The sequence below is a fragment of the Pinus tabuliformis genome, chromosome 2_1 (genome assembly GCF_031772625.1).
Source record: "Pinus tabuliformis cultivar Carrire ecotype Pingquan chromosome 2_1, CPIR1, whole genome shotgun sequence".
NCBI classification, from domain to species: Eukaryota; Viridiplantae; Streptophyta; class Pinopsida; order Pinales; family Pinaceae; genus Pinus; species Pinus tabuliformis.
The window spans coordinates 677,008,691-677,080,779 of NC_142299.1; the positions used below are offsets into that span (position 1 = coordinate 677,008,691).

Below are 72,089 nucleotides of genomic sequence, written 5' to 3' on the forward strand. Positions count from 1 at the left end.
GTGACCATTTTTGTTATTTCTCTTTTGTGAGAATTATAGTCCCCTTAGTCCCTCATAGATGTGTCCCAAATCACATAGCATGCTTTGAGCTCATTGACTGATAAATTTTGGAGGTGGTATCAAAGGGCTTCAATAATGGTTTGGATGTTATTTCTTTGGCTCTTGTTTATAAATACTACAACACCTAATGGTGCACAATGAGGCAGTACATAGGAAGTAATTTAATATATCAAAAAAATGTTGTGTAGTTGAGCAAAGATATTTGTAGGTACAGTAGGAACCACAACAATTGAGGGATGGTCAAGTTGAACATCCTTGTAGTACCTATCATGCTATATCTTGTAAAGAAGAGCATCCATGACATGATATTTGGTGACATAATAATGATAATATTTTCCCTCTGTTCCATGCCTTGTAAGAACCAAAATGCCTGAATCTTGAAGTTTGCATGAGAGGTCATTAGTGATTGTGTCAATGCTTTGTGGGAAATTAATAATGTTGCCACTATATTTGTATTAGGAACTTCGAGCATGCTAACTTATAATAGTGGGCTCAATCACGTGATGAGAAACTCTTCTACTTGGGCAAGGAATGAAAAGAAAATGGGTTGGTCTCTGAGATCCATATTATTATTTAGAGAAGACATGGTTGTTTATTTTCATGCAACAACGAAACCGTCATGAGATATGGTTGTATGAATTCCAGTGTAGGACTCCATACAAGTATTATAAGTATGCATTTTGGACAAGACATCGATTCATGTGGAATGAAGTTGGCTTCAATTAACCTTCTTGAACCCAAACATGCAAAGATAATAGATATGTGGAATGAAGTTGGCTACAATTCACCTTCTTGAACCCAAGCCATAAAATGATGGTTTTCTTGATTCTTCAAAGAAAGCCGCAATGATCAATCAAGCACCTATATGTAAAAGGGAGTCAAGATGATTTGATTGTTCAAAATAGAAACTATCAATCAAGCATAGAACCAAACATTATAAATGGACTCGAAAGAGTGGAGGGAATGCATGATAGTTGGATTTGAAGTGATATTTAAGTTAATACTTTCAAACCTGACTATTGTTACATGTGCTTGACTTAGAAAATAGAATTTATAAAATGGCATGTCGGTGGTTGTTTGTTTTCCATCACTTGACTTAATGATGTTTACACTCTTGTTTTCTTATTAGATTTGAAATTGAACCTTTGTGTTAATAATATGATCTATTATAAGTATAAGAGTTTTCAATATTCTCTACAAATTGTCATTATGACTTTAAATTTAACACACTCATTAAAAATTTAAATTAAACTTCAAATTAAATCCAACATATTTCAATCAACACAAATAAAATAACAAAAAATGATATATAAATTTAACTTATCCTTAAAAAAAAATATATTTATTAAACATTTCTGATATCAAAAAGTTCGAAATCTTCGAAGTTCCTTTAAAAATTTCAACTTCAACATGCTATCAAATATCTAATCCAAAATTCATTTAAGTTGCATTCATGTTATACGCCACGCATTTTCAAAAGGACAAGCCGCCAATCGGCAAACGGGCAAATTTCGTTACGCGATGAAGCTTAGCCCCGGCAACGTGCGGATATGGATATAGATATAGATTCCTTGTAATAGATACATCCTCAAGGTGAAAGGTCAATGTCGTAAAAAATTGGTATTTACAGTGTTGATTAATGAATTATACCTAGAATCATACTCTACCAAATTGAGCTACACATTTTCTATGCTTTTAAAATTTTAAATTTAAAGTAAAAATCTGAATTGTCTAAATGAGTATCTTAATTTTTTTATTAAATAAAATATATGATTTTATACTAAGAATCACCCCCATTGTAAAGCTTGACACTAGTTAAGTGAAAGATTAAATGAAAATCTTTCACGCTCCATAGAAAATCTTTGAGAGGTGCTCTCTAGTTAATGCTATTTTGTTAAATCTCTGACCGTGGTCTCTGGTTAAGGCTATTTTGTTTGTAATATTTAGTACGTTTTAGGGTTAAATATGTAAAATCATCTGGATATTGGTGAAAAGGTTGTAGTTGTGGGTATGTTGAGAATGTGATTGAAGGATTGATGTCATTCAGTTAGATGTAGGTGTTGTGTTTTTCGTTAATGGCGGTGTTGATCCAACCCTCCCATGTGTTTTGTGGCATGTGCTTAACACTAGCGATGTGTCTGTTTACTAACATCTGTGGGGTCTGTTTACTAACACTTGTGGGTTTTAGTGTAATGGCTATAGTGACTCCAACATGTGGTATTAGAGCCAAAGGTCTCTAGTTCGAAACACACCTTGGAGGGGGAGATTGTTGTGCTCCATGTTAATGGCGATGTTGATCCAATGCTCCCGTGTTTACTAACTGCTGCTTTTGGTGTAACGCTAATCTCCACTCCAGCCAGTGAGAAGATTGGAGTAATGTTAGATTGGAAATAAACAAATCCATCTCCACTCCAGCCAGTGAGAATCTAGTGTAATGGCAATAGTGACTCCAACATGTGGTATTAGAGCCAAAGGTCTCGAGTTCGAAACACACCTTGGAGAGGGAGATTGTTGTGCTCCATGTTAATGGCGATGTTGATCCAATGCTCCCGCCTAACCCCTGCTAACGCTAATCGTGACTCCAACAGTCCCAGCGAGTGAGAATCTAACGCTTTTGGTGTAACACTAATAGTGACTCCAACACTGAATAATGTTAAATTGGAAATAAACAAATCCATCTCCACTCCAGTAAGAATAGTTAGATTCCATAAAGATAAAATTCGATCTTATAAAATTTAATATAAATATTTTTTTACATTATACTTCTTAAGAATATTATAATTTTTTCCATACTTATCTATATATATATATATGAACAATCATGATATTCCAAACTTTAAAACTTTAAAGAAAATTTATTAAATTTTTTCCAAATAAAGATACGGATTTGCTACTATTCTTTTGTACACTAGATATGGATTTGTAATTAAGGTTTGTCATTTTATAATTTTATAATTTTTCTAATATTAGATTGAAAATTGCTATTTTATAATTTTTTTTAAAATAGGAATTATTTGTTTTAGTAATTTGTCATTTTATAATTTTTTCTAATATAAAAATTACTGTTTTTAATTTTTCCCTTATAAAGATTACAATTTTTTTTTTGTTTTTTCATACAAGAACTACTAATTTGCTAATTAATCCTCCTATTAAAAAAAATTACCATATTTTTTCTAAGAAAAATTATAAAAGCTAACTAATCCTGACATTAACTTTATCTTTTGCTGCATTATTTTAATTTTCCATGAAGGCTACACAGTTCCAAAAGTAAGAGTTATCTTTTTTATTTAGCAATTTACCATTTTATAAATTTTTCTAATATAGAAAATTTTACCTTTCTAAATTTTGTTTGTTTTTCATACCAGAATTACGGATTTGCTAATTAATCCTCCTATAAAAAAATTACCATCTTCTTTTGTAAAAAAAAATTATAAAAACTTATTATTTTTTTTGTTTTTTCATATATTACTGATTTGCTAATTAATCCTCTTATAAAAAAAAAAAATTATAAAAGAAATTATAAAAGCTCACTCATCCTCAATTAACTATATAACTTTATATTACCAATTTGCAAAGTAACTATATAACTTTATATTTTGCTGCATTATTTTAATTTTATATTTTGCTGCATTATTTTCCAAGAAGCCTCAACAGTTCCAAACTGGTTTTGCCTTTCCGTGCATTATTTTCACAGAAGCGCGTTTGCATGGAAGTACTTGGTGTTTTCATTACTCCAACCAAGACACTCACTCTCCCTCGACTGATGTCCTAGAGCTTATTTCATTGCGGTTTTATATAATATATATATATATATATATGACGCTGCGCTTTACTCTCCTTCAATTCTATCGCACTTATCTTTTCTTTTATTCTTTCTGTAGTGGCTTTGCGTTTCCCTGCATTTTATTTTTTTGTCTTCTGCAAGTACTCCTTCTTGGTGCTTCCAACTCACGGCTTCAGAAGAGTATACACACAACTAAGAACTTGCAATCCATACAGGCATCAGGGCGTGTGCAATCTTGACGCCCTGGAAGTGGTCGGATGGGCTGCCTTCTCCATTTTCCGAACATAGGAGTATAATCTTACAATCCTGGTTAAAGCAATAGTATTATTATTCAATTGTTTTCCAATGTATTTAGTCTATCTGTAAGCGTTTGTTAAACAATATGTGATCATCTAAATTCAAAACTAGATTATAAGTTCAAAACTGAAGCATATATGTGAATGATTAAGTCGACTTAACCCTGGATTTATTAAAGACAAATGCCATGTTTTACCAACTCTTTTAGTTTAAAAATCACGATAGATTTATATTAAGTAAGAATTTAGCATGAGCGAAAGGGATTAAATTTCTTCACGTGCAAATTTATTTAGAACGCAAAATACAATGTGTTATTTTTTATTGTAATTTGCAACCCAAAATACAATGTGTTATTTTTTATTGTTTATCTTATATTTTTGAATGATAAATATAATATATATAGAAACAAATAAAAAATTTAAACATAAGAACTTATTATTTTTCCTATATATAGATATATATATATGAAGTTGATATCGACATAAATTAGTTAACATAGATCCTCAAATAATTTATTTAAATATTCTTGAAAAATATGACATTTAAACATATTATTCACATATGATTTTTCTATTTAAAACATAATTTTTGTTTTTTATTTTTAGTTTTAAGGACAGGGATGGAAAGAACAAACTTACACATCTTCTCTAGACTGTAAATGAGCGTCTGTATTTAAAAAACTTAACTAAAATCTTGAAATAATAATAAAATATTAAAATAATATCCTTAATTGCACAAGCAATTTTCTATTTTTTGTTAATATAATATAACAATTATTTTATAAAATAACGCCGGGTTGGAAAAATGTAAATTTATTTACTTTTAATTAATTTAAAACATATGATATTTACTCTCTCATATAAAATAGTAGTCTAAAATAATAAAAAACTTCACCGATTATGCGAAAGGAATTCATTAAGTCATGAGTTCATATTATATCCCTAGTGCATATATCATAGTAGTCTAAAATAAGAAAAAACCTCACACATTGTGTGAAAGGTATTCATTAAGTCAATAAGTTCATATTATTTTTCAGTGTAGATGCAGTTTCAATATCATATAAGAATAACTAATAAATACACGGAAATGTGTAAAGGAACATTGATAAGAGGAGTGGGTAAATGTGGAAAGAAATTGTCATCTTCCTTCACATGTTAGGCTGTAATATTTATGTCACCTTATGGGGCATGCAATGCCATGCTGAAGGGAAGAAATTTTATGACCTTGGCACCTTAAAAACCACTCGATTCCTTGCAATCAAAGTGGGTGGTGTTGTTGTGTTGTAGGAACAAAAGCTATGAGGATGCACTTTGATTGCAAGGACCGAAGTGGTTCTATAGGTACATGGGTCAGAAAGTTTGTTCACTTTAGCATGCCTCATAAAGTGACATCAATGTTGCAACTTGACATGTCGCACATGACAACAATTCCTTTCCACATTTCCTCCACTCTTCTTACAATTCCTTTCCACATTTCCTCCACTCTTCTTATCAGTGTTCCCTTCCACCTCTTGGTGCAATTCCTAGTATATAATACACCATTAAGAAAGCAGAAACAAACCATACACCATGAAACGACCCAAATAGATTTCTTAACTTTTTTTATTTAGATAAATATATGTTCATCAATTAGTTTTAATATACTTATAATTTAATAAGTTGGGATAGTTTTTCTTCCATATTTTATTTTAGAAAGTTTTTTTATAAATATATTTCAAATTTTGAAAGTTAAATTTAGAATGGATTAATATTTTAAAGATAAAGTTTATTAATTTTTATTTTAGTCATTTATTTTAATTTATAAATTAATTACAAATTGTTATTTTTATTTTAATTTATAAATTAATTACACATTGTTATTTTTTAAAAATTTGTAAAAATTGTAAAATTTAAATATTTTTATAAAATATAATCCAACATTTTAAGCTTTACATGTTTCCATAAAATTAACTAAAATTTCAAGATTTTACGTTGTAGCCAGTGAATTATGTTTAAGATAAATAAGTGAGTTAGAAACCATCCATGAAAATGAAAATAATGATATCATTATATGGGAAATCATATTAAACAGGCCTATAATAATTTTAGTACAATGAGATTTTGCTTCTCAACTTGAACGTAATCATTAAATATCTCAATGTGCTTGGAAAGACATATGATTAAAGCTTATTCAAAACCTTAATATTTTATTATTTTATTAAAAATTAAATTCATTTATATATATTTATAAGATAAATTATATTGCTTTTAAAATTAGAAATTATAAGATAAGTTGAAAAGTTAAGTTTTTAAGGAGATCGGACCAAATCCAAAAATTATTTTTGCTTCATAATATGAGATAAATAAATATTAGGAGATACAACATTTAGCATATAAAAATTGAGAGACTCACACTAATGTAGAAAAGTGTCATTAAGAAAAGAATTGTAAATCATAGATATATTAGAAACTAGGTAGAAGGGCTCAAGTGCGAAACAACGACTTAAATGGGTTCTTTAGTATCTCGAGAGGTTCCTCCTACTAAGGGGAGGATGTTGAGATGTTTTTCAATCTTTTTTATTCTTTGATTTAAGTCCCTTAGATGTTGATGTAGATGCTCAAGGGATTGGAGAATATCCACGTGATGCTCGTGTCGGTCCAAGGGAGTGCACTCCAATAGAAATTCCTTATGCCAGTAGAGATCAATTGATTTCAGGTATTAATTGAAACAACCTCTCATATTCCCTATATTGAGAATCCAATCTACCCATTTAGTAAGAAACTTCGTGTCTAAGAGTGGTAGTCTGTGAGAAGAAGCTCCCCCCTTAGCATGAATGAGCTCTTCATGAATGGGTCCTGACATGACGTCACAAAGTGGGAGGCAACATCCTCTAGATAGTGATGCATTCTTGTACTCCTATTATGGACCCACTCTCGAGAGTAAGTGGCCCCCCTCCTAACTCCTGCCTATTAATGAGGCATGGAAGAAAAGTTTGGGTATTAATAAAGCTCAAACAGAGACCAGGACAGGCTCAAGGATTCAGGGGATGGAGTGCAATGCCATGTAAGTCGAGTACTACAACTAGAAGGACCTCCATGAAGATACACAGGTTTCGTCAACACAACGGAAGGGGAAGATAAAAAGTAAACTAGACTAGAAGCAGACCAAAATTAATCAGAATGAGCAGTAGTTGAAACCAACCACCCTATAGTAGCCTGGTAAGTTGAGATTAAGGTGGTGGGAGTGGTTGTCGAGATTGGACCTTCAATTTCCCTCCTAAAGTGGTATTGTTTCTCTGTATTGCCCGTGTGATTGCCTTACCCCATAAAATATCTATATTATGTGAGTAGGTCCTATAGGTTGGCTTATTAGAAGCATAACCTACTAGAAGTATCCATGTTGTAGTAAACCTTATATAGATATCACTAGTGAGTGTTAGACAAGTTATCTTGGTAATAGACTATCCACTAATGCAGATAATGTTTATCCATAAATTGTTTCATGAACCTTTTAAATACTTTTTTTTCCAAATATTTTGAAAATATTTAATTACTTGGACCATATTCACAATCTGTCTGCATACTAAAATTAATAAGGATTGGCAGGGTGAAGAACCAATAATTGTGGATTTTTTTAGGATTTTGTATAGTTTGGATCCATTATTTTGGGGTCAATATATTAGGAACAGGGTTACACAGCCATCGTGCTAACATGTAAGGTGGAACATGTAATGAAAGGAATTAGGCTGAAGGTATATAGAGAGGCCACACTGCAGATGACTAGCGGAGCCTAAGTACGAGAGAAGGGGAGAGGGTCAAGAAGGGAAGCGAAGGAAAACAAGAAACTAGAGGTGGTTGTCTATAGGAAGCTTCCAAGAATGAGGGAGGAAGAAATAAAAAGCAGCAAGTGAAAAAGCAATGTACTATACTAGGTGCATTCATATTGGGGCATAAAAAATGCGAAAAAAATTAAATAATATATTGAGCATATAATAGGGGTAAAGGTTTTCTATATGTTGTATAGAAATATGTGTATTAAACTTAATTAAGTAGATTTGTGTAGTCCTCAAATGGGATTGAAGAAAGGGTTTTGTTGTACTTAAACCAGGGGCATCCTCAATGGAGAATTGATGTCTCAAGGATGCTAAGATATTTCATTTTTATCAAAGAATGCCTTAACATAACTTACTTCCACAACATATTCCCAATCCAAATTTTTAATGTCTAAAGCACCTTGTATCCATAAGAAGTCATGAAGATGTACTAAGTTCATGTGTTTTCATTCATATCTACTTGAAAGTCATTAATAGAATGTGAGAGAAGTGTTTCAATTTAATGGTTTTCATAAAATGCCCGAGAATAAAAATATATTATGGCATACCTATCCAAAAGTCTTATGTGTGCAAGCATTATAGTACAATCTCTTCGTGAAAGATTTCAAATCTAAATTTATGCTTACAAGTATAGAGAAATAATGTGGGGCCATTGAATGAGATTAAGTGTCCACCATAGTTGTCTCATCTATGGGTTAGAAGGTAGTGCATTTCCTAATAGAGTGTGTTATTCATGTCATATTTTATCCATTGCACTAAGTGTGAAGAACAATGTGGGACACCCTAATTATGTGTTCATTTTTGTTATTTCTCTTTTGTGAGAATTTTAGTCCCCTTAAGCCCCTCATAAATGTGTCCCAAATCACATAGCATGCTTTGAGCTTCTTGACGGATAAATTTTGGAGGTGGTATCAAAAGGCTTCAATAATGGATTGTATGTTCTTTCCTTGGCTCTTGTTTATAAATACTACAACACCTAATGGTGCACAATGAGGTAGTACATATGAAGTAATTTAATATATCATAAAAAATGTTGGGTATTTGTGCAGAGATATTTGTAAGTATAGTAGGAACCACAATAATTGAGGCATGATGAAGTTGGACATCCTGTAGTACCTATCATGCTATATCTTGAAAAGAAGAGCATCCATGACAAGAGATTTGGTGACATAATAATGATAATATTTTCCCTCTATTCCATGCCTTCTAAAAACCAAAATGTCTGAATCTTGAAGTTTGCATGAGAAGTTATTAGTGATTGTGTCAATGCTTTGTGGGAAACTAATAGTGGTGCCACTATATTTGTATTAGGCACTTCGAGCATGCTAACTTACAATAGTGGGTGCAATCACGTGATGAGAATTTCTTCTACATGTGTAAGAAATGACAAGAAAATGGGTTGGTCTCTGAGATCCATAATATTATATTTAGAGAAGAGGTGGTTATTTGGTTTCATGCAACAGTGAAACCATCACGAGATATGGTTGTATGAATTCCAATGTAGGACTCTATACAAGTATTATAAGTATGTATTTTGGAGAAAGAATCCATTCCTGTGGAATGAAGTTGGATACAATTAACCTTCTTGAACCAAAACATGCAAAGATAATAGATATTGGGAATTAAGTTGGCTACAATTCACCTTCTTGAACCCAAGCCATAAAATGATGGTTTTCTTCATTCTTCAAAGTAAGTTGTATATTAAATGAAATGAAACCCACTGGTCAGCTCTACGAAAGAGAGTTTGAACCAGGAGAGTCTGGCTCTGTAGAACGCTCTACATTGCTCATGTACATTACACAATATATAGTAATCACAGATTTAGGGAAGTTAGAACCATAACCTAAAAAATAGAAACTAATTCCTATCCTGAGGTCTTGTGAACCAACTCACTATTCTAAGATATTCTCCATTATCTCTAACACTCCCCCTTAATGGAGAAGGGGTTCACAAATATGCCTAACATCTCCCTAAACATTTCAAACTTGATTTTTCCAAGAGGCTTAGTGAAAATGTCTGCAACATTATCACATGTATTACAATATACCAAATGGATTTCTTTTGATTTCACTTTCTCCCTGACAAAGTGGAATTGTGTATCAATGTGTTTAATGTTTTTATGAAACACCAGATTATTGGCAAGTTTGATTGAACTCTGATTGTCGCACTTGATCGTTGTTGCCTCTTTCTGTTCTTCCCCAACATCTTGGAGAAGTCTCTGCAACCAAACTGCCTCACATGTTGCTGCACACATAGCTTGATACTCTACTTCCGCTGAGGACAAGGAAACTGTGTTTTGTTTCTTGCTGCTCCATGTAATCACCCTGGATCTAATGTTGAATGCATATCCTTTTATGGATTTGCAATCGTCTACTTTTATATCCCAGTCTGAATCTATAAATCCTGTCAATCTCACATCAGAGGAATCAGTATAAATAATACCATAATTTACAGTACCTTGTAGATACCTCAAAACACTTTTCGTTGCATTCCAATGGCTTTCAAGTGGCTTGGACATATATTGACTTAGCATACTGAGTACATAAGCCAAATCTGGTTTAGTAGTGGTCAGGTAGACTAGGCTCCCAACTAGTTGTCTGTAAAGTATCGCATCTACCTCTTTAGAGCCATCCTCACTCTGCAGTTTGATGTTCTGTTGTAATGGTATTGTTGCAGGCTTACACTGATCCATCCTAAATCTTTCTAATAGTCCTTTGACATATTTTCCCTGGGACAAAAATGTTTTTCCTGAATCTCTCCAGATTTCAAGACCCAAACAGTATCTTAATTCACCAAGGTGTTTCACTTCGAATACCTATGACATTTGTTGCTTGATTTCTTTGATCAGATATGTAGCATCACTTGTAATGATAAAATCGTCTACATACGAAGAAATCATCACTATGTGCCCTAGTTCATCTTGTATGGTGTAAAGATTCAGGTCATTTTTGCTTCTGTTGTAGCCAAATTGTAGAAAAAAGAATCAATATTTTCATACCAAGACCTGGGTGCTTGCTTTAGTCCATAAAGTGCTTTCATTAAGCTACAAACTAAATGTTCTTTCCCTTTCTGGACAAACCCTTCAGGTTGCTCTAAATAAACCTCTTCTTTCAATTCTTCATTTAAAAATGTGGATTTTACATCTAGTTGGTGAATCATCCAATGTTTCTTAGTGGCTAAAGAAATCAACATTCTGATGGTATTAAATTTAGCTACAAGAGCAAAGGTTTATTCATAGTCAATGCCTTTTTTTTGTGAATACCCCTTTGCTATCAATCTAGCTTTTAATTTATCTATAGTTCCATCTCCATTAATCTTTGGTTTATACAGCCATTTACAACCTATGGTTTGTTTCCCTCTAGGAAGTTCAACCAGTTCCCAAGTTTTGTTTCTGATTATAGATTCATATTCTTGTTCAATAGTTGTTTGCCATTCGCTACATTCATTTGATTCCTTATAACTAGAAGGTTCAACAATATTCATCGTACTAGTTATAAAAGTATATTCCCTATATCTTGCAGGAAATTGAGCTTTACTACCTGATCTCCTAAGTGGTGGGGTAGCCTCAAACCTTGTTTAATCATCATTCTCTTTTTCTTCCCGCTATTGCTCCTGCTCCTATTGTTGTTGCTGCTATTGTTCATCTTTTGCCTTTGTCTACTATCGATCCTGATTGTTTCTTGTTTCTTCACTTTCTTCTTCCACCAAGTACGGAATATCCCATTCCTCATTGTGCTTATCAGATTCTTCACGATCCTGTTCATGGAATATGACATCTCTACTAACAAAAATTTTGTGAGTAGAGGAATTAAATCATCTATTAGCTTTATATTGTGAACAATACCCTATAAAGGTACATCTGATGGCTTTTGAATCTAGTTTCTTCTGTCTTCCTTTGGAATATGGGCAAATGCTTTAGACCCAAATACTCTTAAATGTTGTACTACAGGCTTAAATCCATATAGTGCTTGATAAGGAGTTTTAAACTCAAGACTCTTTGTAGGACTCCTACTTTTTAAGTAAACTGCAGTATTCAATGCTTCAGCCCAAAAACCATTCGACCAATTCTTACCTTTTAACATGCTTCTAGCACATTCCACCAATCTTCTATTCTTTCTTTCTGTTACTCCATTCCGTTGAGGAGTATGGAGTACTATAAATTGTTGTGATATTCCATTATCTTTACAATACTTGATAAGCTCATCCTTCCTGTATTCTCCCCCTTGATCGGAGTGGAGACTTTTTATCTACTTCCCTATTTTCTTTTCAATCATATTCCTGAACTGATTAAAGTATTCAAATGTGTGACTTTTCTTACTCAAGAAATATACCCACGAAAACTTTGTGTAATCATCAATAAACAGTAAAAAATATAGTGCACCTCCTAATGACTTTGTTTGCATGGGTCCACAAAGATCTGTGTGCACTAATTCAAGTATATCTCTCTGTTTCTTCTCTATTCGAACAAGGAATTCTTCTCTATGAATCTTTCCTAATGTACAGGCATCACAATCATTATGCACTTGTTTTAACATAGGAAGATCTCTTACCATTTCTTTTTTCTGAAGTAACAACAAATCATTGAAGTTGATATGACCAAATTTTTTATGCCACAGCTCTTCTGTAGTCAAACCCACTATTGTTAAAGCACGAATTGGTGTTGGTCTTACATCCAACTTGTACAGTCCTCCTATTCGAATTCCTGTAGCAATTGTCTTCATGCCATCTAGCAAATCTTTAATATAACAGTTAGATTTTAAAAATTTAACTTTAAGATCTTGATCTGTAATCATGGATATAGAAATCAGGTTCTTTGTTATACTGAGAACATGCATAATATTATAATTTGTCTTATATTACTATTAGGTAAAAATGACAGAAATTTTCCCACATCCTTTGATCTCACCTAGGTAGATTTGCGCTCCGTCGTTGATTTCTTTAAAAGCTTTAAACCATTTCTTGATCCCTCTCATATGTGTTGATGCTCCTGAATCTACATACCAGATGTCTGCATCAACATTCTAATCACGATCTGCCATGAACAATCTAAAATTTCGCTCATGATTATCATTCGCAAGATGACCTGCATGTCTTTTCTGCTTCTGTTGTTCTTCATGATATTTCTTCTTCCTGCACTCTCTAGCCAGATGATCCAGTTTTACGCAATAAAAACACTTGATTACAGAGTTGTTGTTGTTCGGATTCATACCTTGGGTTAGATTTGGTCTTTTCTATGAGCTTCCTCCGTTTTGCTATTTCGGATTTCCTTTTCCTTTGTAGAAGTTCTTTTTTGCCATCAATGCAAGATCAACACTTTGGGGCTTCAGAGTCGATCTTTTTTCTTCTTCTTGCATTGATATTCTTGTCAGTTCTTCAAACTTCGAGATTTTATCTCTCGCATTTATCTCAATGATGAACATTTGGTAGTCATCGGTCACACCATTCATGGTAATTGTTACAAGATCTATATCATCAACTATATGACCAATGTCTGCCAATTTGTTCTTCAAATCTTTGATCCTTGCTATGAAGGCAAAAACTGTTTCATTCTCCTCCATCTTTAGGGATAAGATCTTGCTCTTCAGAAACAGAAGACAATTTGTATTCCTGATCTCATACAGATCCTTCAAAATTACCCAAATTTTGCTTGCTGATTTACATTCTATGATATGTGGTATGATGCAGTCTTTCACTAACATCTTCAACAACATCTTTGCTTTACCCTCACACTTCTCCCAATCTAGGACTGTTGCGGATCCAGTTGCTGGCTTCTGTTCATCCCCATTTGTAATCGTCCAAGCACTCTGCACTTCTAGCAGAGTCTGCATCTTGAATTTCCAATTTGCATAATTGGAGCCATCGAGCTTGTTATGCTCATTCAAGCATGCTTCAAACATATGATTATTCATCTTAGTGATTAAAACAAATTTGACAGGTAAAAAAAATGTTGGATTTATCCCAAATCTATGTCAAAGACAGAGATCGTTGATCTCCAATGTTCTTTTCGACAGCCTCCCTTTGGTCTTCTTCTCGGCAGACCTTGGCCTCCATGCAGGCTTCTCTTGGCAGCCACCGGCACAACACAGCCCCTCTTTTTGTTGTGATGTTGTTTGTTGTTTCCCAACCTCGCAGCCTTCTCTCGGCTTCTCTCACCATGGCCGTCATGCTTATCCACCATGGAGTTGAGACGATCGTCGCAGATGTACACGTGATATCTGCGACGATCCACAAAATGAAAATGTGTAGAAGTGTCACAGTGTGATCGTCGCAATTTTTCCTCAAAGACTTGTGACGATTTCGTGTTAGGCACGACTGGAAAGTTCCTCACTCAGTGAACGAGTTTTCTCAGCCTTGTCTCTCTGGTACCATGATAAAAATGCAATGTTGTATATTAAATAAAATGAAACCCATTGGTCATCTCTACGAAAGAGAGTCTGAACCAGGAGAGTCTGGCTCTGCAGAACGCTTTACATTGCTCATGTACATTACACAATATATAGTAATCACAGATTTAGGGAAGTTAGAGCCATTACCTAAAAAATAGAAACTAATTCCTATCCTGAGGTCTTGTAAACCAACTCACTATTCTAAGATATTCTCTATTATCTCTAACAGTATCAAAGGGCTTCAATAGTGGTTTGTATGTTCTTTCCTTGGCTCTTGTTTATAAATACTACAACACCTAATGGTGCACAATGAGGTAGTACATATGAAGTAATTTAATATATCATAAAAAATGTTGTGTATTTGTGTAGAGATATTTGTAAGTATAGTAGGAACCACAATAATTGAGGCATGGTGAAGTTGGACATCCTTGTAGTACCTATCATGCTATATCTTGAAAAGAAGAGCATCCATGACAAGAGATTTGGTGACATAATAATGATAATATTTTCCCTCTATTCCATGCCTTCTAAAAACCAAAATGTCTAAATCTTGAAGTTTGCATGAGAAGTCATTAGTGATTGTGTCAATGATTTGTGGAAACTAATAGTGGTGCCACTATATTTGTATTAGGCACTTCGAGCATGCTAATTTACAATAGTGGGCACAATCACGTGATGAGAAATTCTTCTACACGGGTAAGAAATGACAAGAAAATGGGTTGGTGTTTGAGATCCATATTATTATATTTAGAGAAGAGGTGGTTATTTGGTTTCATGCAATAGCGAAACCATCACGAGATATGCTTGTATGAATTCCAATGTAGGACTATATACAAGTATTATAAGTGTGTATTTTGGAGAGAATCCTTTCATGTGGAATGAATTTGGATACAATTAACCTTCTTGAACCAAAACATGCAAAGATAATAGATATGTGGAATTAAGTTAGCTACAATTCACCTTCTTGAACCTAAACCATAAAATGATGATTTTCTTCATTCTTCAAAGCAAGTTGCAATCAATAAAACACCTATATGTAAAAGGGAGTGAAGATGCCTTGATTGTTCAAAACAGAAACTATCAATCAAGCATAGAACGATACATAATTAATGGACCGAAAAAGTGAAGGGAATGCATGATAGTTGGATTTGAAGAGATATTGGAGTTAATACTTTCCAACCTGGGATTTGAAGAGAGATTGGAGTTAATAATTTCCAAGCTGACAATGGTCACATGTGCCTAACTTAGAAAATAGAATTTATAAAATGGTATACCGGTGTTGTTTGTTTTCCATCACTTGACTTAATGGCGTCTACACTGGTGTTTTCTTATTAGTCCTTGCCTGGGACTCTTAGTGATCGATAGAGCATTGACGAGGCATTAATCTTTTGTTTGACCAAAAATATTTATGTGCATCACAACTTTAACCAAAGTTTTAATATTAGATAATAATATAAGAATTAATTATGTAATTTCTGATTAGGAAACAAAGTTGAGGGCCTTATTGCAAGCTTCGCAGCTTTCGAGACATTCATGTTCAGGTAAAATTAAGATATCCAAAGTTTTCAGATATGGAAAGTTAACTAGTTAGCTTGATATCCAAAGTCTTGATTGAGTTTTAAAAATATTCAAAATTCATTTAGAGACTTTCATATTCGGGTAAAAGTAAGATATCCAAAGTTTTTAAAAATGGAAATTTAACTAGTTAGCTTGATATCCAAAGTCTTGATTGAGTTTTAAAGATATTATCCAGGCACTTGAGTTTTAAAGATATCCAAAATCCGCTTGCTTGATATCCAAAGTCTTGTTTGAGTTTTAAAATATATCTAACTTCGTTGGACTTTCGTGTATCAATACATATTAATATCTTACAAGTTATAATTTCCATAAGTTTGCATGCCCTTTCATTTTGCAGATGCACTGCTTTGGGGGCACCGCTTTTTTAATGAGTACACATGTCTCACGATTGATGCCACTTGTGACATTTATATGACATCACATGTCCTTATTTGTCTAATTCATCGACACATATGCTTCTAGCCAAAATAAGGGCATACAATTCAATAATAACCCTATCTCCTTCATCAACACATATACTTACTTCAATAATCAAGATAGCATTGAAAGTATGAAACCCCAAAACCTGAGCCATAGAGGTGCGACAGAGATTGTGATATTCATTTGGCAGCTTCCCAGTTCATAATGATATATCCCACGACTTGGAACAATAACGCATGAAATATACACTTATCGCAGATAGATCGCACATAGAGGAGCTTGCAGCAGGTTGAAGAAAAATTGTTCTATCGTCTTCAGGATTGTGAATGAAGTATTCAGTGAGAAACTTGGTTATTTTTAGGTAATAGGTCAAATGAAAAGCTCATTCTTTTTGGATGGCATATCTAACCATTGCTCATATGCAGAAGTCAGCCTGCAATGAGACGTCTCAATCACTTTAAGGAACTCGGTTCTTTGCAAGGCTAAACATTCTATGACGACATGAAATCCCCCAAGCAGTAGTAAGAGTGCGTCAGTTGATTCATATGGATCTAGTTTCTTCAATTTCCGTTTCCACTTCTTCAGAACTAGTTTTAGCAGATATTTTCGATTTAGATATAGATGGTACGACTGCAGTCTTTCAGAGACCTTTGCTACTTTGGAGGCGCTATGCATGGATTAGGTTAATCAAGGCACGCTATGCAAATCCATATTTATTGGATTCAAGGACCACATTCTAAATATGATGGAAGGTGTAAAATGAAGAAATACTTGAGTTAAATCCCATACACATTTCTTTTTAGTTTTTTTATCTGTACCTTATTTGTTGTTGTTGGCTATGATGGAAGGTCCTGAGCCTTCTTGATATGACTGATAGTGGTTCCAGGTATGATAAGTAGAACCTAGGAGGTCTCGAGCCTTCTTGATATGATAAATTATAATAGATGCCATTTTGGAATTTTTTTCTATATATAGGACATATGATAAACTCACTTGCACCTTTCAAGAAACTATTTTGTACAATCTATAACATTTGCTTCCTCTGTCAAGCCCTATAACTCTTTTTTTTAATGGTAGGACCTAAATCGAACGGAATAATGGAAGAAGCTGCAACCCAAGGTAATATATTCAGTCATTTTATTAACAGGTAGTGCAATGTTCTTATGGGTGTGCTTTGTTTTTAATTCTACTATAACATGTGAGTGATGTCGAGCTATAAGGTCTGGGTCTTTGGTATTTGTTTCGCTGGCAGTTCAAGTGATGCCCTCCAAAGTTCGCCTTGCCAAAAGCGGGTTGTCAGATAGTTTATGCCCCTTTTGTCATCATTTAGAATCCTTGAAGCATATTTTATAGGACTGTAGATTTATAGATCATGTTGGAGGTTGGTGCAGGACTGACATTTTGTTCTGCTTCATGCACATCTTCATTGGTGTGCAGGCCTTCTTGGGGTTTGTGGTGCTTGGTTTCATCTTTCAGGGATTTGGGACTATATTCATCTTTCAGGGATTTGGGACTGTATTTAGATTTCAACTTTGATCCACAGTCTAGAAGCTTCAATGCTCAACTTTGATCCACAATCTAGAAGCTTCAATGCAACTATGGTATTGCGGGGATTTGGGACTATATTCATTTTTTAGGGATTTGGGACTTTGTTCAGATTTCAACTTTGATCCACAATCTAGAAGCTTTAATGTAACTATGGTATTGCAGTAGCAGTGCTATTAACTGTTATTGCAGTTGTGCTTGCTATTGTGTTCTTTGTATACTATAGCTACTAAACCTAAGTAGTTTTTTTTTTATATTTGAATTTTATATAAATTCAAGATTCTTGTGGTTGTTTCCAAGATTCGTTTTCCATTTCCACGTAGCCATATATCATGCATTTCTTGACTTTGCAAGACACTTTCTTTTGCTTGGAAGCCTAGCCATAGAATCTGCACTAACTGTAGCTGACTTCATTCTTCTCAAAATTCAAGTAACCGGCTTCGAATGACGGTCAGTCAGCTCTGAAAGAAGGTTAAAGTTACATGCATATGCCTCTCACCGATAGAGCTTAAGTTTAAGCTATTTCATAACTAAGCTTGGGTTTGGCAAGTGTCAATTTATCTTTGGGTATTTAAATAGCTGATTTAGTCAAATATGTAGTTAGAGATATTGAAAATGCACCAATTTTATTGTAACATATAGTCTGTCCCGTTTATCCTACTGGATCGGGTGTTACGTATAGGCATTTAGAATTTACTTTAATCCACGTTATTTCAACAACACTCGTGTTATTCGCCAAATAAATATACAACTATTTCATTTTGGAAGTAGTCTTGATATGCCAATTATGCGCTATTTATAAATTGCTTGTGTATATGATAGCAATGAAATATTGGTGTTGATTTCATCTCGAATGTACATATAATATATTATAGTACAAAGATTCAGCAGTATCTTTGCAGTTGATGGTAACATATTTTGAAATTTAAATATTATGTGGAAAGAGTGCCAATTGTAGTAATTTGATTCTGGTTGCATTCAAGGTTGTTTAATTTTATATGAAATGAACCAATGTCTCTTGGTTGGTTATTTTTATATGCAATGACAAGGCGAAAATGTTCTTAAATCAATACAAATCAACACTATGCAATACAAATCAACATTGCGCAGTATCGTCAACACTGCTCAGTATTTTATCTTCTTGTAATGGATTTTAAGTTTGTTTTGTTTTGAGAAGTGCATTCTTCCTTTCACAAGGAATGGTGTGACAGTCAAGGAACCCCTAAAAATGTTCATGCAAAATTGCAAATGAGACAACAAGAACCCTTGAAGAAGTTCATGCAAAATTGCAAATAAGACAACAAGGTTCAATCAAATGTGAGAGATCCATTGCCACGAGGAATGATGTGATAGTCAAGGAACTCTTGAAAAAGTTCATGCAAAACTGCAAATGAGACAACAGGGTTCAATCAAATGTGAGAGAACCATTTCTTATGATTTCTCCCATCACGTACCCCCCTATGCTTTCTCCCATCACATTCAATGTAAAAAAGTTGCTTGAAATTCATTTTTCCAAGTCCTTGATTGGATGCTCTATCGGATTATCGGATGTCTTTATTTCTGACAAATTTTAATGTTGTGATCAAACCCTCTACACAAGACCTTAGATGTAGTTTCATTACATCTATTATGGAGATAGTTACCTGCAAAACATATAAAACGGTTAGAATTTTATTCTCAATCAACACTGTAATTGCTAACCAAACTATTATAAGTTTGCAAATTGGTTCATGTTGCAAAATTACACGTGGGCAGGTACTATAGTTGAACTTGTTATATTTGAAGTTTGAACTTGTTATATTTGAAATGGAACCTCTGCCTTGATAGTATGATATATTATGAGTGTGAGAGTTTTCAATATTTTCTAGAAACCCTCTGCAAATTGTCATTGTGACTTTAATTAAGCACATTGACTAAGAGGTTGTTTAAAATTTAAGTCAAACTTTTATGCATAAACTGTGATTTCCACGTCAAATACAACCCAAAAAAATTCCCATGTCAACATTATGTGTTAAAATGATCAAACCAACATGAGGGTTGCAGAAACCGTTGGTTGAAATTCCTACCCTGCACGTATGTTCCTTTGAATTTCTATTATTTTATATCAATTAAATTAATAATAAAATCATAAGTTACTTCCGTTAATGTTTCAATTCTTTTATATAAAATAAATAAATAGCAAAACCATAAGTTGACTCTTCGAATTCCCAGTCTGAATTCTGAGTGATCTCGTCGCCCGCGGTACACCAAACCCATCTGCACTGGTGTTGTACACCACGCACGCATTTTCAAAATGACAAGCCGTCAATCAGCAAAGGGGCAAATTTCGTTACGCAATGAAGCTTTGGGCGGGCAACGTGGGAAAATAATTGAATTTACGATATTATAATAGGAACACCCAAGTTTAAAGATCGGTTAGAGTTCGGAATCAGTAAGGAAAATACGACACGTAGTTTCATGTCAATTTTCTGTGCCATGCAGAAAACCATATAAAACTATATGACTATTTGGCAGGGTTGGTAAGCAACCAATAAATAAGAAATTAGGTATGTGCTGCCCATCTGCTCTCATATTTATTTTACATGGACGGTTGAACGACCAATGCAAATGCGGAGTCCAATATGCCACTATATATACAACGCGATCCTTCTGCAGAAACAACATAGCTAAACACATATTGAGTATCTTCAACTATCATGGCGTCCGTTGAAATTCCTGCAACATCAATTACTGTTCCATATTTCCTCTTGAGCTACTTGGCTTTGGCTGGTGCGACTACTTTTGCAAGCCAAGGGAAGGCCTCATCGATCTTGGTTGTGGGCAAAGTGTTCTGTGATACATGCCTGGAGGACAGGCTTTCTGAAAATGGCTACGTTATATCCGGTACCATATTATGTCATTTTAATATTCATTTTCTTTCTTATAATAAATACATGACCCTAAATGTACTCATCATGCATTGTTCCTTTCACCTTTTGATAAACGAACAGGTGCTCCGATAGCAGTGGAATGTGAACTCAACAGGAAGATGATGAGCATATCCTTTCTCGGAGAGACGGACGAAAACGGAGAATTCAGGATGGAGCTTCCCTCCAACATTTTTCAGTCTGCTGATCAATTGAATAAATGTTGGGTGAAGCGTCGCAACAGCCCTTACGATTCGTGCAACATTCCCAGAATGTCTGCACCATCAAAGCTTAGTCTACAGTCGGCTTCCCATGGAGTTGTCACGTACAGTGCAGGCTCGTTTAGCTACCGCCATGAAACTGTGCCTCCATCCTGTTATTCGAAAGATTTGTTGGCAATAATCCGTGGTCGAGCAATGGCTGAGGATGTTGACCAGTATTCGAAAGCAGGACAACAGACGCCCACAATCCCTTCGTCGCCTCAGTTTCCACCTGCTAACCTTCCTAGTATTCCCCCTCTTCCCAAGTTCACTATTCCCCCACTGCCCAGTGTTCCACCTCTCCCCAAAACTCCTCCGCTGCCAAGTATCCCTCCTCTCCCCAAAATGTCTTCATTGCCAAGTGCTCCTCCTCTCCCCAAAATCTCTCCGCTGCCTCAGTTCAGCGTGCCTCCTCTTCCCAAAATGTCTCCATTGCCAGGTGCTCCACCTCTCACCAAAATCTCTCCGCTCCCGCAGTTCAGTGTACCTCCTCTCCCCAAAATGTCTCCATTGCCAGGTGCTCCTCCTCTCCCCAAAATGTCTCCATTGCCAGGCGCTCCTTCTCTACCCAAAATCTCTCCGCTCCCACAGTTGAGCGTACCTCCTCTACCCAAAACGTCTCCATTGTCAAGTGCACCCCCTCTCCCAAAAATCGCTCCGCTGCCTCAGTTGAGTGCACCTCCTCTACCTCAGTTGAGTTTCCCTCCATTTCCAAAACCGACCATTCCAGGCTCTCCTCCTTTCCCACAGGTTCCACAGATCCCACAAATTCCAAACTTCCAATCCCCGCCAATCCCGTTTCTCACGCCGCCACCTCCTGGTCACTAGAATAGTGCTTGAATTTTCAGGTTTCCGCAGTATTCTTTGACATTACTTGTATTGTTGGATGGTGCTTATACAATCGTCGTTATTTGTTGATGGCATATCGCTGATAAAGGTCTGGTTTCAACCGACCGTTCGCCTCTAAGCCTTTGACACATAGTAGTTTAACGTGCATTTGTAGGAGGGATCATTTTTGTGTTTGGTAATAAAATCATGGTTTATACTATACCTATGATTTCCGTATAATGGATGCGCATTTGTTACTATGATTTCATCCTCGAGGTAAATGTTAGAATAAATTCGTATTTATTTTGCTGACTAATTAATTATACTGGGAATCCTATGCAGATGCGCATTTGTTACTATGATTTCATCCTCGAGGTAAATGTTAGAATAAATTCGTATTTATTTTGCTGACTAATTAATTATACTGGGAATCCTATGCAGAACTATTAAAGACCATTAAAAAGCAATTGAGCTACAGATTTTCTATGGCTTAAATTTTTTAAATTATGGAAAAAAATTGAATATATTTAATGCTACATTAGTGATCAAATTCGGCGGAATTAGCTTTATCAAATATGCAACTTTTGGTGATTCGGTTCGCTTCGCTTGGCGGATTGATACGCCTGTTGCAATTCGATACGAAAATATTGTGTTTTAAAAGATGGGGAAAAAAATTCTTAGAGGATAGAGATTACCATGTGTCTGTTTACGGCGAAACAGTAAGTATTGGCGCGGTATTTGATTACTGTTGGGTTGTTTAGTTGGCTTCATTTTCAAAGGAAAAGAAAATTGCGTTTCATTCTAATTAATCTTAAAAAAAAAGACAGCCACCGGCCACGTTTCTTTTATATCCTCCAGAAAATCTTGAATTTGACAGCTGGAAAACTACGTATAGTCAGAACAATAAAAATGAAATGCCAACTATCGAACTTAGCGATAGAAAATGTAAGAAGCAAGGCGCAGCGTATTGGCCATTCAAAACTGGAGAGTTCGCTAACGGGCAGTGTGTAGGAAGATCACTTATGGTTGAATTCAATTTGACGTTTGAGTTGAAGTAATTGATAATTTTTTCTTAATAATAATAATAATATTTATTTTTAAGGTAATGGTGAAGCTAAATACTAAATTGGTGTATGCTACTTTTTTGTTTGTGGGACAAGGGAGTTCGCTAAGGGATAGTGTGTAGGAAGATTACTTATTGTTGAATTCAATTTGACATTTGAGTTGAATTAATTGATCAATTTCTTCTTCTTAATAATAATAATAATATCTATTTTTAAGGTAACAGCTAAGCTAAACACTAAATTGGTGTATGCGACCCTCTTGTTTGTGGGACAAGGGAGTTCACTAATGGGTAGTGTGTAGGAAGATCACTTATTGTTGAATTCAATTTGACGTTTGAGTTGAAGTAATTGATCAATTTCTTCTTCTTCATAATAATAATATCTATTTTTAAGGTAACAGCCAAGCTAAACACTAAATTGATGTATGCAACCCTCTTATTTGTGGGACAAGGGACCGACCTCCGCCCAGTAATTTCACTGCTAAGTTTACGAAGGCATACATACTCTACTCCCTCTAGTTTTGAGCCTGTGACTTCTTGAGAGGAAAACACATGCTCTTAACCATTAGGCCCACTATATTTCATTGCCATATAACAATTGTCTAACATTCAACATATAGCTTCCACTTTGGAAATATCCATGTACTTTTTAAATAATTTTTATAATAAATAAATTGACAAATATAATTGAGTACTATAGCTACTTACTTAATAAAACTTTATTTAAATAAACAAAATTTTCCCTCCAAAATTTATTCATTTATATTAAAATTAGGCATATAATTTAATATGTTACACTAAGTCTTTTAAGTTTTCACATATATATTATTTTTCAATGGATGGTGATAGATTTTATCATCTCTCACAATAATCAAAAGAGTTTTAATGGTTTTTAAAACCCCAAAAAAAAAGTTATTATGGGATTTACTTGAGTATGGTTATTTCAATGTTTAGGTTATGTAATTAAATTTAAAAAGATTATAGGTAAAGAATATCATTTTTATATAAATATTTTACAATTGAAAATTTAATATTAGGGAAAAAAATAAAAGACATAAAAGTTAATATAGATTTAATAATAATATTTTTTACTATAAGATATTTGACACTCTTATCATTTTTATTATCTTATTTAGTTATAGCATTTATGAGAATATAACAATTAATTAAATTTAAATTATTCTTTCTAACTCTTAAATTACTCTAATATTTAAATATTTATATTTAGTTAGTAACTTTTATTACCAACTAGTAATTTGAAATTAATTTATTTTAATATATATAGAGAGGGAGGAAAGAACAAACACATAGAGAGATAGAGGTGGAGAAAGAGGGGGAGTGACAAGGGATAGATGGGGATAGAGAGATAGAGGTGGAGAAAGAGGGGGATAAAGAGATAGAGTGACAAGTCATCGATGGCATCCTCCGACACTTCGAAATCATGTGCATGAGAAAAACATGTCGGAGTTGAGATTGTGATGTAATTCATGAATGATCTGCAAAGATTCAAAACAGCCTTTGACGACTCAACTTGTCATCCAGCCCTCCTTTTAGTGTCAAAAATGTTGACGATGTTGGACCCACCAACATGTCAAGGGGGTCTCCCCGGTAAGAAGTCGCAACTAGACCTCAGACTGTTTGGAGTAGGAGTCCCAGTAGTGGGTGGTAATGTGGTGCCTTGACCACGATAGCACACAATGGTAAGTATTATAGCTTTGTTCGGAAGAAAGTGTGTGACCTTGCAGTGAGTCAAGGGAGATACATGGGGGTTCTAACACATAGAGGGGAAAAGAAAGTATGACCCTTAGAAGCATGTAATAGTATGTAACCTGAAAGGAACACACAAGCGAAATGACATCACAAGCTGGAAACGAAATAGTCCACAAACCAAGGTGATTGGTTAATCCAACAACACGCCTTCAACAAGATTCATACAATTGCATACAAAATAGTTCATACACAAATGCGTAAGTTAAACAACATATATTGCTAAAGCAACCAAAATAGTCCAACTACAATAGCAACATATGCATGACAATGTGTTGGCTCAATTATATTATTAAGTGAAAGTTCCCTCCATGCATACACCATTAACAACCACTAGCACCAATAGTGGAACATTATAGTCAACACCATCTGCTCCTCCAAAGAAGTGTACTCACTCTACATTGTGGAGAAACCAAGGCTCATCACAATACTCTCAAGCCTTGTTTAAGTTTAAGCCTAGCCAAAATCTTGGCTCCCAAAAGCCTCTACTATGAGTTATGAGGTCCTATATATAAGAAAGGGTGGGGTGAACCTTGACATTCCCCTTTGACTCTTTAACTACCCTCATGAATCTTCAACTCCTTTACAAATAAATCTTTACAATACATAGTGACTATTCACATTCCACTAATGACACTTGGAATTTCACTTTCAATATATTTACAAATAATAATACAATTTCCACATATGCCCATATGGGAAAAAATAGGCTTGAGTCAACCTAACAAGACAAACACCATCACTCAAAAGCTTGGGGAAAGGCCAACTTTGCAACATCCTCTTGATGGCCTTTGGTGACGAACTGATACCAAGATTGGTACTGCATTGTTGTGTCCCCATACTGTTTGGTGATGTCTTTTTAGAAACAGACTCTTGCCTCCATGGCTTCCGGGTATATGGTTATGGAACCTTTTTCCAACTCATCTTGAAGCACGCACAATGTTGTTCTGAGTGTGGCTGGACCAGCAATGTAACTTGCATGATTTTTGCGCTCATCTGTAAGTCATCGCTGGTGGCCTCCCGCATCAACTGCTCCATGTACCTGTCGACCTCCAACTGGACTTTGTTCTTCTTAATGGCTTGGGTGAGGGAACTGATTGAAGGGATCTTGTTTGTCCTCACCATGACATCTAGACTCTTGAAGAACCCTGCATAGGAAGCCTTAATTCTAGTGATGAGTGGAGGGAGCTTCTCATAGTGGATCAACATATAGATCTGTGCTTTATCTAACTCTACCTGCGGCTTCATTATCTTCTGCAGGTAAAGAGGGGCTCCCTTGTACCTCATTGTCAATTCTTGTACATGCACAATAACAACAAGTATGTCTTTGAGAGTTTGGGCAATCATCATGCACCGCTGCTGAAAATTATACAGATGTACAACTCCCTTATGCATGGTGATAAATCCATCATAAATTTTTCGCATGGTGGTCTCTAGAGTCGATACTTCAGCAAGTATATCTTTTCTCATCTTTGTCATTGTTGATCCTATGAATTGTTTTGTTCTCTGCCTGGCCTCTTGTAAGTCCTTTTCCATCCGATCATTCTCTGCTAACAAGAACTTGACAGTTGAGCTTGTGGCCTCCTACAAGCCTTAGAGGCATTGACTATGATAGCTAGATGTTTCCTAACATCTAATACAATCACCCTTTCCTCCATATGTGCAGGTGACACGTGATCGTTTTGGAGCTGCTTTCTTCCTGCATGTACAATATTTTCTCGCGACTCATTAAATGACAAATTATACACATCCATCATCGAATCATCATCAAGGAGAACAACCTCTCCTTGCTCGCTTGGGACTGGTTTTGATTTTGGAGGTGGTGGATACTAAGGGGAGACCTCAGATTTTCTCAGCATGAGGTCGATTTCTTGGTCTTGTGACTCTTGTTCCAACCTGCACCTGCTCCCCCTCTTCTTCATTTGCTAGATGTTCTAAAGTCTCCTCATCATGTATAGGTGTATTTTTCTCTGTCATTGCACCTTTCATTTCTTCTTGTTTTTTTCTGTTTCTCTCCCCTCTCTCTCCTTCTTAGCTCTTGTTCTTCTTTCAGCTTCTTCTATGTTTCCTGCAACTTCCTTTCTGTATCCTCCAACCTTTTATTCTCTCTCTTCCTCCATTCTACACTCTTTATTTGTTTTTGCATCTTTGCCTCTATTTCCAAAGCTACTCCCTCAACGAGAGGATCTTCTTTGAACTTGTAGATTTTCTCAACGTTTGGGTTCTCAGTAATATTCCTCTTTCCTTTGTCTTGTGCTAGTTTCCTGCTCACTGTTGTTATTTTTGTTGCTTCTTGTGGTGCTGCTACCTGCAAAGAAACTTTCCATTCTATATCCATGCTGACCAGTTCATTGAGCCTAGAGGAGTTGTAACAATACCTCTAAGGATATGCCCAATGAAATGTCTTGTGGATATGTGGATAATACACCTTAGAATAGTGGTTCTTTCATATGCAGTTGGGATCATATGGATTGTAGTCCTTGGCCTGGGAATCCACATACTTCAAGCTCTGGATCTCATATAATCCAATCCGAAAAGGAAGACCAAGTTGTGGTGCTTATTCCTCCTGTGTAGTCCTATGGATAAACCTATGGAGATGTGATATGTAACATCTTGCATGACCAACTTATCCATTGAAAACCTCGGTAGCACATGTGGAGGCTTCTCTTTGCCAAACATATTGATGAATGTGTCATCGGGTGAGGCATACAAATATGTTAGGTTTAGTAATGCCTACATCACTTCATTGGACATGCAAGTTGGATCTTGCTCAAAGATCAACTTGTAAAACTGGATTATGAAATTGTTAGATAGCCTCTCCATGACTCCTCAGTAGCTGCACTCAGAAAGAAACTTGCAATAAATGTTCACAACATTCTCTAATGGTGTCCATGTCCAACCCATGCTAGGAAACTGATGTTGGGCACATATTGCATCAAGTAGGTATGTGGACATATATAATCTCACTTGCTCATCCTTGGGTAGATTCCGAGCATTAGTCACATGCACTTTCAGCTAAAGAGCCAACATATCCTACCAGTTGAATGTCCTTACTTCATTTACCAGTTGGTCCAACACGACCAACCAATTATGTGGAAATGTCTTTGTGCTCTCTTAACTGTACAAGCAGCATGCAAAGATGGTCAAGAGTTGGTAGGCCTTTCTGAGTGACTTAGTCTTGCAAACCTGATTAGGTGTCAACCTAAACTTGGACGACTCTTTATCCCAATGCTTCATGATGTCTCTAATGTTCACATTGTTGTTGGGGGTATAGAAAAGTGCATCCACGTGGTTCACCGATTGTGGTAAGTGATACATCTGATGATAGTTTTATGTCCTCAAAGTAGCAATCTCAGTTTTACTGAAACTGCTTAGTGTCATTATCTCGGGATTGGTATGTGAGACAATCCAGTGAATGATGTCTACACATGGGAAGGTAGGCTACTTGCATGCAACCTTGTATAAGCCTAACTTATGGATGTTGACATACACTTGCCGATCTTCTAGATCTTCCTTGAAGCTTCTTATGAAGATATCCTTCATTTCCTACCATGCTATATTCATGTCCTTCTCTATGAATAGTTGTGTTTCTGTATAGACTAGAAAGTTCATTGACACCTGTTCAACTACATCCTCATTGCTACTCTCGATAATATCCTTTTATCCAACTCTCTTGGAAGCCATTTTACCTATACTGTTGAAAAGATGCTCAATGTTGTATCTAGAGACGCAGAGGACACTCATGGCATAAAAATGTTAGCTTGAAATAGAAAGCACTTCAAGGCAAAACAAGCAACAAACTAGGCAACTTCTTGGAAAGATTATGTAATTATGGATTTCATAGGTGAGGGACTATCAGCTAGATCTGCACATTATGCAACCCCAACTATTAGTGAGGAGGTCATGCTTACTGGAACTGCACAATGTGCAGTTTAGTATGGCTTATGCTAGTTGGGATTGCATAATCCCAGTGGACAAGGCTCTGGGACTAGCTCCTGGAATTGTGCAGTGCGCAGTTGGAGCAATTCATTAATAGCCTCTATGCAATTTCTAGAGCCAAGGCAAAGCCTTGAGATCCAGAAATGTTCAATGCATATCAAGAAGAGCCAGATCCAGGCCAAGGAAGCCCAAATCTACTTAAGGGCAACATGAAAACGAGAATATCTATCAGTGTGAGCAATGTTTGGTGCGTATGTGAGTGAATGGTGATTCATGCAATAAAAACAAATGTAGGAATCGATCATATTGAAGAAAAATGAAGCTCATGGAGAGAGTCGCTGCAATGACGCACGTTAGTGCAAAAACTGGGTTATGCATGCGACACTTAGGAAAGGCAATGAAAAAATTAAAACAATACTCATACAAGCTAAAAAAATAAAAACGCCAGCGATCATTCAATAAAATGAGTAAAACAACACTCTCCTAAGCCAAGGAAACAAAAGCGACAAAAAAAGCAGCAAAAGACTAGAAAAGCAAGACTTACCCATAAAAGCTACAACGATTGTACCAAAGGTTCCTAGATCTCCTCAGGAATGTCAGAGATCCAAGATCAAATATGAAAATGAGCTCTGGTGGCGCCCATTAAATAGATTTGATCGATTTAGGGTTTATGACACGAAGGCCAAAAATCTAGGAAAAAGCAACACATTGCGGCAATTTCCAAAAATAACTCAAGTGTAACTCCAACTGCTAAAAATATTTCCCTATTTTTTAAGGTTGCTTTTTTTTATTTTTGTTTCCTTCTTATTTTTCGGGAAAGGATTCCATCCATGCATGAAGAAATTGCGTAGTTCTGGGGAGAACTGAGCAACTCACTAACACATGCATCAAGTAGCTATTGAGGGAATGCTTCTACGCAATTCCTGGGTTGAGTGGCTTTGGATGCCTCTCATGCCCTACACACTTTCTAAGCTGAAGATAAGTTGTCAACTGGGTCTACACAATTCTGGGGCCGAAGATCACTATGGGCTTGAATTGCACATTTCCTAAGAGCAAGGCTGGTTGCCCTTTAGGATTGCATAGATCACCAAGCTAGTGCAAGAACCAGATTGCAACCAAGTGAAGAGGTTAGTTTGCGGTTAGATAGAAAATAAAGTAAGCAAACACAACCAATGAAGCAAAATATAAACTCAATGAAAGCACAAGTACCTGGTCAGTGTAAGATAAGCTACCGGGATTTTGGTAGGGAGTCTGTAAAACGAAGAGTAGGCAAACTTTTGGAGGGTTTTTGTAGCCGCTACAAGAGACAGTAAACCAAATAAGAAAACACAGGCCAAAATACAAAAGATAAAGCTTCATCAGAGCACAAGTACCTAGGGCATTGCGAGATAAGTTGTTGTGATTTTAGAAGGGAGGCTCCAAAATGAAGCATGGGAAAAAAATTGGAGGTTGGTTGTAGCCGCTACAACACCATATTAGAGGGATATTTGTAAATCTATTTCAAAAAAACATGGTGGGAGAAGATAAGTTGAAAACCCATATTTTCTTACAATATCATAAGTACAAATATGGATGTTCAAATAATCACCATTGTTTGTAGGTTCATATTTTTTATGGTCAATATCATCAACGAAGAGAAATGAATTAGTGTGAAACTTCCATGGGAGCTTATAACTAAATTTAATCTTGGAGCCTTTCTTATGGAGACATATAGCCTCAACACATTTTGTATGGAATTAAAATTAATTAAGTAGATTTGTGTAGTCCTCAAATGGGTTTGAAGAAAGGGGGTTTGTTGTACTTAAACAAGGTCATCCTCAATGGAGAATGGATGTTTCAAAGATGCTAAGATATTTCATTTTTATCAAAGAATGTCTTAACATAACTTATTTCCACAATGTATTCCCAATCCAATTTTTTCATGTCTAAAGCGCCTTGTATCCATAAGAAGTCTTGAAGATGTACTAAGTTCATGTGTTTCCATTCATATCTACTTGAAAGTCATTAATAGAATGTTAAAGAAGTGTTTCAACTTTATGTAGAATTTCCTGCAAATTCTCTACAAATCTACCTCTAAGATCTATGTAGAAAATCTGACTGTAGATTAACTCGATAATGCAATATACCAAAGCAAAATACTATAATCTACTTCTACTATTCAACTTGCGGAAGCTTGAAGATCTAGCTGAATCAGAGCTGAACACATATAACCATAAGAAGAAGAATAAATACACATGAAGCACAGAAAATACTCCGGGGAAAGCCTCTGCTAAAAACCCCACTATCTGTATTATCATACAAGGTGGAAATACATCAAGATTACACAAAGATTTAGCTCCCACAGCTAACCAGCTCTCAATACAATCCTCTTGAATGCTCACAGGCAAACAAAGCTTCTTGCAAGCCTTCTCCTCTACCCTCCAAGCTCTTATTTCCTTGCATTGTTTCTCCTGGGTGATCCTAGTGTTACCAAGTGTAACACTGATCACTCACACTGATCTCACACCCTGTAAAACTATGCAATCCTCAAGGAACCTTGTTCCTTCTACATGGATGAGTTTCCTTTATAGGAAAATTCCTCTAACTGATAGTACAATGTCCCTGTCTTTAATCTCAACTGGGTCTTTGTTTGAACTGACATGCATGAGTTATTTATGAGAGAATCCTTAGTTATATGGAGTAAACTAGTTTCATGCATGCATGCATTAATTGATTGAACTCACAATTAGTTCCTCAAAGTGTTTGGAACTAATTTAACTGGACTTAACTCAGTTAACTGAGCTAAATAATTACAACTCAAATACAACTCATCCTTATCTTCTTAATTAAGGGATAACTTCCTTAATTTAAGGGATAAATGTTGCATGACTTCACAAAGACTTCTAGCTTGAATTTCTCCAACTAATTAACTCAAGATGGATTAATTAATTATTTTTCAAGTAGCTGATGAGACTAAATTCTAATTTTAATTCAGAATTCTAATTCAAGGACAAAACAAAAATTGAATATTCTGAATGTATTCTTTAGCATTTCTTTTTTAACATTTCTTGTTGCTATTTTCAACACTCCCTCTCAACAAGAAAGGAATTCAACTCGATCCCGATCCTAAACCTTTGAAATGTTCTACATACAACACTTCTCCCTAGTGTTGTTGCTCTAGCAACTCCAGAAACAAAAAAACGTCCAACTTGAATCAGTATGATGCATTTGTCATCAAAGTCTCTGACTGCTATTGCCTCTATCAACTAAAAACTCTGCACTTCTGCTAACTCAGCCTTTCTGCACTGTTGTCAATCCTTCTCTGTGCTCTTTAGTGTCTGACTACTCTAGCCTTTGTCACTTTGATCTCTAACTGCATCAATCCCACTGATTCCTCCCGCTACTATGTACTTTGGGCTCCTTTAGCAAGGTATGATCCATGAGATGAAACCTCTTAATGAACCCTGCCCAATTTCAGCCTTCTTAGGACTATCACTTCACATTGCCCGACCTCGCACCTGGAGGTATGGTTGCATGTGATTCCTCTGCCCACTTGGCTTGAAATTTCCCCCTACTCGAGGTCTCTGCATGAGTGGATGCCTCCACTCGGTCTCCTCTCAGCATCTCTAATTGTGGCTCCTCCACAATTGTCTGAGACTTCTTTTGGGATTGCATGTTGAGAGGTAATTTACTCTCCCTCTCAACCACCAAGCCTCTAACATTTGCCTTGCTCCTCAAGGCTTTGCATGCATCTTGAACCTCAAGAGCATACAGGTTCTTGACTCGTGAACTGATCTGTTTCACATGTCTTGTGGTGATGTGTCTAAGGAAAACCTTTCCCTTACTGAAGACAACATCGTAGCCTTTGTCCTCCAACATCACGATCGATACCAAATTCTTCTTCAGTCCAGGCACATACTTCACATCTGTCAAGGTGATAAGAGCTCCATGCTCCCTTTGAAAAGCAACCGTGCCCACTCCTGAAACACTATACCTTTCATCGTCACCCATCTCTATGCACATCTTGAGGTCTTTCTCCTCCAAGGTACTGAATAAACTTTTATCACCGGTCATGTGGAATGAGGCTCCACTGTCAAGAAACCAACCACAACCCATCATCGATGACACCATGCATGCGATGAGGGTGAAGTCCATTTTGAACTGAGAGGCTAATGCCTCACCTTCCGATCCTTCCAAGGATCCCTTCTTGGACTTCTTCGATGGGAAATTAGTCACATAATGACCCATCTTGTGACAATTAAAGCATCTCACTTTAGACTTGTCAACCTTCTTCCCTCCATGAGAAGAATTCGATTCAGAATGGGATGCCTTCCCCTTCCCTTTCCTTGCCTTACTTGCTAAGGCCATATTTTCTTCATCATCATCCTTGGATGAAGAACCATCTTGTGTGCTCCTCCTGATCTCCTCCTGCATGAGATCTGACCACAGTCGTTCCCAATCCGGCAGTTTCTCCCTTCCATTCACAGAGTCCTGGTAGCTATTCCAGCTCTTTGGAAGGCCAAGGAGAGCGAGGCTCACCATATCATCATCGACAGTGGTTATTCCCACAATACTAAGCTCATCTCTACAAGTGGTGAGCTTGTTCAAATGTGTGGAAATAGTATCGATGTTCTCCATCTTGATTCTTTGAAGCTTATCCTTGAGCGCCAATTTCCTTTGGTCGTTATTGTTTTTGTAGAGGTCCTTCAATGTCTTCCATGTTGAATATGGAGTATCCTTCCCATGGAGACTCGAGACAATATGGTCTCGAACTCCCTCAAGGATGATCCATATCACCCTCGCCACACACTTCTTCCATTCAGCCAACTCTTGTGCATTAGTTGCACCTAGCTTTTGGATTTCTTGATCAATGAAATCCTTCAAGTCGTTGTCTTCTAATACAAACTCCATGCAATCTTTCCATGCTATGTAATTCGAGCTACCTTCCAAGGCATACTTGAGTCTCAAGCCATAGAATGCCATAACCAACCTTATAGTATGAGATGAATTCGATTTGCACCTGCAACCCCGAACTTCAAACTTCAAATTCTCTTCTCTGTATAATGTTCATTGCTCCAATAACCTTTGCTTTGATACCATGTAAAATTTCCTGGAAATTCTCTACAAATCTACCTCTGAGATCTATGTAGAAAATCTGACTATAGATTAACTCGATAATGCAATATACCAAAGCAAAATACTATAATCTACTTCTACTATCAAATTTGTGGAAGCTTAAAGATCTAGCTGAATCAGAGCTGAACACATATAACCATAAGAAGAAGAATCAATACACATGAAACACATAAAATACTCTGGGGAAAGCTTCAGCTAAAAACCCCACTATCTGTATTATCATACAAGGTGGAAATACATCAAGATTACACAAAGCTTTAGCTCCCACATCTAACCAGCTCTCAGTACAATCCTCCTAGACCTTCACAAGCAAACAAAGCTTCTCACAAGCCTTCTCCTCTGCCCTCCAAGCTCCTATTTCCTTGCGCTATTTCTCCTTGGTGATCCTACTGTTACCAAGTGTAACATTGATCACTAACACTGACCTCACACCCTGTAAAACTGTGCAATCCTCAAGGAACCTTGTTCCTTTTGCATGGATGAGTTTCTTTTATAAGAAAATTCCTCCAACTGATAGTACAATGTCCCTGTCTTTAATCTCAATTGATTCTTTGTCTGAACTGACATGCATGAGTTATTTATGAGAGAATCCTCAGTTATCTGGAGTACACTAATTTCATGCATGCATGCATTAACTGACTAAACTCACAATTAGTTCCTCAAACTATTTGGAACTAATTTAACTGGACTTAACTTAGTTAACTAAGCTAACTAATTACAACTCAAATACAACTCATCCTTATCTCCTTAATTAAGGGATAACTTCCTTAATTTAAGAGATAAATGTTGCATGACTTCACAAAGACTTCTAGCTTGAATTTCTCCAACTAATTAACTCAAGATGAAGTAACTAATTATTTTTCAAGTAGATGATGAGACTAAATTCGAATTTTAATTCACAATTCTAATTCAAAGAAAAATCAAAATTGGAATATTCTGAATGCTATTTTTAGCATTTTTATTTTTAACATTTCTTGTTGCTATTTTCAACACTTTATGGTTTTTATAAAAATGCATGGGAACAAAAATATATTATGGCATACACCAAAAGTCCTATGTGTGCGAGTATTATCATAGAATCTCTTCGTGGAAGATTGCGAATCTAAATTTATGCTTACAAGTACAGAGAAATAATATGGTGCTAGTGAATGATATTAGGTGTCCACCATAGTTGTCTCATTTGTGGGTTAGAAGGTGGGGCATTTCCAAATAGAGCATGTTATTCCTTCCATATATTATCCATTGCACTAAGTGTGAATAACAATGCGGGATGCCCTAATTATGTGATCATTTTTGTTATTTATCTTTTGTGAGAATTGTAGTCCCCTTAGGTCCCTCATTGATGTGTCTTAAATCACATAACATGCTATGAGCTTGTTGATGGATAAACATCGGAGGTGGTACCAAAGGGCTTCAATAGTGGTTTGCATGCTATTTCCTTGGCTCTTGTTTATAAATACTACAACACCTAATGGTGCATAATGAGGTAGTACATAGGAAGTAATATAATATCTCATGAAAAATGTTGTATATTTGAGCAGAGATATTTGTAGGTATAGTAGAACCACAACAACTGAGGTATCGTCAAGTTGGACATCCTTGTAATACCTACCATGCTATATCATGTAAAGAAGAGCATCCATGACATGATATTTGGTGACATAATAATGGTAATATTTTCCCTATGTTCCATGCCTTCTAACAACCAAAATGTCTGAATCTTGAAGTTTTCATGAGAAGTCATTAGTGATTATGAGAATTCTTTGTGGGAAACTAATAGTGTTGCCACTATATTTGTATTAGGCACTTCAAGCATGCTAACTTAAAATAGTGGGCTCAATCACGTGATGAGAAATTCTTCTACTTGGGTAAGGAATGACAAGAAAATGGGTTGGTCTCTGAGATCCATATTATTATATTTAGAGAAGAGGTGCCTATTTGTTTTCATGTAGCAGTGAAACCATCACAAGATATGGTTGTATGAATTCCAATGTAGGACTCTATACAAGTATTATAAGTATGTGTTTGGACAAGGCATCAATTCATGTGAAATGAAGTTGGCTACAATTAACCTTCTTGAACCCAAACATGCAAAGGTAATAGATATGTGGAATGAAGTTGGCTACAATTCACCTTCTTGAACCCATGCCATAAATTGCCAGTTTTCTTCGTTCTTTAAACAAGTTGCAATGATCAATCAAGCACATGTATGCAAAAGGGAGTCAAGATGACTTGATTGTTCAAAATATAAAATATCAATCAAACATAAAACAAGACATAATTAATGCCCTCCAAAGAGTGAAGGGAATGCATGATAGCTGGATTTGAAGTGATATTGGAGTGAATACTTTCCATGTCACATGTGCCTAAATTAGAAAATAGAATTTATAAAATGGTATGCCGGTGGTTGTTTGTTTTCCATCACTTTAATTAATGGTGTCTACACTCTCCTTTTCTTATTATATTCTAAATTGAACCTCTCTATTGATAGTATGATCTATTATAAGTGTGAAAGTTTACAATATTTTCTGCAAGTTATTATTGTAAATTTAAATTAAACACATTGACTAAGAGGTTGTAAAAAATTTAAATCAAAATTCAAATTGGATGCAACACAGTTCAATTAAAAATATATATATATATATAATAACAAGAAATAATATATGAATCTAACTTATTCTTAAAAACTTATTTATTAAACATTTTGGATATCAAAAATTCCAAATCTGAGAAGTTGCTTTAAAAAGTTCATCTTCGACCTGCTCTCAAGTATCTAATCCAAAATTCATTTAAGTTACATTTTGACAAAAATGAATCCGGGCAACATCTCAACCTATATGGATATTGATAAAGTTCCAATCTACTAGACTAGGTCTTTAAACTTTGAAAAAACATCTAGATTTTTATTTATTAGAATATGTAAATATAAAAGTTTCATCATCAAGATGAGTTATAAGTTAATAGAGTCCTCTAACGAGGCGGAGGAATTGCTCGGATGGTCAAAAGTGGCTGGTATCTGGCCAAAAAAATTTCAAAATTTTTAATAGAGGCAGTTTTTGAATAGTGTTCTTGATAGTGCAAATGGATTCAGCACCATCAAAAACATCTAGGACAACTAAAATTTTGAAGTTTAACAACTATAACTTAAATTTATAAAAATCCTTGTCAGATTTTCTCTAAATATGACCAAAATTTCCATAACTTTCCAGACAACTCCTCTACCTAATTAAACTATGCTTAAATTAATATCGATACTTATATAGACTTTTACTCAATGAGATGGAGTCTTTTCACAGATTATCGGGATTCCCACCTTAGAGTTCCATTCAGACTTTTGTGTCCAAGGATAGCTTAAATAAGTAAATAAATACAACTTGAATAAATAAACAAACTAAAGTGAAAAAACAAATCAACCTGAAGTGAAAACTCAAATGGTAAGAATTTCAAGATTTAAGGTGGTAAGAATTTCTATGTTTAAAGTGTCACTTTATGATTCCATCCACAGTTAAAAGGCCTGAATCGTGGTCCCCACATTGCATCAGCTATCTAGTTATAATGAGTAGTTACATGTGCGGAGATAAAGTGATATCTCGGCCCATCAAACATTTAACTTTCGAATCCGCTGTTCATCAATGGTTTCGGATACAAGAGTTTCGAATATATAAATTGCGAGTAGTTGAGGAATTGACTGGATTGTTAAAAGTGGCTGGAATTAAAGTAAAAAGATTTCAAAAATATTTTGTAGAAGAAGTGTTTGAATTTTTGATGGTGGAAATAGATTCAACATCATCAAAAACATTTAAAACACTTAAAATTTTAAAATTTAACAACTATAACTTAGATTTACAAAAAAACTTATTTTTTTCTAAATATAACTGAAATTTCCATAACTCTACTGACAATTCCTCCTGCTAGTCACACAACGACTATAAATTCAAGTATACATTTGTTTTCTACATAATATTTCAATCGAGTTTGGTGCCGAGTTTGGAGGCGGCATTATGTGGACAAGAGAATGAATAGGCAGACGACGCTAGTATAAAGTAGCGAAGCAACATGGGCATTTAAATACGAAAAAGTTAGGGTTGGAGTGGTATTGATGGACCAATATGTCAGGTGGACAATTATTGGAAAAAAAAACTAATTAAAAAGAAGCGTTCAATATAAATAAAAAAAAGAGCCATGTACACATAGAATTTGAGTTACAGGGCGATTTCCACGTACCATTATGTGTTAAAATGATCAAACCGACCCGAGAGTTGCAGAGGCCGCTGGTTGCTTTAGATTTGAAAATCCTAACCTGTACCTATGTTCCTTTGAATTTCTATTATTTTATGTAAATTAAATTAATAAATAAATCATAAGTTACTTCGGTTAATGCTCCACTTTTTTTATAACATAAATAAATAGCAACACCATAAGTTGACTCTTCGAATTCCCAGCCCGAATTCTGAGTGATCTCGTCGTCCGCGGTACACCAAACCCATCTGCAATGGTGTGGTAAAAGCCGTCAATCAGCAAAGGGACAAATTTCGTTACGCAATGAAGCGGGGCAACGTGGGAATAGAATTGAATTTACGATATTATAATAGGAACACCCAAGTTTAAGATCAGTTATAGTTTGGAATCAGTGCAGGAATATACGACGCGTAGTTTCAAACTTTCATGTTATTTTTCTGTGCTATGCACAAAACCATATAAAACTGTATGACTTTTGGCTGGGTTGACAAATAAATATGAAATTAGGTGTGTGCTGCCTAACTGTTCTCGTCTTTATTTTACATGGAGAGTTGAACGACCAATGCGAATGCGGAGTCCAATATGCCACTATATATATAAGCCAATCCTTCTGCTGAAACAACATAGCTAAACACATATTGAGTATCTTCAAGTATCATGGCGTCCATTGGAATTCCTGCAACATCAACTACTGTTCTAGCTTTCCTCTTGAGCTACTTGGCTTTGGCTGGTGCCACTACTTATGCAAGCCAAGAGAAGGCCTCATCGATCTTGGTTGTGGGCAAAGTGTTCCGTGATACATGCCTCGACGACAGGCTTTCCGAAAATGGCTACGTTATATCCGGTACCATTTTATGTCATTTTAATATTCATTTTCTTTCTTATAATAAATACATGATCCTAAATGTACTGATCTTGCATTGTTCCTTTCACCTTTCGATGAACGAACAGGTGCATCGATAGCTGTGGAATGTGAACTCAACAGGAAGACTATGAACATATATTTTCTCGGAGAGACAGACGAAAATGGAGAATTCAGGGTGGAGCTTCCCTCCAACATTTTTCAGTCTGCTGATCAATTGAATAAATGTTGGGTGCAGCGTCGCAACAGCCCTTACGACTCGTGCGACATTCCTAGAATGTCTGCACCATCAAAGCTTAGTCTACAGTCGGCTTCCAATGGAGTTGTCACGTACAGTGCAGGCTCGTTTAGCTACCGGCATGAAACTGTGCCTCCATCCTGTTATTCCGAAGATTTGTTGTCAATGATCCATGGTCGGGCACTGGCTGAGGATGTTGATCAGTCTTCGAAAGCAGGGCAACAGACGCCCACAATCCCTTCGTTGCCTCAGTTTCCACCTGCTACCCTTCCCGGTGTTGCCCCTCTTCCGAAGTTCACTATTCGTCCACTGCCCAGTGTTCCTTCTCTCCCCAAAACTCCTCCGCTGCCAAGTATCCCTCCTCTCCCCAAAATGTCTCCATTGCCAAGTGCTCCTCCTCTCCCCAAAATCTCTCCGCTGCCTCAGTTCAGCGTGCCTCCTCTCCCCAAAATGTCTCCATTGCCAGGTGCTCCTCCTCTGCCCAAAACTCTTACGCTGCCAAGTATCCCTTCTCTCCCCAAAATGCCTCCATTGCCAAGTGCTCCTTCTCTACCGAAAATCTCTCCGCTCCCACAGTTGAGCGTACCTCCATTATCCAAAACGTCTCCGTTGACAAGTGCACCCCCTCTCCCAAAAATCGCTCCGCTGCCTCAGTTGAGTGTACCTCCTCTCCCCAAAATTCCTACGCTGCCTCCGTTTCCAAAACCGACCATTCCAGGCTCTCCTCCTTTCCCACAGGTTCCTCAAATCCCACAAATCCCAAGCTTCCAATTCCCGCCGATCCCATTTCTCACGCCGCCACCTCCTAGTCACTAAAATAGCGCTTGATTTTCAGGTTTCCGCAGTATTCTTTGATCTATAGCTATTATTTGTATTGTTGGATGGTGCGTATACATTCGTCGTCATTTGTTTATGTCATACCGCTGATAAAGGTTTGGTTTTAGGCGACTGTTGGTCTCTGAGCTTTTCCAGATAGTAGTTTAATGTGCTTTTGTGGGAGCGATCATTTTTGTGTTTGGCAATAAAAAGGACGGTATAGCTTTGTTTTCTCGTAATGTACATTGTAGGCTCATTTGTGGCGATGAATTTATGTTCGACGTGAATGTTATCAGAAATTGGTATTTATAGTGCTGACTAATTATACCGAGAATGGTATCCAGAAGGATTAAAGACGTGTAAGAGCAATTGAGCCACCAAAAATTTTAAATTAAAATGAAAAATCTAAATCGTGTCATGAAAAAAAGAAGGAGAAGACATCTTCAATATTCTTTCAATAATATGATTTAATATTTATAAGACAATTCTACATTCATTTTTCATAATTATATTTTCATAATGAATAAATGCAATACAGTCAGAAAAATTTAAAATAGCCAACCAAAATAAAAGCAAAAAAAGCAAGCTAAGTGAGTCGGAGTACTTGGCATCAATTTGAATAAGGAACGAGTATATATAAGCCACGTACCTGTTAGTAGCATGGCGGTGTACAGCATGGATCCCCAAAGTCATAATATTTTAAGATAAATAATAACTTATTATTAAGAATGAATCTTCATAAAAACCATGCAGAAATTAAATATCTGTTTTTAGAATATTGAAAACAACAGATAGTTGTACCTTTTTGGTTTAAATAAAAAACAATAAAAATTACATTTTGATCAAATTAAAGGCTCACAGAATTATTAACCATGATAAAATCATTGAACTTGAACCATCAATTTCATATGATGGGTGGTATCATATAAACAAATAAAGGTTAGTTTATAACCGTTAGTTTTTAATTAAAAAATAATAAATATTATTTTATTTTATTAATTGAATAATTAATTCTAATTGCTAGTTTTTAATGGTTAATTCAAGATTGTGAGGCATTTTTGTTATTTATTTTTAGGATTAATAGATTTTTTTCACTTTTATCTTGAAGATAAACCATATTAGTTTTTTTTACCTTTATCTTGACCATAAACCACATTAGTTTTTTTCATTTTTACCCTGAAAATAAACCACATTGTATAATTAATCCTAAAATATTCTTATTTACAATGTAAATCCCAAAAGCCTAAAATCTAACATTTTAAAATTTAAATATTAAATTAAATATTTGAAAATTATTTTTATATTTTTAAATTAATTAATATATAAATTTTTTATTAAAAATATAAATTATTTAAAAAAAAAATAGTTAAAAACCAATTAAATTCTAAAAATTAATAACATTAATGATAATAAGAACTATAAACACTAGTAGAACTTAATACTCAACCTGTTTAAAAAACCTCTTGCGGGACTGTGTTTAAGGTTGCTTATCTCCCAACTTTTTATAACGCCTTAATTTAATTAGATTGTTTTATCCCTGAAAATTATAAAAATTTAGTGAATATTTTGATAAATTTTGGTAGAGATTCTTGTAAATTCAAGTTAAAAATATTAAATTTTAATATTTTAAGTGTTTCCGAAATTTTTGATAGTGCTAAATCCATTATCATTTTCAAAAACATAATTTAAACACTACTGCTTAAATTATTTTTATTCATATTCTAACCAATAAAATAAAAATCTAGACAATTCCTGGGCCTCGCTAGGACCTCACATATTTAAAAATCACATCACATACATCGATACACATATTTAAAAATCACGTACCAATGAAAAACAAAGACAAAGACTTCTCACTAATTTCTTTATATATTTTAAATTTGGATAATTGCGAACTTTTTACATTTGTAAAAGCCAGAACTGAGTTAGTGGAAAATCTCACTTAAATTTGTTGGGTAAATGCGCTGACACTCTCACTCATTGTTTTAAAATGGACTCTCATATTTAAATTTTATTATTTAGAAATTTTTAAATAAAATTGGAAATTTAAGTAATTTAGTAATATTCATATTTTATTATAAGGTCTTAAATATTGTATAAGTTTTATACATCTTATTACTTATGTTTATAGGCCAGTTATATTGCAATTGATTTCATTAAAATAAATTTATCTTAGTAAATTTATATAATTTAAAAATAAAAATAAAAAATTAAATTTTATGAAATTTAAATATTAAATTAATTTAAATAAATTAATAAAAATTATTTACATTTTTAAAATATATATTTCTTATATTTTATTAATGAATATTTAAAATTTAATTATTTTTATTTAATTTTAAAATAAATTAATAAAACAAAACTTTTCTTTAAGGTGTAAATAATAGATTATTATTAATTACATTGACAGCAGTACAGTGGTAAGATTTTTTATTTTTTTTCTATATAATATTATTTAGGTATCTATAAAAGATTTGAACCGATAACCTGTAGCAAAGAATACCTTAACAATGCATCCATTCACCGGTAATCCAAAATCCGATAAGCTAACCCCTCATATTTATTAATCATTCGTTTGCATGACTTTTTAAAAGATACCATCGATATGACTCCACGCTTATGCAAGCCTGGTATTTGACGTCCATTCCTTAAGTATTTGACATGTCGAGTAAAACCCTGCACATTAGCATTTAGCAATATTAAAATTTGAAACCCGGAATTGGACGTCCCCTCCTCACGTATTTGACATGTGCATTAAAAAATTGCACATTAGCATTTACTAGAATTAAAAATTTGAAATCCTCAGATCAACATTCAACTGCATAGCACGTCTATTTATTTATTTTAACGATTATTTGCGTAGGATTTTTTATGGAATATTTTACATTATTATCATATATTATCAATTGAGAGGGAGAGTAATTATTAATTTGAGAGTAATTATTAATTTGATAGTAATATAACCACACTTATGAAATATAAAAATAAATAAAACTAAATTATTTAAAAATATAAATTAACATATTTTTCTAATACAATCTGTTGAGTGGAGTTAACAACGCTGTTTGGGAAAACACATAGCAGCTTGGCAGCCAATGCATTTCCAGATCGACGTCTCCGGATTTGCAGGGGCAGGCAAATGCTTTTCAGTAACTTTACGTTCCACTAGACGGTTTTTACCCGGCACTAAATGACTTTCACCTGCACCTTAAGGTATCATTATCAATTATTAAGAAATTCATTAAAAACATTTTAAGATTAACTAATTTATTAGATAAAATAACGTAGATTTTCCTGATGAAACTTTCTTGAAAATGAAACTCTGGACAAAATTTTAATTTTGTCGTTTAATATTGTACTAATTTGTTTTAAATTATTTAATAATATTTATATTTTTAAAATATTATTTTTTAATTATAATTAATTTATTATAAATTTAAATATTATATTTTATATAGAAGTAGTAAATTTCATTTTTATTGTCAAAATGTCACACAATTCAAAACTAATGTTTTTATGATAAAGAAACTCTTTTAAAATTTTTGCAAATATGAATATATTTAAAATTGATTTTTTTTTATTAAAATTTCTAATATAATATTTATTAATTATTGAAGTTTCCATCTTATTAATTATTGGAGTAAATTTCTATCTAATGAAAGAAAAAATTACCAAATAAAAAATCAAACTAAAAAGTCCACTTTGTTCTGTTTAAATGATTACAATTAGTTTTATCTATTTTCTCTTATTTGTTTTTTTACTATATAATACTTAAATTATTATTATCTCTTGAAATATTGCATTTGGTTTTTGGTCAAACTCATATTATTTGGGTTTGACAAATTTGTTTTTGTAAAATTTGTATAGTTGGACATTATATATTATCATTTATTATATTTTAAAAATAACTGAATTCATTTGACCATGGATGAAATCATATTTCAACAATTGAAATTAGCAACAAAGTTGTTCACACTTGCAAACAAAATATAATTACAATTCACAAAATACCTCAAATTATTAATCAATAAAACTTAAATTGATTAGATTTTAAACTTTAACACTAATTTGAATTCAATATTTTTACTTTAATTTAGCTATATTTAACCTAAGTGGAGAAGGATAGAAAATTAAGCATTTAAAAAATAACTTAAAAATTGGTTTTATTTTTATATAAACATATTAATTGCGGACTTAGCAAATAATTTTGGAAAGACATCGGGATTTAGGACTTTGTCTTTTGTGTAGGACAGTGAGCACTAAATTCATAGGATAAAAATTTGAATCACAAAATGTTTAAAAACAATTATAAAATTTTATTTACCTTGTATTATAAAAAATTAAATTTTTAAATAATATCTATTAACTTAAATTTACCAAATTTTAATTTAAATTAAATTAAATAACCAATATTTCTTTGGTTTTAAATTTTAATAACACAATTCTTATTTTTAAACTTTAATAACTCTCTTAATACATACATACTTAGCAATAAATATCATTAATTAAATCAATTCATATATATATATATATATATCATTTTTAATGTTGTTTTATTTAGGTCCACCTTTATTTTATTAATATGATTAACGATAGTGTTTAAAAAAATATGAGGATATGTCATTCCAATTTGCCCCAAATCTATATTTTCAATGATCAACTAATATATTTCAAATGTAAATGTAAATATAATTATAATCAATGCGACATAAAGTGCATATTTGACTTCAAAAATACAATTTTTATATAATACAATTGCTTTTGACTTAATATTTTTATTTAAATTTAACTATATTTAAACTAAACGGTAAGATTCACTACTATATAGCACTAATTTAATTTATAAAACTCCATAAATTTTATTTTATAAAAATCCATAAATTTTATTTTATTAAAATTTGAATTTAGATTTTAACTCGAAATATATATAAATATAAATAAATATAAAAATATATATATATATATATATATATATATATATATATATATATATATACTCATTTATTATTATTTCAACTGATATTCAATAATTTTTTTTAATATAATTATTATTTTATAAAAATACATATATTTTAATATAATTAAAAATACATATATTTTATTATAATTATTAGTTTATAAAAAATATTGAAATGACAAAAATGAATACATTGTATTAATAAAAAGTAATAATTATAAAACCACAATTTACTCTGTATTATGTAATGTAATGATAAAATGTTCAAATTCTACAATGATAATAAAAATAAATAAAAAATAATATTTTTTATAAAAAATAAATAAATAAATTATATAGTTAAATTTTATTAAATAAAAACAAATGGCATATATTTAACTTATTTAACTTAACTAATTGCAAATCAACGCAATATCAACACTACCTGATAATAAGTTAAATTAGTGTCATATTTTAGTATGTTTTCTTTAAAGTATTTTGGAATTTTTTTATAAGTTATATTTTAAAAATTTATTATTTATAATTATTTATTTCAATTTTAAAATATAAAATTATTTTATCTGAAAAAATTAATAATTTTTTTTTAGAATTTAATTTTTATATATTTCTATAAAATTAGAGAAAATTTCAACATTTTAGATGTATCTCTACTCAAGTAAATTCAAAAGCTTCTTTAAAAGGGGAAGAAATCATCTATGAAAATGAAAACTTCCTAAATTAATCATTAAATATATGCATATATTAGGAAGGAGATATGGATAAAGCTTATAATAATATTGCAATGTTATTTTTTCTTTTTAATAATTTTGATTGATTTGTTGAAATTACAAATTTGAAATGTTAAATTTATATACTTTTAATGTTTTAAATTTTTGTGGGAAGTTGTGACAAGGAAGGAGGGGAGCTTGCTACTCTGTTGTTTTTCATCACATTTAAAAAGGAGATGTTGTGGCTACATCTCATACAATCGCACATGTTAACCACCATACATTCTCTTCACATTAAGATGACAACATGTATTTCATTGCAGGTTTTTGGCCTAGTAGTTGTGGCTTTGTGTCCTTCTGCAACCCGTGCAACATTCCCCTATCGTAGGTGGGACATTTCCCCCACAAAAATGGCTTTGTAGAAACCATATTTGTCCGTCTCGACTCGTGTTCCTTTGCAATCCCTATGGCTTGTCTTCACTATAGGGGAAAGATATCTCCCATGGCACTGGTTTTGTGAGAATTTTATTGCATGATGGCCTTTACTCCTCGGAAGTTGGCCTTAAGTATATGCACCTAGTGCTAACCCTTCGCATAAGGGAAAGGGCGATAACAGTTAAGGATGCGACCTCTAGGACATCAGTGGTGTCGATAACAAAGCATAGAACCAGGGTGGGAGGTGACTAGCAAGGATTTGACCTTTTTTTGAATCATTTCCATGCCTAATGACCAATAACTCTGGGGTAATTTATTCTATTTCCAACGTTTATAGTTCTTTTAGTTTGTTATTCTATGCATGTTGGACTCTGGTTCATGGTGTATAAAGTGTCTAAGTGGTGTGTATTATTTTTTGTGTCCCTAGACTTCTATGGTTGTCAAACCTTGCCCGAAGATTTTATTTTTTATCTTCTGTCACGACTTGTTAGACTACGATCTAGACCTTCCTGGCAGCTGAGTGTTAATTTTGTTAGGGAACCTATGAACCTGTTTCATTAGTTTTTATGTCTACTCGATGTCGTCCTTTATCTAGCCTTTGGTGTCTCTAAATACCATGCCCCTCTAGAGGATGTGTTTTCAATAGGGGTATGGATGCAGAGGACCTCAACGTTGACCATGAGCTCAATCTCATGCTTAGAACACTGCAACCATATTCCATGCTTCCACCACTATGGAAATTTAAGAGGAAATTCACCAATTCGAAGACTTGACTACAAATGATCGTCATACATACCTTGATTCTAAAATTGAAGCCCAAGTAGCCAATTGGGTTCCTACCCCTGGGTATACAATGGGACATGGAGTGAATATCTCAGTTTCATTTCCCTTCCTTGCCAAATGAAGACACTCCCGAGCATGGTCATGATCGAAAAGCAAGATTGATCCAAATTGGATCCATGAAAATTATCAAAATGCTATGACTGTATCAAATCAGGACAGACTTCAAAAAACATGTGAATAAAGAGCTATCAGGAAGGACCTCTGAACAGTGGCAGTTTGTAGCCAATAAGGAATGACAAGGACCTCAATCAAAGCGCGCTAATCGAGGCCCATGGAGACCGCGCAAGACACAAACTAGTAGTTATGGAGTCCGAATCGGAAAACGAAGGCCGTTTCTAATGTGCAACCCCTCGATAAGGAAAGGCCCCGAGCGCTCAATCGCATGGGAAGCCAGGAAACTGTAGGGAAAGCGCTAAAGCGAAAGGCGGGTCCCGCGCTCCGAATTCGATGGAATATCGGAGGCACTTTCGGGCGGTAAGCGGATTTGGCAGAGAATGAGTGATTCCACACATTGCATGACACATGTCCAACAGATGAGAGAGAAAACCGCCTCTCATCGCGGGCTAACGGTCGAGAAAGTCAATCGCGCGATAAGAGTGAACACCGTAGGATCTAGGGGCTCCAAATCTAACGGCAGAGATTGCACCCAATGAGAAACTGGATCTGGAGGGAGAATTAAGTTGCGGCATATAAAAGTCTGAAGTCCGATTTGACTGCTAAGTTGGTGGATGAATCATTTCACAACATAACCGAAATACCAAACCATTTGAGGAAGAGATGGCACAGTTCGTGAGAGGACAAGTGGCTACTTCCATGTGAGACGTTACACAGTGGCGATGATGCAGATCCAGGGAACTCCAAGCGAATGGCAATAGGCAATCTGAAGAGGTGGAAGAGGAAACGAACAATCAAGGACGTCTTGGCTTTAAGCCATGAACAGACATAGAAAAAAGACAGAGGAGTGAGCGAAGAGCAGGCACTGTAAGAAAGAAAGATATAGTGAGACCGAGAGAGAGAAGAGACAGAAGCAAGAAGCAGAGAACAGAGAGCCGAGTTGACTTAAGGCAGCATCGATCAGACAGAGCCAGGCTTGAGAGGTTCAAGCAATCCTTGAGAGGATATTTGTCGGGAACTGAGTACCAAATTGGACTCTTCCCATTAAGACCAGTCAGGTCGAGACTTGGAAAGGAAGAGTCTGCACACTCTAGTGGCTTGGGGAATCCAAGAACCACCCTACTAAGCATCATCTGTTTTGAGAGACTCAAATTGAGCTCCTCATTGTAAAAACTATGTTTTTAATACATAATAAAAGAAGGCCACCACTGAAAGCTGGACCGGAGATGTAGCCCTGGAGGATAGGGTGAACTCCTTATTAATTTTTTGTGTTCTTGCATTTGCTTACTATGTTTCTCTTACTGTTTTCCATTTTCCAGTGTCTGTGTATTTCGCAATCTGATCTATCCGTTGCCTAAGATAACATAGACACACACCAACACATGAGTATGTAGTACCTTCATTCATTAATTAATTAACTGAGATTACTCACGAGTGATTTTCAGATCAAGTGGTATCAGAGCTTTAGGCTATTAAATTTAGACAAGCTTGCGTTGGATTTAGCTGTTGAATGCTAACTAGATCAAAGCTCAAATTAGGAGGAGGAGAGTTGGTCGAAACTAATCCTGGAGTTGGGAGAGTCTATCCTCAGAAGAAGGTTCTGTAGGGCCAGACCCTTAATTCATAGATAGTTTCCTAGCCATAAGGTCCATGGTAGAAGAAATGTATAAGGACTTTAGAAAACACAAGGATGAAGATGCATCAGGCTCCAAACAAGACAAAGGAGAAGATGAGTCTTTCCTCCATGACCACTCAAAAGGCAAAGGGAAAGAAGAATGCTTTCTCACACCTCTTAATAGCCATGAACATAAAAAGAAGGCATCTTTGATTAAACTATATGTTAAATTTGATTTACCTATATATGATGGAGTGTTGAATGTAGAAAAGATGGACAATTGGATTAGACAAATTGATGTTTATTGCAGAGTGCAGAGTATTGATTCAGACAAGAGCAAGATTCAGCTGGAAAGCCTACGCCTTGGAGGCACTGCCTTACTTTGGTGGGAAGGTAGGACCCAAGCTGACATGAAGAGACATGGAAAGACTATTTCTGTCTGGAATGAATTTGTTTCTGCAATCAAAAAACAGTTCTATCCATTGGCCTATATGCAGCAAGCCATGATGAGTTGGCAAACTCTTCGACAGTTGAAAGGGAACAGTGTACAAGGATACACTCAAGAATTTAGAAAGAGAGAATTGATTCTAGGGATCTCATTAGACTCACCTGAGACTCTGTTGAAGTACATTGGTGGTCTACACAGCTACATGAGGCACACTATCCTCATGTTTAATCCCACTAGTATAGATGAGGTATCTATTCAAGCTACTCATCTAGAGGCTAGAGGAAAGAATGGAAGTCTAGAAGTTGGGGTATCATCCCAACCCACTGCAAGCAAGAATAAGGAGAAAATAAAATAGAAATGGAAAGCAGGGAAGGCTAACACTGCACAGAAAAGAAAGGCTTCATGCACTCACTGTAAGAAGGATGGGCATGATGATGAGCACTGTTGGATTCTACATCCAGAGCTGAGACCTAAGAAGTTCGAGGGCAAGAAGAACAAGACTATTGTAGCTATTCAGAAAGATTTTGCGTCAGACTCAGGAGATGAAATAACTATTGCAGCCACAGGTATAGAAGGTAAGAATTCTAAAGCATCTACTAGTAATTCTGCACAAACTACTATTGATGAAGAAAATGAGAGAAAAAGACATGAGCTTTTCCATATTCGAGTTATTTCCAAACATCAAAAGATTGATACTTTGTTTGATAGTGGCTCACAAGTAAATTTAATTTGTGAAGCAATTGTAAAGAAATTGGGATTAGTGACTACACCTCACAAGAAACCATACCCATTAGGATGGTTAAATGATAAAGCACAACTACAAGTGACTAGACAATGCAAACTCAAGTTTCCATTTGGGTCAACATTTGTAGATGAGGTTGAGTTAGACATAATTCCTTTGGATATATGTGGAATTGTTTTAGGAAGTCCTTACTTGTATGACAGAAAAGCTATCTTCTATAGAGCTGAGAACAAGTATCTACTTATTAAAGATGGAATCGAATAATTTGTAAGAGCTCATAAGCTCAAGAATAATTATACTCTCATAAACTCAGGGAAGATGAAACGAATGATAAATTCATGCAAATAATTCTTACTGATGGTTGTAAAGGAAAAGAAACATGATAAAACCAATGTATTTGAGAGCTGTAATGCTAAACAACAAGCTGATTTAGAAAAGGTTGTTTCAGAGTATGATATATTGTTTCAAGAACCTAAGGGTCTGCCACCCAAAAAGGAAATAGTGCATGATATTATTTTGCAGCAAGATGCTCCATTTCCTAACATCGGGATGTACAGGTTGTCCGCTTTAGAGAATGCATAAATCAAGAAGCAGGTGTAGGAGTTGCTCGAGAAAGGGTTCATCAGACCTAGCACATCACCATGTGGGTCGCCAATTGTTTTGGTGAGAAATAAAGATGGCTCGTGGAGAATGTGCATTGATTACCGAGCACTGAATAAGATAACAATAAAAAATCGTTATCCCCTTCCTCACATAGATGATCTGTTAGATCAATTGAAAGAAGCTGTTTATTTTTCCAAGCTAGACTTGCACACTGGATACCACCAAGTCAGAGTTGTAGAACAAGATGCAAGGAAGACTACTTTCAAAAAAAAGTAGGGATTGTATGAGTGGTTGGTTATTCCTTTTGGCTTAACTAATGCTCCTGCTACTTTCATGAGATTAATGAATGATGTACTCAGACCTTTTCTTGATGATTTTGTTATTGTTTATCTGGATGACATTCTGATATTTAGCAAAACATGGGAAGAACATTTAAAGCATGTTAAGTAGACACTAGATGTTTTGAAAAGAGAAAAACTTCATGTTAAACTCTCAAAATGTGAATTTGGCAAAACATCTTTGATTTATTTGGGACATATAGTAGGGGGTGGTGAATTGAATATAGATCCCTCTAAGGTGGTAGTCATTGTAAACTGGCCTAAACCCAAATCTCCTACAGAAGTTAGGAGCTTCTTAAGAGCAGCACAATATTGGAGAAAGTTCATTTCTAACTTTTCGTTAATTGCAGATCCCTTACATGCTTTAATAGGATTGAACAAGGTGTTTCAGTGGGGAGGCAAACAACAGAAAGCCTTCGACACCTTGAAAGAAAATATTAGTACAGCACCAGTACTAGCATTGCCTGATCTTAAAAGACCATTTGAGATCCAAACGAATGCCAGTCACTATGCCATGGGAGCAGTGTTAACACAGCACGGTAAACCCATATGTTATCATTCTGAGACATTTAATTCTGCAGTAGTTAACTATCCTACATATGACAAAGAATTGTATGCATTAGTACAGAGTGTGAAAAAGTGGAAACATTAGTTAATGGGAAAAGAGACAGTAATACATACTGATCATCAGCCACTTCAATATATACACTCCCAAACTAAGTTGCAGCAATCAAGATACTATAGATGGATGGGCTTTCTACAGTAGTTTCATTTAGTCATCAGATATAAAAAGGGCATACACAATAAAGTTGCAGATATGTTATCTAGACCCATTATAAATGCATCTACTATACTTAAGCATAATTCTGTGTTACATGAGAGTTACATTGAATAATATGCTCAAGATGTAGACTTTAAGGATGTATATGCAACTTTAAGTCAATGCAAATGAGTAGAAGAATTGGATTATCATGTAAAGGATCGACTCTTATATCATTGTGGGAAGTTATGCATTCCACAAACTGAGAGAGTAAAGATAATTCGAGAAGCACACACTTCTCTAATATCAGGTCACTTTGGGGTAAGTAAAACAGTTGCACAGCTGCAAAGATTTTGTTATTGGCCAAAAATGAATGAGACAATTTCTAGATATGTAAGAGGGTGTACTATGTGTGTAAAAAGCAAGCCTAGCAATAGAAAACTAGGCTTGTACACTCCATTACCAGTTCCTTCTCACCCTTGGGAAAGTGTTTCCATGGATTTTGTTGGAGGTCTACCTAAATCTAGGAAAGGTCATGATTATTTGTATGTTTTTGTGGATAGGTTCAACAAAATGTGTATTTTGATACCTTGTAATAAACAGACTACAGCTAAACAAACTGCAAAACTGTTCTTTCAACATGTATGGGTTCATTTTGGATTACCCACTTCCATTATATCTAATCGAGACACCTGATTTTTGGGAAAGTTTTGGTCAAGTCTATGCGAACTGATGGACAACAAACTGAAGAAAAGCACAACTTTTCATCCACAAACCGATGGCCAGACCGAAGCAGTCAACAAGACAGTGATCTAGTTGCTTAGGGGATATTGCAACAAACATCCTAAGCTTTGGGATGAACATTTATGTTATGTGCAACATGCTTACAACAGAGCAAAAAATCTTATACATAGATATCTCCTTTTGAGACCTGTTTTGGTTTCACACCAAGGTCTCCTTTGGATTTTGTCTTTGGTAAAGACACCACAGTTGAGGGACACATTGATGTGGACAGGGCAACTAGGTTCATTGAACAAATCCAAGAGATCCACTAGGAAGTACATGAACAGCTGGAAAAGAGCCAAGCCAAATACAAGGCAAGGCATGACAAGCATCGGATGGAGCATAGTTTCCAAGTTGGTGACCATGTCTAGCTATATATCAGCAAGGACAGAATGCAAGAGGAAGGTAAAAATCTAAAACCTATAAGGTATGTACCTTTCAAGATACTTGAGAAAATTGGTGAGAATGCTTTTCGCCTTGATCGACCAGCTTACATGCACATCTACTCAATCATAAATGCAGATTGCTTGAGATTATTTGAACCCTCACTAATTGAAGATCCCGAAGAGCAAAGTCAATTGCCTTCTATTGATGACCTGTTACCTGAATATCTTAATGAATTGTAGGAAAACACAGTGCTAAAAAGGAAGGTGAGGACAATGAGCAGGGGAGATGTTGAGTACCTCAAAGTTGGGCTCAAGGGTTCAAAGCCGAGCAGTGCAAAGTGGATAGAGATTGGACAAGTGAGACAATTGTATCCTCACTTAGTCGATGCTTGAAAACCAAATTTTGGTGGTCCAAAAGCTTTTTCAGTGGGAAGGCCGTGATCCAAATTGGATCCATGACAATTATCAAAATGCTATGACTGTATCAAATCAGGACAGACTTCAAAAAACTTGTGAACAAATAGCTACCAGGAAGGACCTCTGAACACTAGCAGTTTGTAGCCAGCAAGGAACTGTTATCACCCCAAGAAACTCTCATAGGTTGTATCTCGGAGATGCTCGGGAACATTACAAACTCAACAAAAAATGTTGGAAAAAGGTGGATTAATGGAAGGAATGATGCATATTCAAGCCAGATAACCACTTATACTATGCTTAACCCTAGACATGGGTGAACACCCCCAGACTACAAGGCTTTAGACCACCAATTAATCACAGTTTGAGGATTAGGTGAACATAGAGAATACTGACCACACCAGCATATGCACAAGACCATGTGATGGCTAGTTGCAACCAGTAAGAAGGTCTACAAATCTATTTCCTAATGCACAGATAGGGTGACAGCTCTTTGGCACTAAGTAAACAAAAACCTACTTAACATATTCAATGATACATACCAGATTCTAACACAGAGGTGGGATGACAGCCCCTCTAATGCTAAATATCAAGAGCACATGAACAAACGCATAACGAGCATAGCCTAGAATAGAATAGAAGTGGAAAGTGAGAAATTAACAGCAAAAGAAGCTTGTATTAGCTGAAAATGAAGACTAGACACTGTAGGTATCACAGTAGTTACGTCTCCAGAAGTTGAACCTTACATCAAAACAATATCCATCAACCTTGATTACATCTGTGTTCTGGGTATTTATAGAGTATGTTTACAAAGATATTCTACTATGCTATGCATGGAGGGGTCATAACTAACCACCAGCCACATTAACTCTCTGAAATGGGCCTCTGCTACGATCTGTTGCTTTAATTAATTAATTTAACATTCTCTGACATTCTGTTGTACTCCTCGAGCAGGTGGAGTGTTGACTGAAAGGAGCTCCATAACTGATAAACACGTTTAACTGCGCGAGGTTGGTCCTTTCCTTCTCGGCCATGCTTTCTTGTTAAATGCAGTTGTTGAGCATTTAATGCGCCAAACACTAATATATGGCCGCTTCTATCCTTCAGGAGCATGGTGAATGTACGAGCGGGTGGAGAATAGGTATCGAGCGTTGGATCGCAAAGATCGATGGTGGAGATCTATCGGTGGGAAAAATCGGGAGGAGACGGAGGTGAAATGATTGTGAGCCATCAAATCTACCAGATGGACGGCGGATATCAGCTTACAGGAGGTATCGGGAGGAAATCATGAGCAAACAAACATGGGCCATCGGATCGTGGTCGAGCAGATCCGACGGCTATTGAGGGCGGAAGCTGCGCAGAAGATAACGCGCGGGGAATGGTACGATGGCGGTAAGCGGTATTACCCACACCGCTTTTTGAAGGAGGCGGTATTCATATGCGGGTGTGTGACGCAATAAGCGCACGATGCGTGGCAAATGTGACAGGCGAGAAACCGCTTTCCCCGCAGGTTAACGAGTATGCATCTTATGGGTGTGAGAGGTACGAATGTCGTCGTATCTCGTAATGGATGTGATCGACGGTGGAGAAGTGAACGGGGTTTAACGTGCGGCGGGGACCATTGGATCAGGGCAATCAACAATGGAGGAGCGATCGCAGTATCGCATCGGCGGTAGACAAGGGGGTGGCTTTATAATGATTTATCTGATTTTCCAATTTGCGATGAGGGAAAACAGACTTAAGAAAGGCGCACAATCATATGACCGTTTGAACTCGGCACCCGGGGGCTAAGGAAATATGGTCTTTAATGAATTTCGGGGGGTTTTAAACGGGAAATGTAGAGGTTTTATGGAAGAAACAGAGATAATCGGGGCTAGGAGAGTATGAGGAAATTGAAGGAGGAGAAGGTAGATGACTGCTGCGAGCTCCCTTTTAGCATAAACACATGGCCGAGCTAATAATTGGTCCTCCAAATGTTGAAGTTTGTAGCAGAGCTAACACTGGCTCCTTCTGGGGATGAGATCCTCCCTGTGAGGTCTCAAGAACTACAAACCAATGCCATCATACAAAACCAGTTTAAAACATTTGCCTAGTATTCCATTGGGCATGGAGTCTAATTAAGTCTATGCTAAAACCTGTAAAGAAAATGCTTACAATCATTAAGGCCTGAGAACCTTAAACAACCTAAATCTTCGAAGACTGGCCATCTGTTGGGCCATCAAAACTGTTTCTCCTCCTCTTAACCGGTTCATCATAGATCTGCAAAATTGGATTTATTTGATCATCTACCTCAAAAATTTTAGGACATTTGAGCTTAATAGGTAGATATGGATCAAATTTCATCCCCTTTCTGTATGCTCTCCTCCTTGGATGTTCTTCATGGGAGCTTTTGTACACCGATGAATAACCATGGTTACTATGTACTTGTCTTTGTCATTTGTGGTCTGCACAGCTAATACGAATGATGAACTAATGTATTCTTGTGCGGGGGACACAGAGACATCATCTGCTCCTACATTTTTCCTAGAATAGTCCACATCCAAGGATGAGTCCTAGAACTATGCACCCTCTTCCTCTGTCATCTGGCAAGCTGCCCTTTCAGGCTGTGTGGAGGCCACCTGAGCAGATATCAGAATATCAGGACTGAGATGATCAGTATTAGCCTTGGGCTTCGAATCATGGTCTGCCTCAGTGTTCAGGGGGAAACTTTAAGGGATTGACTATTGAGCAGGCAGAGAGACAAAAGATGATGGAGAGCTTTCCTCTCCCTTTTTGATCACTGTGTTGGGGATAATAGCAGGCTAGCTACTTTGCAGATCTGTATAGTCATGGGAAGATGGGCTGGCTTCAGGCTCATCGAGGATGGTGGGACCAGCTGTTGGCTGTTGATAAGCTTTTTGTTCTACATGTACAACAAACTGATGAGCAGTGCCTATAGATAATGACCTCTCATAGGCAGCTCCGGTTAGGAAAGGGGCACTGCCCTTGTCTTCCAAACCATGGACCTCCTCCTCTTCTTCAGGCTACTCTTCTTTCATGACTATATTCTGGAAAAGGGTCTTCACCCTTTTATCTTCATTTGCATCTTTATTTCTTTGCAAAATCTACAACTGCTCATTTGCTCCTCTATATGGATTTGGAGTGGGAAGAGAAAAGGAACAATGAGCTCCTGCTTCCTGGGAATGCTGCTCAACCTCTAATCTGGAAACTTCAAAGGCTAATTCCTCTATCATCCTGACCAATATATTGATCTTAAGATCTGAGGATGATGAGGACTCACCCCCTTGTCTTCTGCTCTCAGCATCACCTTCTAGTCTTTCTGCAGCAATGATGTTTTCTTCTACTTCAAAGGATGCATTTTGCATATCAGCCAAAGAAGCACATATTCTTTCTCTTAACAACAAGCAGAACTGAGGATCAAAGGCATTGGCATAAGTGAGCATGGAAGAAGTAGGAGTGGGTTTCACTTCATATGGTATTCTGTTGTACAAATGGTTGAATCTCTTATTGAAATCAGACAGCAGCTCACCCTCTTCTCTCTGCAAGTTCCCAAATTCAGTATAATAAAAGTGAAGATCTTTATTATCCCCCCAATGCTTTAAAAACACATCATCTAAGGCTTCAATATCAGCAATATACCTAGTGGGTAATTCTCTGAACCATTTTCTAGCTTGCCCATCCAGGCTTTGGACAAAAACCCTCATCCACACATCCTCTTCATTGATATTCAGGTTATCAGCATAGCTATAAAAGGCCTCAAGGTGCTCTCCAGCTGTTACTCCTTATGTACCAGCAAACTTAGGAATATATTCTTGATAATCTCCTGCAAGAATGGCATTCAAAGGGACAGGAAAGACCAAGGGTTCATACCTAGCAGCTACGATTCTTTCTATCGTTGTGAGGGCTTGTTGACCTGCCATGACTGGGATATGTGAAAGGATACTGGTAGACTGAGTGGAATGGATCAGTGAAAAGGATGACAGAGACAAAGGAATATGATGGACAACATGGATGCTTCTTTGAACTGAAATCTGAAAGGGAAATGAAAGGACAAGGAGCTTTATGTATCTCTGAAGGTGATTTCTTCACTAGCAAAGATACATGGGACTTTTAAGGCTTACCTGATCCTGATGCTCCTTTCTGTGATATTTTCTTCAACTTGACAATCTTCTCAGGGTCAGGCACTGGAACAACTAGTGATTTCTGAGGATTTCTTGGAGTATGCCTCACAAACTGAGATAGAACTACAATGTGGAGTCACCAAAGGTTGGTCTTCCTCCAGTGGAGTCACCAGATAGATGATTACAACCAGAAATGTGCCCAAACCTTTTCTATCATCAAAATATGGAACTGCGTTGTTTTCCCAGGAAGATGAAATTCAGTATTCTCTCCCCAGCAACGGCACCAATTAATGTTATCACCCCAAGAAACTCTCCTATGTTGTATCTCGGAGATGCTCGGGAACATTACAAACTCAACAAAAAATGTTGGAAAAAGGTGGATGAATGGAAGGAATGATGCATATTCAAGCCAGATAACCCTTCTACTATGCTTAACCCCAGAAATGGGTGAACACCCACAGACTACAAGGCTTTAGACCACCAATTACTCACAGTTTGAGGATTAGGTGAACATGGAGAATACTGACCACACCAGCAGATGCACAAGACCATGTGATGGCCAGCTACAACCAGTACGAAGGTCTACAAATCTATTTCCTAATGCACAGACAGGGTGACAGCTCTCTGGCACTAAGTAAACAGAAACCTGCATAACATATTCAATGATACATACCAGATTCTAACACAGAGGTGGCATGACAGCCCCTCTAATGCTAAATATCAAGAGCACATGAACAAATGCATAACAGGCACAACCTAGAACAAAATAGAAGTGGAAAGTGAGCAATTAACAGCAAAATAATCTTGTATTAGCTGAAAATGAAGACCAGACGCTGCAGGTATCACAGTAGTTACAATCTCCAGAAGTTGAACCTTACATCAAAACAATATCCATCAACCTTGATTACATCTGTGTTCTGGGTATTTATAGAGTATGTTTACAAAGATATTCTGCTATGCTATGCGTGGAGGGGTCATAACTGACCACCAACCACATTAACTCTCTGAAATGGGCCTCTGCTATGATCTGCTGCTTTAATTAATTAATTTGACATTCTCTGATGTTCTGTTGTACTCCTCGAGCAGGTGGAGTGTTGACTGAAAGGAGCTCCATAACTGATAAACGCGTTTAACTACTCGAGGCTGGTCCTTTCCTTCTCGGCCATGCTTTCTTGTTAAATGCAGTTGTTGAGGATTTAATGCACCAAACACTGATAGATGGTCGCTTCTGTCCTTCAGGAGCATGGCGAATGTACGAGCGGGCGGAGAATAGGTATCGGTCGTTGGATCGCAGAGATCGACGGTGGAGATCTATCGGTGGGAAACATCGGGAGGAGGCAGAGGCGAAATGATTGTGAGCCGTCAGATCTGGCAGATGGACGGTGGAGATCGGCTTACAGGAGGTATCGGGAGGAAATCGTGAACAAACAAACGTGGGCCATCGGATCGTGGTTGGGCAGATCTGACGGCTATCAGGGGTGGAAGCTGCGCGGAAGATAACGCACGGGGAACAGTACGATGGCGGTAAGTGGTATTCCCCGCACTGCTTTTCGGAGGAGGTGGTATTTGTACACGGGCACACGATGCAATAAGCGCACGACGCATGGCAGATGTGACAGGCGGGAAACCACATTCCCTGCAGGTTAACGAGTATGCATCTTACAGGCGCAGGAGGTGCGAATGTCGTCGTATCTCACGATGGATGTGATCGATGGTGGAGAAGTGAACAGGGTTTAATGTGCAGCAGGGACCATTGGATCAGGGTGATCAATGGCAGAGGAGCGATCACACTATCGCATCGGCAGTAGACAAGGGGGCGGCTTTATAACGATTTATGCGATTTTCCGATTTGCGATGAGGGAAAAGGGACTTAAGAAAGGCGCACGGTCATACGATCACGGTCATATGACCGTTTGAACTCGGTGCCCGAGGGCTAAGGAAATATGGTCTTTAATGAATTTCGGGGGGTTTTAAACGGGAAATGTAGAGGTTTTATGGAAGAAACAGAGATAACGGGGCTAGGAGAGTATGAGGAAATTGAAGGAGGAGAAGGTAGATGACTGCTGCAAGCTCCCTTTCAGCATAAACACATGGCCGAGCTGACAATTGGTCCTCCAAATGTTGAAGTTTGTAGAAGAGCTAACAAGAACGACAAGGACCTCAGTTAAAGCGCGCTGACCAAGGCCCATGGAGACCGCGCAAGATGCAAACTAACAGTTAGGGAGTCCGGATCAGAAAACAGAGGCCTTTTCTGATGCGCGATTAGCGCATCGCTAGGAAAAACCCCTTGAGAAGGAAAGGCCCTGAGCACTCGGTCGCATGGGAAGCCGAGAAACCGTAGGGAAAGCGCTAAAGTGAAAGGCACTCCCGCGCTCCGAAACTGATGGAATATCGGAGGCACTTTGGGGTGGTAAGTGGATTTGGTAGAGAACGAGTGATTCCACACAATACATGACGCGTGTCCAGTGGATGAGAGCGAAAATCGCCTCTCATCGCGGGCTAATGGTCGAGCAAATCAACCACACAATAAGAGCAAACACCGTAGGATCTGGGGGCTCCAAATCTAATGGCAGAGATTGCGCCCAATGAGAAACTAGATCTGGAGGGAGAATTAAGCTGCAGCATATAAAATTCTAAAGTCCAATTTGACCGCTGAGTTGGCGGACGAATCATTTCACAACGTAACCGAAATACCGAATCATTTGAGGAAGAGATGGCGCAGTGTGTGAGAGGACAAGTGGCCACTTCCTTATGAGACGTTACACAGTGGCGATGACGCAGAGGCAGGGAAATCCAAGTTAAAAGCAACAGGCAATCCGAAGAGGCAGAAGAGGAAGTGAACAGTCAAGGACATCTTGGCTTTAAGCCATTAACAGACAGAGAAAAAATACAGAGGAGCAAGCGAAGAGCGGCCACTATAAGAAAGAAAGATACAGTGAGACCGAGAGACAGAAGAGACAGAAGCAAGAAGCAGAGAACAGAGAGTTGAGCTGACCTAAGGCAGCATCGATCAGACAGAGATAGGCTTGAGAGGTTCAAGAAATCCCTGAGAGGATATTTGTCGGGAACTGAGTACCAAATTGGACTTGTCCCATTAAGACCAGTCAGGTCGAGACTTGGTAAGGAAGAGCATGTGACTCTAGTGGCTTGGGGAATCCAAGAACCACCCTACTAAGCATCATCTGTTTCAGAAGACTCAAATTGAGCTCCTCATTGTAAAAACTCTATTTTTAAGACACAATAAAAGAAGGCCACCACTAAAAGCTGGACCAGAGACGTAGCCCTGGAGGATAGGGTGAACTCCTTATTAATTTGTTGTGTTCTTGCATTTTCTTACTATGTTTCTCTTACTATTTTCCATTTTCCAGTGTTTGTATATTTTGCAATCTGATCGATCCGTTGCCTAAGATAACATAGACACACACCAACACATGTGTCTATAATACCTTCATCCATTAATTAATTAACTGAGATCACTCATGAGTGATTTTCAGATCAACCGTAATGATAATACCTCATGTCAGAATGAAGTTCAATGAGTCAAACACCACCAATGCTCTTATCTCGTTAGCTTGGATGCATGTTTGGCCCACATAGGGTGTCATCTTTAGTGTGGCCTTAAGCCTCCAGCTCCAGCAGTTACAGGTGCCTAGGATCTAGCCCAAGTCATTTTGTCAGACACTTGATCTTTCCTCTAGCTTCTTGGCTTATGGCTTTCATTTTCAGTAAAATAGTTTATTTTAGGCATTGTGTATTTAGCAATAAATGGCATTTGAATTTTGACATATCTAGACCTTTGTCAATTGCGAGAAATTCTAGTTTCCTTCATGCCAAATTGACAAAACTAAATCTAAATTGTGATATTTGATTTTTTCAAATGATATTTTGAAAAACTAAAATCTTAATTAACACACACACGCACACAAAATTTTAATGTAGTAAATTTATTTTTACATTAAAAATGTATTTTAAATAGTAAAAAATAATTTTTTGTTAAAATCTATATTAACAAATATGAAATCTTCAATTACAATTAAATGAATAAATAAGGCGCTTGAAGGGTTGAGGTTTTGTCAGAGAATAAGTGGGGGCAGGGAACTTGACCGAAAGCCATCTCAGCCCCTGTATTTTATGCCTTTCCTATGTTCGCAAGTCATTTCTGTGGCTCTTCGATGTTGTCACTGTTGTACCGTGGGTGCTCATCTTGGAGGCGTTTCTTGGGTGATAGTGCAGTTTGATTAGTTCCTTACATGGGCTCAATGCAGGGGTTTTCTTGCTTCCATTGGTGCCTACCACTCAAGGTTAAAATGGGGTTGTCTCTCCATTATGTTGTCGATGCTAGTGCCTACCACTCGATATTGAAATGATGTTGTCACCCTTGTGCCATAGGTGCTCATTCTAGAGGCGTTTATTGGATGTCAGTGCAGCTTGATCAATGCTTGCATGAGGTGCATGTAAGGTTCTCTTGCTGCTTCTTGAGATTCAAATGGTGTCGTCTTCCCCCTACATCATCATTACCATGGTGCCCTTTGTTTTTTTTTTTTTGGTGTAGCATTTTTATGATTCTCAATGCATCCGCCACAGATCCCTTAGCATTTTTTCCCTACTCTTTCTGCTTCCCTATCTCTAGGCTTGTTGTTTCATACTTCTTGGCAAGCTTTTTCCCAGTGTAAAGGCTTATCAGAGCATCTCCAAGAATTTATTAGTCAGAGTAGCTTCTGTGCATTAATTTTCGGTTAGAGTATCTTTTGTTGTTATTTTTTTGTTAGTCATAGTATCTTCTGGCGATATCTTCTAGTTGGCCAGAGTATCTTCCAACTTTTTCTAGGGTAGACATTTGGGTCTTATTTATGCGCTTTGCACCCTATTTCCTTTCAGTTTTTGCTGGTGTTTGATGACACGCCTAGTAATAGGTATGCAGAGCCTGTATCATGTTTTTTTTACATTGTATGGTGGTCAATGGCTTAGGACTTGTGGTCCCAAGGTTTCATGATGTATTTGCAGAGACATTTTTCCATGTGTAAATTGTCTTTTTATATAATATAAAGTGCGTTGGTTTTTTCTCACTGAAATAGAAATAAATAAATGAATGATTATATCCACTCACAATAAAAAAAATGGAGAATCGAAACAACAATCACTTTGGCATAACATCATCAAATCTAAATACCTCCAAACTAAATTGATGACGTTGTGGATAAAGGCTAGTGCACACATCCCATGTGACATTTCCTGTATTTGGAGGAGCTTTATGAATGTTCGCCCATGACTTATGAGCAATATTCATTGGTATATTGGGAAAGGGATGACCATTGAAATTGGCTTAGATCCAATTTGTGGATTTACAAGGGATCGCACCTTTGCATCGGTTCTACTACAAAACATCCACAATTTGGGCATACATTATGTTATTCAAATACTTGTACATGATGTATTTTCCATTCTCTATTTCCTCATGGATTCCGACATTAGATTATATGGGGACCTATTGCAAATAGATGGAATATTTACCTCTGTAACCTTGTACATGCAGGCATATTTCTCACTGAAAATCAGGATAAATATATATGGAACGACGGTTTGGTGATGGGTGAAATGCCTGTCATGGCTAGTAGAGGTCCGATTAAGGGCTTTTTCAAGTATATACTTTTTCATCATTGTTTCCTTGTTATCTTACTCTTTTGAATGTGTCATTCAATTTTGGGCAGTGGCCTGAGCTCTGGGCCTAAAAAGGTGGCTCAAATCTTGGGGACATTGGCGCACCACTGAGAAAAATAGTCCCTACATGCTAGCGTACCTTTTCAAGAGAGCATCCAGAGCCTCCTGGATGTTGGCAGGTCTATAGCATGAGAGAGTTGAGAGGTTAAGTGATCAAAAACTTCAGTGGGACCCAAGGGCTAGCTACCTGAGTGGTTGGAATGGTTCATAGGAGTTTATGTAGCTGATGTGGAAAGTATGTGTGTTGTGTTTCCATTGATTCCACTTCCTTAAGGTCACATGGGAGGTTGAATCCAATCGTAGTAGCTTTTCATCACATGTTTACCCAAGTTGGTTGATTAATTAGGTAAATGTGGGAGGAGGGTGTTACATTTGATGGCTTCCATCAGACAAAAACTAATTCAAGAGTGAAAAGTGTGCTTGAAAAATGTAGAACTTTTGGCACTCTATTGCTTATTGTTTCTCTAGTTAGCATATGCATGTTTGATAGGGTCCTAATCCTGCCATTTCTAGTATGTTGTGATCATCTAATATGCTTTCATGAAATCTGACTAATTATGTTTCCTTTGCATAAAATACATTGATGTTGATGGAGATTTTACATGCATTTACTAAAACAAAAACTTACTGTGCATTTTTTCTACAGTCGCAGGCCTCAAACTATCATGTCACACCATGAGTGTATTATTTTTTTCTAAGGAAAATCTCATGGGGAAATCCAAGGGATGCTTTCCCACATTTGTGGATGATATGCCTTGTGAAATTTTTGACATAGACTTGTATGTTTAACCTAGGGAGATTTGGTTTTGAGATTCAGAGCCAAATGACCTACTATTGGAATGACCCATTTTAGGAATTTTAAGCATTGTCAAGGGAGTGGAGGCATAATTCTTTCTCTTTATTTATCTTTGTCGAATCATGTGATTGATGTTGGTTTGGATTTGGTAGGCATGTGTGTTTGGGTCATGCTCTTGATCTAGGACCATGTGATACATTTTTATTGTGTATTTCTTGTCCTTAGCTTTGAGCAACGATAGTCGTGGAATTGGATGGTCTATTATTTGTTTACAACTTAATGAATCTTTAGGGGTGAGATAATCATGTTTGAGTGTGAAGGAGATAGGTTTGGAGGTGGGGTTTGGTCTATGGACATCATATATTGTACATCTATAGCAGTGGTATCCCTTTTTCTATATTTTCTATTTTTTGCTTTGACAAATAGTGAGTGTTGCGCAAGATGCTTGTTACATGATTATCCTTTGTAGGGTCACTAGTGGGAAAAATGATATGTTGGTTCAAGATATTATGAGAGATGATTTATGTGCTTCCTTTACTTCAATGCAAAATGGAAATTCCTCAAGATTGGATGGTTTTCCTTATTAAGTCTATAAGTTCATGTGGGACTTTATTGGGGATCATATTTGTTGTCTAGATGTAGAATGTTTTTTCTTCTAGCTTCCTGTTTGAGTTTCTCAAGTCTCAATTATGGCTTGATGAAGCCTATTAATCAAAATGCAATGAGAGAATTTATAGGTGGTTGGAAACCTATTACTTTGCTTACCATTTCTTATAGAATTGTGACAAAGGTTGTGGCTTTGAGGATTTGGTCAATTATCAATTATGTAGTGCAACTGAAGCGTACTAGGATTGTCCAAGGGGCATTCATCCTTGATATTGTGGTTTCTATAGAAATTTTGAATAATATGACACTTATTCATAGATATTATCCTGATTATACACTATTTGCGGAATGCATGCATAATACATAACCTCCTCTACCATTGATCATCAATTTGCAGTATTCAGAAACAATCGCATGTGCACATTGAAGCATCAATCACACATATCAACACAGTATATCACGGGGAAAGCATACAGCTAAAAACCCCACACTATCTGTATATTATAATGATTGAGAACATGTAACAATACATAGTACAATATTCCTCACAAGTACTCAGTACTATCTTCACCTGTTACACACAAAACTAGCTCAGATCCGAACAAGTCACAAGTTCAAATCTCCTCTGCTGCTTTTCATGCCTCCACTGCAAAATCTGCAAGAGGGATCACGTGAGAACAAGCTACAATTGCCTTGATATTGGCCCATACTACGCAATCCTCATTGGCATAACTCAATCCATGCATGTGCAAAATCTCATGCACAACTGATAGTCACAACTCACCCTTTCACTTACCTCTAACACCTGTCTCTGTTGAACTATCCATGCACTGAGTTAACTGATGTATTCTTTAGTTTCTTTATGAGTTAATAATTAGTGAATTAATTAATATTTAATTCACACAACTCATCACTAGTGTATTCTTTAGTTAGACTAAATACAACTAGTTCAACTAAGTAAAACTGAACACAACTCCATCAACTCCACATCCAACTCCACAGAACTCACATGCATGAGTTCTAACTGAAGTCCTCCATGCAATAGCTCAACTAACACATAAGAAAGTACATGATTCCTTTTTTCAGCTGCATGTGCCACATCTGTAGCTCGAACTGAAGTGCTCCAAGAGAATAAGATAATGTTTAGAGTCCAAATATTACTAAGGGCTAATAATATTTGACTGTTTCTATTTTTAGCCTGATAGTCTAAAAATAGACTCTGATCACTCCACTGTGAACCAAAAATAGAAGTCCATCTATTTTTCCCAACATGACCAATCATCCATAAACAACATCATGCAACTCATAGACCATGATCCATATGTCTAAAAATAGACATAGTCTAAAAATAGACTTTGTGCCAAAAATAGCCTGCGGACCCACTTAGTGAAGGCGACTCCTTTCCACTAAGCTCCATGATCTTGTTGCATTTTCAACACTCCCTCTCAACAAGATGAGGATTATCTGCAACCCCTATCCTGCAACTCTGGAATGTTCTGCATGCAACACATTTGCCCGGTCCACTTGCTCCAACAACACTTGGAACAAAAACACTCCCAACTAACCACTCTGTTGGGCTAGGAACATACTCTGATGCTGAAGCTCTACCTACTGCTAACAAGTGCTCCCTCTCTGACATCTACGCTACTGCAACATCTCCATGCATCTCGCACCATTGCACACTTCTTTGTGCCACCTAGCACTGTGCAAAACACTTGTGCCTCTCGCATTGCTGGAGCCTGCTAGCTATGCGTTGTCCTGGGATTCCCTACACTGTTGCTCTCTTTGCCGCTCCATCCGCATCTGTCTCTACCCAATCAGTCAGTTCCTGCTACTCCACATCCAGGCTCCCGTAGCAAGGTCTCATCCAAGAGGTTGGGTACCTCAAGGATCTTTCCCCTCCTCCTTGGGACGATCAATCCACATCACCCCACCTCCTACCTGGAGGTATGGCTGCATGTGATCCCTCAACCAACCTGGCTCAAAGTTTCCCCCTATTGGAGGTCTCTGCATGAGTATATGTCTCTACTCGATCTCCTCTCAGCTTCCCTTGTTGTGGCTGCTCCACAACCTCCTAAAACTGCTGCACCAATCGTGGCTCCTCCACAATCGTTTGAGACTTCTTATGGCTCTGCATGTTGAGAGGTAATATACACTCCCTCTCAACCACCAAGTCTCCATCAGTTGCCTCGCTGCTCAAGGCTTTGCATGAATCTTGAACCTCAAGAGCATACAGGTTCTTGACCCGTGAACCAATCTGCTTCACCTGTCTAGTGATGATGTGTCTAAGGAAAACCTTTCCCTTACTGAAGACTACATCATAGCCTCTGTCTTCCAGCATCGTGATCGACACCAAGTTTCTCTCCAGTCCTGGTACATAGTTGACATCGGTTAAGGTAAGGCGAGCTCCATGCTCCCTCTGAAAAATAACCGTGCCTACACTTGAGACACTATACTTCTCATCATTACCCATCGCTATGAGTATCTGGAGATCTTTCTCCTCCAAAGTACTGAACAAACTTTTGTCACCGGTCATGTGGAAAGAAGCTCCACTATCAAGAAACCAACCACTTCCCACCATGGATGAAACCATGCATGTGAAGAGTGTGAAGTCCAACTCGAACTGTGAAGCAAGTGCCTCACCCTCAGATGCTTCCCCGGATCCCTTCTTGGATTTATTCTTTGGGAAATTAGTAGGATAATGGCACAACTCATGACAATGAAAGCATCTCACCTTCAACTTGTCAACCTTCTTCCCATCATTGGAAGAACTGGATTCAGAAAGAGAACCCTTCTCCTTCCCATTCTTCACCTTACTCGCTAAGGCATAGTTCTCTTCATCATGCATGGATGAAGAACTATCTCTGGTGCTCCGTCTGATCTCCTCTTACACAAGATCCGACCAAAGTCTCTCCCATCCTGGCAATTTCTCCCGACCATTGACAGAGTCCTGATAGGAATTGAAACTCTTCGGAAGACCAAGAAGAGCCAAGCTCACCAAGTCCTCATCATCAATAGTTACCCCCACACTTCCCAGTTCATCCCAGCACTGGGTGAACTTCGTGAGATACCTGGGCATACTGTCTCCATTCTCACACTTAATGTTTCTGAGTTTATCCTTGAGTGCCAACTTCCTCTGGTCGTTCTTGCTTTGGAATAGATATGTCAACACTTTCCACATCAAGTATGGAGAAGCCTTTCCATGCAGGCTGGACACAATGTGATCCTTCACCCCCTCCAACAAAATCCTTCGACACTTTGTTGTCTTCTTTTGCCAAACCACAGCTTCAGCAGCATCAGTAGGTTTTGGGACCTCATCCTCTATGAAATCCTTCAGCCCATTATCATCTAACACCGCCTCCATCATGTCTTTCCATGCAATATAGTTCGAGTTTGTTTCAAGAGCATACTCCAATCGCAATGCGTTGAAAGACATTTCAACTTTGACACCAAGAAAACACTGCTGCAAATTCGAATTCCACCAGCTCAAAACTCAGCTGCCTCTGATCTAGAATTCATGAGAACAAAGTATTTCTCGTACAGAGATTGACTGTATGGGCTTTTACCGGATATCTCACCTTCCAAAGGAAGGATGAATCAAGAGGCTACCTGGCCCGATTACAGACATTGCCTGAAGAAATAAGATGTAAACACTTTCTGAATAATAGATCTGATGATCAACCTGACTCTGATACCATGTAGAAATTTTGAATAATATGACACTTATTCATAGAGATTATCCTGATTATACACTATTTGTGGAATGCATGCATAATACATAACCTCCTCTACCATTGATCATCAATTTGCAGTATTCATAAACAATCGCATGCACACATTGAAGCATCAATCACACATATCAACACAATATATCATAGGGAAAGCATACAGTTGAAAACCCCACACTATTTGTATATTATAATGATTGAGAACATGTAACAATACATAGTACAATACTCCTCACAAGTACTCAGTACTATCTCCACCTGTTACACACAAAACTAGCTCAGATCCGAACAAGTCACAGGTTCAAATCTCCTCCACTGCTTCTCTTGCCTCCACTGCGCAATCTACAAGAGAAATCACGTGAGCACAAGCTACAATTGCCTTGATATTGGCCCACACTGCGCAATCCTCATTGGCATAACTCAATCCATGCATGTGTAAAATCTCATGCACAACTGATAGTCACAACTCACCCTTTCACTTACCTCTAACACCTGTCTCTGTTGAACTGTCCATGCACTGAGTTAACTGATGTATTCTTTAGTTTCTTTATGAGTTAATAATTAGTGAATTAATTAATATTTAATTCACACAACTCATCATTAGTGTATTCTTTAGTTAGAATAAATACAACTAGTTCAACTAAGTCAAACTGAACACAACTCCATCAACTCCACATCCAACTCCACAGAACTCACATGCATGAGTTCTAACTGAAGTCCTCCATGCAATAGCTCAACTAACACATAAGAAAGCATGCGATTCCTTTTGTCAGTTGCATGTGCCACATCCGTAGCTCAAACTGAAGTGCTCCAAGAGAATAAGATAATGTTTAGAGTCCAAATATTACTAAGGGCTAATAATATTTGTCTGTTTCTATTTTTAGCCTGGCAGTATAAAAATAGACTCTGATCACTCCGCTGTGAACCAAAAATAGAAGTCCATCTATTTTTCCCAACATGACCAATCATCCATAAACAACATCCTGCAACTCATATACCATGATCCATATGTCTAAAAATAGACATAGTCTAAAAATAGACTTTGCGCCAAAAATAGCCTGCGGGCCCACTTAGTGAAGGCGACTCCTTTCCACTAAGCTCCATCATCTTGTTGCATTTTCAACAGTTTCAGCTTGGGAGGAAATGGAGTGGGACAGAGAGATCAGACAATAATGCCTTAAGTTGAAGGTTGACTTTAAAAATCCTATGATTGAGTTGATTGTCATTTCATCTTTAAGATAGGTTGATGTGCTTAGGTTCTGATTCATAGTGTGTGGGTATAATGAGTGATCATTTCACCAATGCCTTGGCCTTAGTTTTTGTCACAAAGCCTTATCCTTGTGGATAGTGTTACATTAGTTGATTCAATAGGGCCATCCTTTGGTGCCTTTCTATATTTATGGACTATTGATGCCTTGGGTTACTTGTTGGAGGCAACTTTCATTGTAAGGTATATCAATATTATTATGCTTTTAGATGGTTCAAAGAGGTTAATAACTATTTTGAAGATGACTCTTACTTGCTTGGACACCTTTTGTGGTGTCTTTAGTGCCATTTTCAGTCCTCACAAAATTTATTTTTGGCTTTTTGGGTTGGATTTGTCTATGGAGTGGATTCCTACTACCTGGTTTATATTCGTCATGGAGTGATTGTCAGATTTGATATTCTTTTTGGGGAAAGGATATCACCTATGGACTTGTGAGATGCAGAAACTTGTCTATTTTCTTTCATTTATTGAAACTCTGCATTTTCTTCATGTTATTTTCTTATATGTGACATCTTAAAGACTTTATTTGTCCCCATCCTATGAATTGAGCACAAATTAAATATAATTTTACCAGGTTTTCAAATGGAAACTTGTGAATCTTTGTCTAGTTGCCTTACTACAAATTGCATAGGTTGTTGACTTAAGGAATTCATTTGCTTGTTTCTAGAGCAATGAGGTTCTGGAATATCTATTTGAAGATTAGATGACATCAATATCAGTATGGACCTCATAAAATGTTGACATATTCTACATGTTGGACTACATTTGTGATCCAATATATGGTAGAAATAGAGTAGAAATAACTTCAATTGTTCAAGGTTTTAGACTCCTTGAAGCCATGGAAATGAATGCAAGTGAGATTGAAATAGAGGGAGGATATAGTGTCACATGGGAACATATTCAGCTAAAATGCTAAATTTTCTTCATGATTGAAAACAAGTAATAACTCTGTGTTCTACTGTTTGAGGTGAAATTTTAGGCTACGATATTTGGGGCTGGCATTTTTTGACCTATGTGAATGTAGGTAGAGAATATGTTTTGGGTCTTAATGGAGGAATCAACAGTGTCATCCAAATTCCCTTTTTTTTCTTAAGTGAGAGCGGTTCCTTCTATTCAATTATCTAAAAAAGTTACATAATGTACATTAAAAACAAAGGAGGTGTGGCCCACATAAATGTCGAGCTAACCATAGCCTTTGTTATCGAGACAACGTCTCAAACAACAGGCTGAGGGCCCATAATACGTTACAAAAAGTTCTCCGTAGGCCGTGCGATCTTCCTCCAAAGATCTAACGGTCGCGAAGAATTTTGGGTGGCAAACATGCCCACCCCTTATGCTCTAACTCAGACCCGATGAGCCCAATGAACTGAATTTAACTATTATTTCGGGTCCATCTAGGGAGATATCCCTCGAGCACTTTACCTGCCCGAAATCCACCATATGTGCACGATCCTGATGAGGTTGTGCGACTAGCACAGTATTTAACCACTGAATCGGACCCGAAGCTAGATTAATATTCCACCTAAGTAATTTCGGTTCCGATTTTCTGGTTAACTTTCTTGTTGTTATCCACGCGAAATGCATGGGATTGCTGCAATTTCGCCGACCTGCTGCCCTTTTATATGAATCCTTGTCCCAATTAATTAATGTAATTAGGGTCCATATTCTAATCTTAATGTAATTAGGGTCCATAAATGTATCCTTGGCCCAACTAATCATGTTTATATTTATATTTTATGGCCTGAGAACCATTAGTTTATATAGTTCCAAGAGCAATTTCTGACCTGAAGGCCAAATGCAGACTTTGGAGGGGTCCCTGACCTCCTGCTCACCTTTGCCATATACTGCTTCCCCCTGTGGACCCAAATTCCTTTGTCTCCCTCAGTCTTCATCCTACTTATTTTCCTTGCTCTGATAGAGCTCTCTGTCTAAGGTCGCATGTTTGGAACATTCTTCCCTCAAATGTCCTTGGGGAATCCCTATCCAGTCATATCTTATATTGCTTTTGGAACAGAGCATGCCTTCATTTGCCAAAATATCCGCTAATTTGTTGGTTGTTCTGTGCACATGGATAAAACTAAGGGTTCTCATGTTTTGCAGGTGGGATTGAATACGTTGATAGACTTGCAGTAACCTCCAATGTCTCAACACTTTGTCTGGTGTTGAGCCATTGCCAATTTTCTTGACCGAATTAATTATCAATTCAGAATCAACTTCAATTATGATGTTATGTAAATTTGAGTCCCTCAAGATTTCTAGGCAATGTTCCATGGCCATGAGCTCTACCATATTATTGGTGGCCTTCCCCAAATGACAGTGAAAGATGGCTTTTATGATACCCATTTCATCTCTTATGACTCCTCCATAGCCAGCCATACCAAGGTTTCCTTTTGAGGCTCCATCTATATTGCATTTCATAAAACCCTGAGGTGGAGGTTTCCAGAATTCCTTATCAGCTTTTATATGACTTACTTTCTTGTTTGTGCCCTGGGGGAAAAGCCCCTGTAGTCCCAAATTTAGAAGTATCTACTCATCCTGATCTTGAGGTTGGTTATCAGGTAGGCTTTTTAAAAGGGTTCCTACAGTCTCTTTGAGCTGTCTTATGATCTGAGTCATGATGCTCTGGGGTGACCCAATCTTGTTCTTGAAGATTCTATTGTTGCGTTCTTTCCAGACATCCCAGATTATAAAGCCTGGAACCAAAGCCCATGCTTTGTTGATTATTTCATTTGCAGAGAAATTTTTCCTCCAATTCTTCAAAGTACTGGTGATGTTGCCAATGTCCCTATCTGTT

General features: G+C 36.5%; 2 protein-coding genes across 2 annotated transcripts; both read left to right on the plus strand.

Annotated features, from left to right (window-relative positions):
• The first annotated feature begins 20,558 nt into the window (after positions 1 to 20,558).
• Positions 20,559 to 22,095, plus strand: LOC149202409 (uncharacterized). The gene is made up of 2 exons (XM_089399974.1): positions 20,559 to 20,764; positions 20,872 to 22,095. Exons 1-2 carry the CDS (start codon positions 20,578 to 20,580, stop codon positions 21,873 to 21,875), a joined length of 1,191 nt encoding a protein of 396 aa, XP_089256100.1. The 5' UTR covers positions 20,559 to 20,577; the 3' UTR covers positions 21,876 to 22,095.
• A 16,560-nt stretch (positions 22,096 to 38,655) lies between these two features.
• LOC149202410 (uncharacterized) lies at positions 38,656 to 40,017 on the plus strand. The gene is made up of 3 exons (XM_089399975.1): positions 38,656 to 38,842; positions 38,950 to 39,550; positions 39,758 to 40,017. The coding sequence occupies exons 1-3, from the start codon at positions 38,656 to 38,658 to the stop codon at positions 39,912 to 39,914; spliced, it is 945 nt and encodes a 314-aa protein (XP_089256101.1). The 3' UTR covers positions 39,915 to 40,017.
• The last annotated feature ends 32,072 nt before the right edge of the window (positions 40,018 to 72,089 follow it).

Excerpts from the sequence above, each read along its gene's own strand:
- LOC149202409 (XM_089399974.1), top strand. The coding sequence starts at position 20,578 with ATGGCGTCCGTTGAAATTCCTGCAACATCAATTACTGTTCCATATTTC. Across the intron at positions 20,765-20,871 it reads AAATGGCTACGTTATATCCG|GTGCTCCGATAGCAGTGGAA; the intron begins GTACCATATTAT and ends ATAAACGAACAG.
- LOC149202410 (XM_089399975.1), top strand. The coding sequence starts at position 38,656 with ATGGCGTCCATTGGAATTCCTGCAACATCAACTACTGTTCTAGCTTTC. Across the intron at positions 38,843-38,949 it reads AAATGGCTACGTTATATCCG|GTGCATCGATAGCTGTGGAA; the intron begins GTACCATTTTAT and ends ATGAACGAACAG. Across the intron at positions 39,551-39,757 it reads GTGCCTCCTCTCCCCAAAAT|TGTACCTCCTCTCCCCAAAA; the intron begins GTCTCCATTGCC and ends GCCTCAGTTGAG.